This window comes from Saccopteryx leptura, chromosome 10 (genome assembly GCF_036850995.1).
Source record: "Saccopteryx leptura isolate mSacLep1 chromosome 10, mSacLep1_pri_phased_curated, whole genome shotgun sequence".
NCBI lineage: Eukaryota > Metazoa > Chordata > Mammalia > Chiroptera > Emballonuridae > Saccopteryx > Saccopteryx leptura.
In genome coordinates, this window is record NC_089512.1 from 10,533,689 (window position 1) to 10,605,777 (window position 72,089).

The 72,089-nt window shown below is 40.2% G+C and overlaps 1 protein-coding gene across 1 annotated transcript; it reads right to left on the bottom strand.

The window, feature by feature from the left end:
- Window positions 1-1,713: 1,713 nt before the first annotated feature.
- TOPAZ1 (testis and ovary specific TOPAZ 1) lies at window positions 1,714-49,518 on the bottom strand. Its single transcript, XM_066351231.1, has 20 exons — window positions 49,320-49,518; window positions 46,280-48,722; window positions 41,143-41,204; window positions 40,316-40,443; window positions 35,440-35,504; window positions 33,636-33,775; window positions 31,000-31,085; window positions 29,389-29,535; window positions 27,364-27,427; window positions 23,102-23,253; window positions 22,812-22,904; window positions 21,027-21,142; window positions 19,211-19,277; window positions 18,172-18,346; window positions 16,709-16,809; window positions 12,426-12,591; window positions 11,395-11,559; window positions 9,923-10,126; window positions 5,574-5,757; window positions 1,714-1,970 (listed from the first exon to the last, which is right to left on the bottom strand). The coding sequence occupies exons 1-20, from the start codon at window positions 49,516-49,518 to the stop codon at window positions 1,751-1,753; spliced, it is 4,977 nt and encodes a 1,658-aa protein (XP_066207328.1). The 3' UTR covers window positions 1,714-1,750.
- Between the last annotated feature and the right edge of the window lie 22,571 nt (window positions 49,519-72,089).

The following is a 72,089-nucleotide window of genomic DNA, read 5'->3' on the forward strand; positions in this document are numbered from 1 at the left end:
GACTGATGGTAATAGTCTCCAAACCCACTTTATTTCCTAGGTGTCAGCTACAGTCACCCGGCTTGTTCTTGCTGGAGAACTGGTCATCTTTCTTGACAGCTCTCATCTCACTTTCCATATCTCATTCATAATAGTATTCATGCCACATTTCATCATGGCAAGGCATTTTGCTTAAGTACTAGGATTTAACGTTTTTAGTCTTGTGGGATTATAAACTCATTCCACCCAATGACAGTGCCATTACCATATTTTGGGAACTCCTTTAGGAAGTAATTTGTCTCCATAATCATGACTTATTCTTTTATTATTAACCTTACTCAGACTTTTTCTCCAAACTATTTAAAATTATGGTTTAAAGTATCAAATTAAGGATTGAGGATGACCACCCTTAGAGATAGACTGTGGTACAGCCCTGGCAGGGCAGCTCAGTTGGTTAGAGCATCCTCCCCATACGCCAAGGTTGCTGTTGGATCCCTTGGTCAGGGCACATAAAAGAGACAACCAATGAATGCATAAATAAGTGGAACAGCAAATCAATGCCCCTCCTCATAAAATCAATAAAATTTAAACAAGAGTCAAGCAATAAATCTATAACTGGGATAACAAATCGATGTTTCTCCCTCCCCCTCTAAAAATCAATAAATTTAAAAATTGTGTTAAAACGGAGAATGACTGTGGTACAGATTCTGAAGATGACGAGAAAAGCAGTTTTAGCTTCCTAAGGTGGTTTGGAAGGGACAGTTCTTGTTTGGATATTTAAGTTGTGATATATGTGTTTAAAATACTTGTTAGTCATACCTAATATAGTTTCAAAATACATATAGTATTCTAAGATACGCTAAAGGAAAACTATTCATAAGGTAATTAAAACATTTTTGGTGTAACTCAGAATGTACTCTGGAATTTTAGTGTTTGAGTCATTTTCAATATTACTTTTCAATTTTACATTTGTGGAATAGGCTTTAGAAACTGGACTGAGCACAGACGCAACCAATTTCATACCCCTAAAGGTTTTTCTGAATACTAGCTTGCACATTTCCCATTATGTCTTTCTCTTATTAAATGCATAATATTCAGTTTGTGATTTTTCAATGTTTGAATTTCAGAATACAGATTTACCCTACTTAAACTACAATAAAAATTGTAGTTTCAGAAAACAAGTTTCAACAAACCTAACTTAAAAAAAAATCAAAAAGTAATTTGAAAAGTCACTTCTGTGGGGATAAAACCATTAAAAATTGTGTATATCAATACAAATTTTCATTTTTGAAAACTATTAACTTGGCCCTGGCTGGCTGGCTCAGTGGTAGAGCACTGGCCCAGCATGTGGAAGTAACAGGTTTGATTCCCAGAGCACACAGGAGAAGCGACCATCTGCTTCTCCCCCCCATCTCTCTCTTCCCCTCCTGCAGCCATGGCTTGAATTGTTTGAGCAAAGTTGGCACTGGGTGCTGAGGATGGCTCCATGGCCTTGCCTCAGGAGCTAAAATATCTCAGTTGCTGAGCAACGGAGCAGCAGCCCAGACAGGCAGAGCATGGCCTGGTAGTGGTCTTGCTGGGTAGAGCCCCGTCAGGGCACATGCGGGAGTCTGTCTCTGTCTCCCCACTTCTCACAAAAAACAAAAACAAAAAAAAACTATTAACTTACTGTAAATCAGTAAAGGGCAAAGCTGAATATGGTGGAAACCACCTTTATTTTTATTGCCTTTTATTTTCAACAATGATTACTTGAACTTAAGAAAGGTATTAACTAATGGTTACTGAAAAGCCAAACCTTTCCAGCCCACTTCATATTTTTTTTCAACCATTTCAGGGAAGAACAGTGTTCCAAACTATAAACTTGTTCCTTATTAACGTTGACAGTCATGTGCTTAACAAAAAGCTTTGGATCCGACAAACGAGCAGCCATCATTAACCTTTCCACTGCAGCTTGATAATCATCTTTGCTCCAAGATTTGTTTTCTTCACATCTACAAAGTAAAGACCTCACAAAGTTAGAAACTCTAAGAAGCTATAGAGTTTCTTTAAAAGATAGTTATTTACATTTATTAGTACTAGTTATGACAGACTTTTTACTATATTCTTCTACCTGTGGCTTTCAAGCTTTTTTGACTGTGACACAATAGGAAAGACATTTTGTTTTGGAACCTAGTACATCCTCATACATAAAAATTGTAGTTTCAGGAAACAAGACAGACCCTAAGACAATGTACTCTATTTTCTATGGTCTCATTTTTAATAATGTGGTCGCAACCCCTAAATTGATTTCACTACACAAATGGACTACAACCTGCCGTTTGGAAAATACTGATCAAAAAACTGCTAATAACAATCTTTGTATTTTTAAAGTTAATGATTGTATAATTTTTCATTACAGTGCACAAAGAGTGCTGAATTTAATCAAGTTTGGAGTTACAGTCACATGTTTTACCTTGATATTGGCTATTTTTATAAGCATATACTTACTAGGTAGCTAACAGTTTATAACAGAAAATGTAGCTCTATCCCTTTACTAAATTTCTGGTTATTTTTCTTCAGTCCTGATTTAAAGTACTTCACAAAGTGCTAGAATTTATTTTTCTAGTCTCCAAATGTTATAAAATGCATAGCCAATGGCCATTTCTTCTATGGGGTAGGGAGCAGGAAGTATTTAGAATTATGGCTATTATATGAAGGATCACTTTTCCTTTGTGTTCACTACATCCGCTCTTGGCATCTACAGAGTCCAGCAGCAAGTCCCACAAACGAGCCTGCCTGCGTTAACACCACAGTGTGGTCCACAGAGTGGCAGGAGTGAGGACTTCCACTTGGAATAGGAATCAGTGGCCACAGAGAGAAAAGATAGGTCAGATGCCTTCTAGTACCTTCTGGCTTAGGAATTGGTGCCTGGAATCTGGTAGATTGGGCCTTGTATGTGCAGTTTTTGAGACTAAAGATGAGTAAAATTCTCTCATAGATGTAATAAGATGTGGCTCAGAATGATAAGAAAACAATATTGGTTTGGACAGAATCAAAGATCTAGGCATGTCACTGGTTATATACTGGGGTCACAAATATGCCTATAATTCAACAATGAATTCAGAGGCTGCATATGTGTGTGTAGAACGTGAAGCTATGAGGAAACATCCTCATTAGGATGACAAGGGAGCCCAGTGCCTCAGCCTCTGTAATGCACAGGGTAAATAAGGAAACTTTAAGAACAGAACTAAAATGAGAAAAAAAAAAGCCTGTTTCAGTTGGTTTAGAAAAGAAGGTGGCCCTAAAAGTATTTCCTAATTTGTTTTAAATATGGGCTAGATTAAATGCCTCATCACAAACTGAGTAAGAGAGAAATGTCAGTATGCAATTCTGGATGCTAGATTGTTAAATGACAATTCTCCATGGGCCCCTTGCTTTTCTGGAATTTTGGAGAGCAGAGACACTAACTACCTCTGTTCTGGATTTCAAGGATGTTTATATAGTGACTGACCTTGAAAGACACAGTTTTTCCTTCTGGGGGAAAGGGTAGGCTTATTACAACCTCGCAAGATGGAGATAATGTTTCCCTGCAAGGCAAGGGAGCAGGCATGCTTAAGTACCTATTATAATTTGGATGCACTAAGTTCAGGATTCTTCTGCTCTACTAGTGCCTACTGCATGTACAAGTATCCATCTGGGCCCACCTGTGAGACTTGGGGGCAAGAGGAAGAGAAAGAAATATGCAGATAAACATGCTGCTTGCTGTATCATAAATAGTAAAACCCTCTGTTTACAACCCAGGAGTCTGGTGTCTTATGCTAGGATCCATGAAACTGGCAGGCTGGTTTGTAGCCTCCCACCAGGTTAAATCTCAGAGCCTTCACAGTTCTTGACATAGGTAAAAAAACAAACAAAAAACCAAAACCCCCCAGCTTTGTCCTTGCTGGATTGCTCACTCTGAAAGCAGTTAGCTGTCATGTCATGAAGACACTCAAGGAAACTATAATAGGGCCCATGTGGCAAGGAACTGAGGCTTCCTGCCAACATCCATGTAAGTGAGCCATCTAGGAAATGGATTCTCCCACCCCAGTCAAGCCGTCAGGTAGGTGACTGCAGCTCTTGACCACATCCTGACTCCAACCATGCGGCAGACCCTGAGCCAGAACCTTCCTGCTAAGCTCCTCTAAAATTCCTGGCCCACAGAAACTAATACTTACTGTTTTAAGCCACTAAATTTTGGGATAATTTATATAGAGTAATAGGTAACTGACAGAATATTGAATGTGAGGATTGGATTTGTAACACCAGTAAACTGAAGCAAAGTTCTTGTCCTCTCTAAAACAGGAGTGCCCCATATATCCAAAGAATCCCGAAATATTAATTCAAAAGAATATATGCACCCCTATATTCACTGCAGCATTATTTACGATAGTCAAGATCTGGAAGCAGCCCAAGTGCCCATCAGTAGATGAGTGGATCAAAAAGCTGAGGTACATATACACAATGGAATACTACTCAGCTGTAAAAAAAGAAGGAAATTTTACCTTTGGGTCAGCCTATATGGACCTGGAGATTATTATGCTAAGAGAAATAAGCCAGTCAGACAAAGACAAGTACTATATAATTTCACTTATGCGTGGAATCTAACGAACAAAACAGAAACCGACTCAGAGATACGGAGAAGAGATTGACAGCTGTCACAGGGCAGGGGAGTTGAGGGGTTGGGTGAAACAGGTGCAGGGATTAAGCAAAGAAAAAACCTTACAGACACCGACAATGGTGTGGGGACTGCGGGAGGGAAAGGGGGTGGGGGAGGCAGAAGAAGACAGAGGGGGACAAATGGTGATGGAGGGAGACTTGACTTGAGGTGGTGATAACAGTGCAAAAGACAGATGATGTATTATAGAATTGTGCACCTGAAACCTGTATAATTGTATTAACCAATGTCCCCCCAATAAATCCAGTAAGAAATTTTTAAAAAGCCGAGAAATCCCATGAGACTCTTATATCACAAGTTTTATTTGATAAGGCAGACAAGAAATTGGAATGGTATAAGCCTAAGTTTTGGGACTTGGAACAAAATTATTTGAAGGGACTAATCTGGTCCAACAGCTGCACTAATATTTATGCATTTACAACAACATTTTAAAATATAGAAACTAGGCTGATGGGTTTCTTTTCAACAGAATTCTTGACTGAACCTAATAAACTATCACGTATTTCCCTTTTAGACCAGGCACTTTGATCTTTGTGTTGACCAAAAGTATAAATAACTTTCAAGTACTTATCTAACAATTCTTAGTATATGAAAAAGATCGATATCTAAAGAGGACTCATTTCTTTGAACGTCTACAGCATCTTTGTGAAGTTGTTAGTTTTAATGAATGCTACTGTTTTGTTTGGTTTGTAAGTCTCAAATAGGTCACATTCTTTCTCAATTTAAATGTTACCAAAGATTGTAAATATACACTACACAATTATATAAGTATAAACATATATAAGCACACACACACATATAAACATATATATGAATATATTCAACATTTACATCCTAGGACAGGTGGAGGGAGTCATGACATGCTTTCAGAGTTCAATTAGAAGTTATAGCAACCAACCTTTTCAAAACTATCTGCAGCGTCGGTGTAGGAGTACCAGGACTCTGTATACTACTAGCATTAGCTACCAGGAAGATTTCAATAGCTAAAAGCATTTCAATCTCAGATAAGTAAGAAGGAATCTGCAGAAGCTTTTGATATAAATTTCCCTCTAATGGTGGATAGCAACCCAACGAAAGAGCACCTGAAAATCAAATAATAGATCAAACTTTACTAAAACTCTAACAGGTGAAAACCCAGACTTCCAAAATATCCATAGGTGATAATTACTTCTAGTACAGAATAATTCTTCACATTAGAAGCAGATTTATTACACAGATTACATGGCAATGAGCTTATCCTGGTACAATTATTCCTGTAAAATGTTTTTGAAACATTAAATATGAAGTGAAACATGTTTTAAAAACCATGAAAAATGACTTTTGAGTCTCATCATGACAACCATTTATTTGAAGCTATAGTCAACACAACATAAGATGAGAAGTTTCAAAATAACTACAAACCAGAATAGCTACTTGGGTTTTGTTTTAATGGGACCTAGTCTAAAAGCAACTACAGATACTTATAATTATTGCCTATCTTGAATTAGGAACCTAAAATGGAGAAAGAAAAACAAATTTACAATTAGAAGATTTTCTATCACATAGTATTGAGTACTCTTATTTATATGGTGTTTTAAAATTTTTTATTTATTGATTTTTACAGAGAGAGGAAGAGGGGGGCAAGAAATACCAACTCCTAGCTGCTTCACCGTTAGTTGTTCACTGCTTGCTTGCCGCATGTGCCTTGACCGGGCAAGCCCAGGGTTTTGAACCAGAGACCTCAGCATTCCAGGTCAACGCTCTATCCACTGAGCAACCACGCCAGGCTTATTTATAGTGCTTTTATAGTAGTTACATTTTGGGGGAGCCAAAAGTTATCTACAGATTTTTTATTGTGTGTGGGAAGGTAGGCACTGTACACTTTCTAAATGAATGAATTTTAGGGAATGTGAAATGATCTCAATAAAGATGTAAAAAATATTAAAAAAATTTTTTTTATTTATTCATTTTTTTAGAGAGGAGAGGGAGAGACAAAGAGAGAGAGAGAGAGAGAGAGGAGAGACAGAGAGAGAGAAGGGGGGGAGGAGCTGGAAGCATCAACTCCCATATGTGCCTTGACCAGGCAAGCCCAGGGTGTTGAACCGGCGACCTCAGCATTTCCAGGTCGACGCTTTATCCACTGCACCACCACAGGTCAGGCCATGTAAAAAATATTTTTAAAAAAGCAAAACAAAGGCACAGGTACCACAGCCGTTAATAGTACTTGGAGATGTGATTGGTTGGGCAATGTGGTTAAACACTCCCGGTGGAGGCCTGAAACCACAAATGATACTGAGCCCTATACACACTGTGTTTTTTCCTATACATGCATATACTTTATGGCTTCTCTTTGGCATATCCAAATTGCCAGCATCACTACTCTTGCCCTTTGGGGCCATGATTAACCCTTTGAATAGTGAGTTTTTTGTTAACCCTTTGAGTGAGGACGTACATGAACGTTCATACTACTCAAAGGGCAAAGTAAAATAAGGGTGACGTGAACATGAGCACTAAGATGCAGTGACAGTCAGTCTGACGACCCAGATGGCCACTCAGTGACTAACGGGCTGGTAGCGTATACAGAGTGGACGTACTGGACAAAGGGATGATTAATGTCTAGGGTGCACAGAGCTGGAGAGTGTTGAGATTTCACCATGCTACTCAAACTGTGCTATTTAAAAATTATAAATTGTTTATTTCTGGAATTTTCCATGAAATATTTTTGGATCATGGTGACTGCAGGGAACTGAAATTGCAGAAAGCAAAACTGTGGGTAAGGGATGCCTACTGGATAAGGCACTGAAAGGCTTTTCTAGTAAATGTTAATAAGCTATATGTGAGATAAATCTAAAGAGAGTGCCAATGACACACACACACACACACACACACACACACACACACACACATATGTATAATTTTTTTTTAGAAAGAGACAAAAAGGGAGAGAGATAAGAAGTTTCAACTCGTAGCTGCATCATTTTAGTTATTCATCAATTTCTTCTCATGTGTGCCTTGACTGGGGGGCTCCAGCCAAGCCAGCCAGTGACCCCTTGCTCAAGCCAGCGACCTTGGCTTCAAGCCAGTGACCTTTGGGCTCAAGCCAGAAACCATGGGTCACGTTTATGATCCCACGCTCAAACTGGATGAACCCATGCTCAAGCCGGCAACCTTGGGGTTTCGAACCTGGGACCTCAGTGTCCCAGGTCGATGCTGTATCCACTGCACCACTACCAGTCAGGCTCCAATGATATTTTAAATGTCAACACTGTCAGGAAATGAGATGTTTTGAAGACTGGTTAGTGACCATAAATTACTCATTTTGTTTTATAATTCTGGTACATTTAAAAGAACCCCAAGATATTATTTATCTGGAACTTCACTTGCATATATTCCAGAAGTTTCACTGCATATAAAATTAGGCATAGATGTGTTTAGATAGAAGGAAAGTGCTACAAAAAAAAAGGACTGAATTGTGCCCATGCATTAACACCACACTGATTTAAAAAAAAATCTTTAAAAATAAATTATCAGCCTGACCTGTGGTGGCACAATGGATAAAGCGTTGACCTGGAATGCTGAGGTCCCTGGTTTGAAACCCTGGTCAAGGCACATACAGAAGTGACTTGATGCTTCCTGCTCCTTCCCCCCCTTCTCTCTCTCCCCCTCCCACTGAAATAATAAATTAAAAATTTTTTTCAATAATTGGGCTTGAAGAAATTGGGGGGTACAGAGTGGCTACTAATGGATATGGTGTTTCTTTCTGGCATGATGAAAATGTTCTAAATTGATTATTGTAATGGTTGCACAACTCTGCAAATATACAAAAAAATACCATTGACTTAAAATAGGTGAACTGTAATTTGTATGGTATTTGAATTCTATCTCAGTAAAGCTTAATACATATATCTTAACAAAAATTTAAAAATAAATGATTAAGTTTAGTTGTTTTAATACAAAATTTTATTTACAACTAAATAGAAAGGTTCACATAAGTTTCATTTAAATGTTTCCAAGTTTACACTTTGTTCTTGTGGCATGCAAATACATTCTGATTGTCTTTTCCCCAAATTGTACAATTATTTAAAAATAAATAACCCCACTGATGTTGGTTCTAAAAACGAAAATCAAGAAATTATAGCAAATAGTACATTTATACTTTGTGTGTGATTTCCAGCAGTCTGCAGGGAAACAGTATAAGGATATGAAACATAACCACAAAATTCAAATGGGGTGTTAGGAACAAACAATTCTACCTTTTCTCTAAATTTTTGATCATCCTTTTTTCAGATTCTGCTTTCAAAACCTTTTTTTATTGTAACCTACTGTAAGAAATATTTTACCCAATGACACTATAAACATACCTATATGTATATATATAGCTAAAATAAAATTTTATCAAATCAAACTTAACCTTCCTAGCTGTAATGCACAGTAATATGTATTTTCTTTCCCGTTTCACTAGGGAATAAACTTTGCACGTGCTAAACTGATCGCTGCTGGTAGTGTGAAAAGTGCTCCCAGGTTCAGGGAGGGTTTGGGCAGGAAAGGGCAACTGGAATGTTTGGCACATCTGGCACAGTGGTGACAAATGTGAGGCATTCGAATGTTTGTTATATACATGACAGTGACAGAAATGGAAATATTAGATGAACTGCTGCAGGAAGGCAGAAAAGAATTGTCTTCTAGATGTAAGTCTACCCGGAATGACTTTTTAATTAAAATACCTGTGAGGTGGTGGGGCTAGAGAGAGCATTTGTTTTCCAGGCTTACTGGTTAGAGAGAAACAGCTGCGAATAGACTGGCACGGTCTATGACCAGGAGCCATGCGAAAAACTTATGCATCACGTTCACTGTAATGGCAGCCCCTGTATTTTCTATATCACCTACTACAAAATATTCTAAGTTTTAAAAATCAGGGACATAGCAGGAATAAATAAAATAAGTTCCTAAACTTCATTCTCCCTTGTGTTACTCCTACATATTTATAAGATACACCTAATTGGTTCAAATCCTGTCATTTCCCCCCTTTGCAGACCCTCCAATGGACATACTGATAATGTACAAAGGAATAACTATATAGTAATTAGAAACAAGAAATAGTAGGTTTCAAAACAGAGCACAAATCTATTTATACTACTATCTCTGAATGTGTATCAACTGCTCTTTGTACATATTTGAATATCTAGTTGTAAATAACATACAAGGATTCAGGGTTATAAAATCAAAGTCAAATTATTATTAAGTTAAAAAAATTTAAATGTAACTTACATTTGTAGTGGTCTCTGGCTTTGGGCCATAAACAACTCCTTCCTAAAGAAGTAATTAATCTTCTAAGAAAGGAAAAATCAATAGGGATGTTCTTTGAAACCATGAATTCTGCTACAGAGGATGAGACAACAAGACTCTTGCTTTCTATACAGGCATCTAGAAGTTTATTAAAAAGAAGGCTGTACTGTGAGACCTCCACAGCTCCTGAAAAGGAAAACAGAATTGACACAATGAAATTCATCTACCGTGGCCTCCCCAACTTCTCTCTCTTTCTACTTACCTCTCCCCTCGGCACTTTAGGAATTACAGTCAGTAAGATGTAATCATTTTCATATATTCTCTAAGTAACGAACAGAAAGGCACTCAACAAAAGCGAACCGCCTCCATTTACTTTGTAATGAAGAATATGAAAGGAAGCTCGACAAGGATTCTGAAGGGTGCGGGAACACCTGTCTATGACCCCCTCACGTGACTGCAGCTGCAGTGTCCCGCTGGATGACTGCACGGTCCGCTTGCATTCTATCTATAGTTCAGACCTCAGACATCTATTTCCCATGACTAAAAATAAACCATCCCCTCGTAAATATTCACTCTCAATTTAAAAATATTCTTTGTTAGGTATGTCTATTCCTTTCTATTCTTCATTAGAAGAAAGTGAAGTTACCTTGGAAACTTCCAAGTCTTTTATTCCCTATATTTAGTCAATTCAATCTATAACCTAGTTAGTCTCTAGGACTTGAATCACTTTAGGATCTTTTAGTGGTCCCGACCTTTTCAGGAAACTAATCTCCTTACCTTTGGCATGTTCCTAAACATTAGCACCAGAGGAATGTTCTTAAAACACCAACTTTGATCAAGCACTGCGGGGTGGCCCTCAAGTGAATGTTTTCATTAAATGCTAGCCCACCACTCTGAACCCCCACGCAAAGCCAGTGCTCATTTCCCTCAGCATGGGCCCCCTCTTCCTGTCCACAGATGACCTGAGCATGCAAGAGCACCACCGACCACTGCCCACATCAGCATTCTCTTTCTTTGAATTTGTCCTCTACTTAATTTCTTCTACTTAGATCATGTTTACCTATGCCCTACGCTAATGAAAACCAAGTTCTATATTAAGTAGTGAAAAAAGTATTCTTCATTATTCCAGTGCAATGAAAGTTTTTAAGGGTGTAAAGCTTGCTGGAGACATGTAACATCCTGTTTGCTGATGACAGGTGGGGAAAGGGATGATTAAAGGCTTCCGTTAGGAACTGCTGACAAACAACGTGCAGATAAGCAGCTCTGCTTTTCGTTCCTTTAAACCATCAGGAAAGCATATTCAACTTGCAGAAAACACATTTTACAGGAAATAACTTCATTAAAAATACACGCTGGAATATGAAACTCAACCAAAACAGGTGGGAACTGTTTCTTATTAACAGTTAAATACCAGATGGGCAAGAGATAATTGAGCTGGACTTTTAAAAACATACCTGGAGAATTTTGAAAACCTGGTAGATTTTGCAAAACTTCAAATGTCTCTTTGTAAAGGCTCTTGGCTAAGATTTCATGTGCAATTGTACAGAGCAGATTATGTCGAATGAGGACGTCCACTCTATCACAAGGCCATTGTGGTGTATTGATTATCCATTCTGACTCTTCCAAAAAGAAAAACAGTACTAATACAACACTATGAAAATTACACTTAATATATCACAACTAATGTTTTTAAATACCTTTTGGAAAGTGACAAAAGTTAAATATATTTACTCAGAAATTTATTAGAAACAACTTATACAGTGGATGTTAATGACACATTATTATTACTATTATTTTAACATGAGAGAGAGAGAAAGGGAGAGAGATGAGAAGTATCAACTTGTAGTTGCGTACTTTAGTTATTCATTGATTGCCTCTTATGCATGCCTTGACTGGGGGCTCAAGCTGAGCCAATGAGCCCTTGCTCAAGCCAGCTATCTTGGGCTCATTCATGTCTATGATCCCGCACCCAATCTGGCAACCCTATGCTCAAGCTGGCAACCTTGGGGTTTAAAACCTGGGTCCTCAGTGTCCCCATGTCAATGCTATCCACTGTGCCACCACCTGGTCAGGCAACTTTCTCTTTTCATTTTCTACAACAACCACCTTTCCTACCTATATGACTACTAGGGTTTAGACCAAATTATCATCCACAATTCAGTATCAATTAAGGCAATGATTTTCAACTGGTGTGCCACAAAAACTTTTAAAGCATGTAATACCTGACTATTTAGTCAGGGTCACTGACCTCTTTTCCCTTTGATTGTCAAATAAAAAAATGACAACAGCCAACACAACAATAGCTGTCTGGTGTGAATGAATCAAAATTATACCTATTCTTTTTTTTTATCAGATAGGCAAAAATTATAATTAGCCTGTGTGTGCCTGAGATGAAAAAGGTTGAAAATCACTAATTTAAGGTAATCCATTACACAGACAAGAATTTATAACAAATTATTTTATGCTTGCATGTATCAGAACCTACCTCTTAATACCCAAATGGCACCATCCAGGCTTCCACTTTTTAGAAAAATTTCTACTGCAGTATTCACAATTTGACATCTTGGTGCTAACTTCTCAGGACCTGTAAGTCCTTTTAAACTTGTAAAATGTACTTTTATTTCATGTAGTTTATCTAAGACCTTCCTTCCCTAGAGTAAAAATAAAGAGCACTAATTGAGTACTAATCATTTTAGAGTATTTCAGAGGTAAAAGTCATACTGATTATAATAGAGAAACCAATTATCCAAATTAAATCATCATTCTAGATGGACAGTTGTCAAACTGCTCCGAGACTCGACTCAAGCCCTTTCCTGCTCAGCCACAAAGGTGTAAGGGGACAGGGAGCAAGCAGGGCTCTGCCTCGTCACAACCCCCGCCCCGCCCGCTGGGACCCCTCTCAGCAGTTCTCCTTCCGTGTGTTTTATACTAAAGCTTTCATTTGGCAAAAGGATTCCACACCTTGGTGTGAAAAACTACTGATTATAAGTTTTTGCATTTCTTCTGTTGATCACCCTGAGATCTAGCAGGGAGAGAAAGTAAAAATGAAGACGTTATTATCAAATTTAGATAAAGAATGATTGTGAAAAAAATGAATGACTGTTGGCTGAAAATTGTTCCTTTGATTCAACAGATTATTTCATGTCGTCTACATAAAGATTGTCTCTAGTCCAGACATCAGAAATTAGGCATATATTACTGTTTTATACCAGGTGTCAGAAAATTTTCTTTTCTTTCTTTTCTTTTCTTTTCTTTCTTTCTTTTCTTTCTTTCTTTCTTTCTTTCTTTCTTTCTTTCTTTCTTTCTTTCTTTCTTTCTTTCTCTCTCTCTCTCTCTCTCTCTCTCTCTCTCTCTCTCTTTCTTTCTTTCTTTATTTTTTAAAATTTTCTGAAGCTGGAAACGGGGAGAGACAGTCAGACAGACTCCCACAAGCGCCCGACCAGGATCCACCCGGCACGCCCACCAGGGGTGATGCTCTGCCCACCAGGGGGCGATGCTCTGCCCCTCCAGGGTGTCGCTCTGTTGCGACTAGAGCCACTCTAGCGCCTGGGGCAGAGGCCAAGGAGCCATCCCCAGCGCCCAGGCCATCTTTGCTCCAATGGAGCTTTGGCTGCGGGAGGGCAAGAGAGAGACAGAGAGAAAGGGGGGTGGTGGAGAAGCAAATGGGTGCTTCTCCTATGTGCCCTGGCCGGGAATCGAACCCGGGTCCCCCGCACGCCAGGCTGACGCTCTACCGCTGAGCCAATCGGCCAGGGCCAGAAAATTTTCTCTGTAAACAGTCTGATAGTAAATTCTGTAGGCTTTGCATGTCACATTCAGTCAGTTGTACAGTCTTTTTGGTTATTGTTGTTTTTAATTTCTAACTCTTTAAAATGTAAAAAACACTCTTAGATCCTGAGATGTACAAAAACAAGGTGTGGGCCAGATTTGGCTCTCAGTTTTTAGATCCCTGTTTTATATTTTATACCATTTGAGTCAGATGCACTAATGATGACAAGGTCCTTTCAATATGACTATAAAAATAGTGCATTTTTCAAGAGTCACCTGTTTTAGTTTCATTTCAATGGCTTTACCTTTATGTTAAAAAGGAATAGTTTTCATTAAAAATACTAAAATAATGTTTGTTCTAAATAAGGTAGTGAAAAGTTTGAATTAAAACACAAACACAGGCCCTGGCTGGTTGGCTCAGTGGTAGAGTGTCGGCCTGGTGTGCGGGAGTCCCGGGTTCGATTCCCGGCCAGGGCACACAGGAGAAGCGCCCATCTGCTTCTCCACCCCTCCCCCTCTCCTTCCTCTCTGTCTGTCTCTTCCTCTCCCGCAGCCAAGGCTCCATTGGAGCAAAGTTGACGCTGAGGATGGCTCTGTGGCCTCTGCCTCAGGCGCTGGAATGGCTCTGATTGCAGCAGAGTGACGCCCCAAGATAGGCAGAGCATCGCCCCCTGGTGGGCGTGCCGGGTGGATCCCGGTCGGGCGCATGCAGGAGTCTGTCTGACTACCTCCCCGTTTCCAACTTCAGAGAAATACAAAAAATTTTTTTAAAAATTAAAAAACAAACAAACAAACAAACACAAACACAGGCCCTGGCCGGTTGGCTCAGCGGTAGAGCGTCGGCCTGGCGTGCGGGAGTCCCGGGTTCGATTCCTGCCCAGGGCACACAGGAGAAGTGCCCATCTGCTTCTCCACCCCTCCCCCTCTCCTTCCTCTCTGTCTCTCTCTCCCTCTCCCGCAGCCAAGGCTCCATTGGAGCAAAGATGGCCCGGGCGCTGGGGATGGCTCTGTGGCCTCTGCCTCAGGCGCTAGAATGACTCTGGATGCAACAGAGCGACGCCCCAGAGGGGCACAGCATCGCCCCCTGGTGGGCATGCCGGGTGGATCCCAGTCGGGCGCATGCGGGAGTCTGTCTGACTGCCTCCCCATTTCCAGCTTCAGAAAAATGAAAAAAAAAACAAAAAACAAAAAAACCCCACACAAACACAAATTCACCAGCGTCTTAAGAATAACCTAAAAAATTAAAATATACTCTAAGATTTGAGTAAAACCAATCTGTATTTTTAAAAAGGGTCTTCTTGTTAGGTAGTGCTTAATTTCTCAAGCATTAAATATCCAACATATCAATGCTATAACCAACCTTAAGTTAGACTGTGAGACAAGGGACAAGGTACATTCTGCCCATGCCAGGCCCACCACACTAAAAGAACTAAAACTCCTGGAGGCTTCAGACTGAAGACCTTCTGTACAATGATTCTGTTGTTTTTAATTTTGAAAAGTTCATGACTTTTGTATGTGTATGAGTGACCATGTACTTAAATGTTACTGAAGCCATTTAATTTTGAAATAATTGTTTTATAGGAAGAAAGGAACAAAAGATACACATTAATAGTTGATTCAACAGTGACTGAACTCTCCTCTGCTCCCTTCTCTGTATTACTCCAGCCCTCAGCACGGCCTCCCTATTTTGGATTGTCGTGTCCACTACTTTACTAAATCTATAACCCACCACTGCCTTTCAGGGAAATCTAAAGAATGACGGTGTTTATGGTCTGAATCACTAGATCACTTCTATGCTGAGCTACACCTCAAAGGCAGACATTAAGATATATGGTATAAAGCACTACAGAACATTCTAGGAGTTAACTTTTATGGAGTTCTATTGTCAGTATTCTGGGTTCATCTTTTATTTTTTATTTTTATTTATTTATTTATTATTATTTTTTCCAGAGACAGAGTCAGAGAGAGGGATAGATAGGGACAGATAGACAGGAACAGAGAGAGATGAGAAGCATCAATCATCAGTTTTTCGTTGCGACACCTTAGTTGATCATTGATTGCTTTCTCATATGTGCCTTGACTGTGGGCCTTCACCAGACCAAGTAACCCCTTGCTTGAGCCAGTGACCTTGAGTCCAAGCTGGTGAGCTTTCTGCTCAAACCAGATGAGCCTGCGCTCAAGCTGGCGAACTCGGGGTCTCGAACCTGGGTCCTCCACATCCCAGTCCGACGCTCTATCCACTGCGCCACCACATGGTCAGGCTCTGAGTTCATCTTTTTTTTTTTTTTCTTTTCATTTTTCCAAAGCTGGAAACGGGGAGGCAGACAGACAGACTCCCGCATGCGCCTGACCGGGATCCACCAGGCATGCCCACCAGGGAGCGATGCTTTGCCCCTCTGGGGCGTTGCTCTGTTGTGTCCAGAGCCATTCTAGCGCCTGAGGCAGAGGCCACAGAGCCATCCTCAGCGCCCGGGCCATCTTTGCTCCAATGAAGCCTTGGCTGCGGGAGGGGAAGAGAGAGACAGAGAGGAAGAAAAGGGGGAGGGGTGGAGAAGCAGATGGGCGCTTCTCCTGTGTGCCCTGGGCAGGAATCGAACTCGGGACTCCTGCACGCCAGGCCGACACTCTACCACTGAGCCAACTGGCCAGGGCCTCTGAGTTCATCTTTTAAAAAGTGTCTTGAACTCTTGCAAAATTACAGTGCTGATTGATACTCAGGAACGTGAAGAATAAATTCTGAATTTAAAATTGCTTCAAAGAAATCACATTTAGCAGAGCTTCCTAAGCGTTCCCTATACTAAAATTGCTCACAGTAGCAGTCTGATGTCACCTCCTCTCCACATTTGCCTACTAGACCACCTAATAATTCACTTACTAGTCTGGGGCTCCTTTTGTCACTTGTGATGATTATTAGAAAATTCCCAACTTAACCTATATTTTGTTCAAAAATTTAAAACTAACACTTTATACACCAAGCCAAAAAAAAAATTAATGAAGTACCTTAGACCACTGCAACAGCTTATGATAGAAGTACATAGCACTGATTCCGATTCTTCCCAGCAAAGTTTTATCTACTTTACTCTTTTGTGGATCTCTGCTAACTGAAACAGAAAGTAGGCACATGGAAGAAAGTGAAACTTAACATGATGGAAAAGGCAAGTTAACATGGAATTATCGACACTACCACAAACACCAAGTATCGGCAAACTATAGCCCACAAGCCAAATGTGGCCTATGGCCTGTTTTTTAGTTATAGTCTGTGAACTAAGAATTTACATTTTTTAAAGTGTTGTTTGAAAAGAAAACAAAAGTATGTGACATAGATCACATGTAATGTGTGCAAAGCCTAAATTCACTATCAGTTTGTTTATAGAAAAAGTTTGCCAGCCCTGGTTGGTTGGCTCAGCGGTAGAGTGTTGGCCCAGTGTGTGGAAGTCCCAGGTTCGATTCCCGGCCAGGGCACACAGAAGAAACGCCCATTTGCTTCTCCACCCTTCCCCTTCTCCTTCCTCTCTCTCTCTCTCTCTTCCCCTCCTGCAGCCAAGGCTCCATTGGAGCAAAGGTGGCCCGGGCGCTGAGGATGGCTCCATGGCCTCTGCCTCAGGTGCTAGAATGGCTCCGGTTACAATGGAGCAACTCCCCAGATGGGCAGAGCATCACCCCCTAGTGCATGCTGGGTGGATCCCGGTCGGGAGCATGCAGAAGTGTCTGTCTGCCTCCCCATTTCTCACTTCCAAAAAATATAAAAAAATAAAAAAAAAGAAAAGAAAAGAAAAGAAAAAGTTTGCTGACCCCTGATAAAGAATATAGTGGTGAGGAGCATCCGCCCAGCATATGGAAGTCCCGGGTTTGATTCCCGTTCAGGGCACACAGGAGAAGCAACCATCTGCCTTTCCTCCCCTCCCCCTTTCTATTCCCCCCCTGCAGCAGTGGCTTGACTGGTTCAAGTGCATTGGCCATGAGCACTGAGGGTGGCTCCATGGAGCCTCCCCCTCAGGTGCTAAAAATAGCTCAGCTGCAGAGCATGACTCCCAAGATGGACAGAGCATTGGCCCCAGATGGGGGCTGCCAGATGGATCCTAGTCAGGGCAACCGTGGGAGTCTATCTCCCCTAAAAAAAAATTCTCAAAAATACATGAATTTTGGTAACTTGACATAATGAAGATTGTAACAACTTTAATGATACAAAAATTTAGGTTCTCCAAAACAATTGCAACAGTGTTACTAATCTGAATTAAAAGAAAAATAAGAACATGAAATATCTGATATTAAACCCTTTTTTTCACTTTATATCATTAATCTACCTTAATAAATAGAAGGAAAATTTATAAAAAGGAGAAGTATTTGAAACCTGTAATAGTAACTTATCCTCAACATGGAAAATATTAAGAGCTTTACATTCCTGTTAAGAACATTACACCACCCTAACACACAAGACTTAGACCAAAACAGTGACATTTTACCTGTTTCAGCAAATTCACAGAATGGAACACCAGTCGTCTCTTCTTTATAGTCTTTTGTTAGTGTTTCAGCAATACAAGTACAAAATCTCTGGAAATCTTCAAATTTTTCACAGCCCATTTTTACTTTAAGATATAAATTTCCCAATTTGGTCCAATCACTTTTTTCTTTACAGTGCTATCAGAATTATTAAAAACAAAAAAGAAAAAGAAAGCTGTCACTTATGCAAACATACTATGGGGTAGGCATCTGCAGACATTAGGTATACAGTAATTAATCAGACTTAATCTCTGAAAATCTTATAAACTTACTGACAAGTGTTAGAATATCAATAGCAAGCATTGTACAATTTGCTTTTCTGACTACTGCAGAGCCTTTAAAAATTCTAGATGGCAATGTCCATTTGTTTTAATTATCCAGTTCTTAATGTGCCTAATGATGTCATCTCCAAACCTGAACTAGAAAATAGAGATAGATTTTTATGGAATTTTTTCTACAAAAGGGACTACAAAGTAAATTTCAATAAACTCACTATCTTACTATTATTTTGTTATAAATGAAGAAATAGTTTTCCAAACCAACCAACAAAAAACTGTTTCTAGGATATAAATACAATAAAGACTAGATTACAACTATTAGATGAGTATAAAAATGATGTTAAATTAAAAAGTAAAATCATCCCGAAAGTCCTCTATTTCTTATATTCTAAATGCTGGGCATGCTGACCTTGGTCTTCCCTGGTCATTCTGCACACTGTAGCCACCCGTGCCTCATGACAAGTAAGCCAACTTACCTGTGCATTGAGTTTGCCCTGTTAACATAAATTAATTTTGAAACAAATTATTTCCAGAATTATTTTTAGGATAGTCCACAATTCTAGAAATTATGTTTGATTTCAAAGTATTAAAAAAATTAAACTACTTTTCTTTGATCATTTTTTCTTTGTGTAACAGAAACATTTCTAAAAGTTTTCCTGGAATGAGGTTACTATTCAGAGTTTCTGAGCTAAGATCCCAGTAATTTAAAAAATAAGTGTAATACCTCTATTTCATTCAAGGCTGAATCTAAATCACAGGTCCAGTTCTTTTGAAATTGCCTCATTTGTAACCTTTAACAATAGAAAAGTATTGATTAACTCACTTCCCAAAAAGTCATTACTGCTCCTAATTTATTTTGCAGTTTATACGTAAAAGACTGGAGGAAAATAATGCATTAATATATTATAAAAATTCTTTAGAGCTAAAAAATTTCAATTGCATAAATACCTATGGCGCACTATTTCCTCTCCATAATTTATCACTGATCATTAAAAAGGAAGGACCACTTCCTAATTCCTCTTGTGAAACAAGTATAACATTGATACCTAAACTAGATAGAGGCAGGACAAAGAAACTATAGAACAATATTACTCATAATGGTGATGAAAAAAAACTAGATAAAATATTAACATACATCAGTTTTTTAAGATGAAAGAGTTATGGGGATGGATGAGGGTGATAGCTATTCAATACAAAATAAGCAATGTTAATGTATTTAATACCACTGAACTGTATACTTAAAAATGGTTTAAGATGGCTTTATCAATTTGTACCAGAGGTATAAGCCAATGCAAAAGACAAATCACTTAAGAGACATAATGGTAAAGAAGTGAAATTGTTCAAATTTGCAGATGACAGTATACTTGGAAAACCCCACAGATTCAAGGATGAAACTAACAGAAACAATAAAGACTTAGAAGTAGCAGATTATATGATATAAAACAAAAGTCAATACCCTTTAAATATATAAAAAATAAAGAAATAGAGTACATAATGGTACAGAAAACCTCATTTATAATAGCAACAAAGAACAAGTACTTAAATGAGAAAAAATTTTAAACACTCCTGAGAGACACAAAAGTAAATCTGAACTAGCAGAAAGACATTCTCTGTTCTTTAGGACAGCTCAACATTATAAAGATGTCAGCTCTTACTAAACTAATTCATAAATTTAATGCAATTCCAATAAAAAACACCCATAAGCTACTATAATAGGGTTAGGAAGTGCCGTTATAGTTCACATGGTAAAGCATACATACAAGATTAGCAAGAACACTGAAAAGGAAAACTCTATAGGGGAATTACTCCAATTAGATATTAAAACATACTATTAAAGCCTCTCTAGTTAAAATAATGTGGCACTTGCATAGCAATAGACAAATAATTCTATTTGTGGACTAGAACACAAAGTCCAGAAACAGACCCAAGTACACATGATATTTAGTACATGATAAAGGTGGCATTTCAAATCCCTGGAGGCCAAGGTGAACTTTTTAATTTGGAGACTTTCCTCAATGTATGTATAGTTTAATAAAAATTTTGTAAAAGTCAACGACTGTCTTTTTACTCAATACAGATATATTATGGTACTACTGTTATAATTATCATAGGTTTTTTTTTAAGGCCTTCTGAGGCCTACAAGCTGAACAGAAAAGGTAAACAGTGAGAGAAACAATTAAGGAGAGGCATTTTATTTAGCTAACATGACAAGAGAGTGAGTGAGAAAAAAGAATTAAAGGATTTATATACATATAAAAGAATACACTAGTGGAATTAAATTGTGAACCAGAAGACAAGAGAGACTCCTTTTACACCTGATGGGCCAGGCATTGTGATGAAACTGGATTCTCAGAGAGATCTGGTCAGGCTGGCTGGAAGGGTTGGCTAGAGGCAGTCTGACTAATGACAATGTGACTAAGAGCCAAGAGAGGCGAGAAAAACTACATGTTTGGACATGTGAATGGTGATAAGTGCTTTGCTTTCATCCTTTATAAGTCCCCACCAAAATATATGTTTTCTAGCATTATGATTTTTCTTACCTGGATTTCATTTCCAAAACTGTAGTTATTTGTTGTTTGGAAGCCGGTACTTGGCATAAGAGCTTAATAATATAGTTAAAGTGTTCTGGATCAAGCACCATGCCAGCTTCAACAAGCTATGGAAGAAAAAACATTTTTTCATTAGTCTTACAGTAGTCATTCTTATAAGAATATAAAAGAATTGAAAAACCAATGTGTGTGAAACTAAGAGATAAATACAAGTAGAATAAAAAACCCCTTAAAAATTTAAACCATATTTTCAAATATTTGAGAAGCACATAAGACACCCTACTTTAAGAATTTAAAGCAAAAAATAAAAACAATAATTTGAACTTGAAACTTGAATATTCTTCCTGTTGTCAAAGTTATCTCAACAATTCTGTCACTTCATGTCTTATTTGGTACTCACTCTATCTTTTTGTAGCACTGATGTATACCTTTATCCCTGATTATAAACTTCCTGAGAAGCATCAAATTGAGGTTTTCTACAACTACAAGAGGTGATCAGTAATTTCTGATTCAAAAATTTCCAGGCAAGTATTTCTGTCAAGTTTTTAAATGTGGAACTAGAGATATTCACTGAAATATCTGTTCATCTGTGTGAGTAGCTCCACCGCTGCTTCCTAAAGAAAATGGGGGGAGGGTGTTCCTGCTATTAGTCCTATCTGAAATAGATGGCTGGGTAGTACCAAATACTAGGAAGTACTCAAAATTTTTTAAATTTTATTGATTTTAGAGAGGAAGGAAGAAAAAGAAAGAGAGATAAAGAAAGCGGCATTTTTTTGTTCCATTTATTTATGCATTCATTGGAATTTTTTTTAAGACTTTATTTTTTTAGAGAAAGAAAGAGCATGAGAATGAGAAAGAGAAGGGGGGAGGAGCAGGAAGCATCAACTCCCACATGTGCCTTGACCAGACAAGCCCAGGGTTTCGAACTGGCGACCTCAGCATTCCAGATCAACTTTTTATCCACTGTGCCACCACAGGTCAGGCTCACTGGCGAATCTTGTATTTGCCCTGACCCTGATCAGTGATCGATCTCACAACCTTGACATATTGGGATGAAAATCTACCAGTGGTTGGCAAACTGTGGCTTGTGAGCCACATGCGGCTCTTTGGGCCCTTGAGTGTGGCTCTTTGGCCAGTTTAGGAGTACCCTAATTAATAACAATGTACCTACCTATATAGTTTAAGTTTTAAAAATTTGGCTCTCAAAAGAAATTTTAATTGTTGCACTGTTGATATTTGGCTCTGTTGACTAATGAGTTTGCCGACCATTGCAAACAACTGAGCAACCTGGCCAAGGAAAAGTAAAAATTTTAATGTATTTTTAGAGAGCTATACATTTTATGTCATTTATAAAATTAATTCCTAGCTACCATCTTCTACTTACTTTCTTTGTTTTGGTTAAGATTTTTCATTTATATATTTATGCATTTTTGTTAGCAATGACTCCAAATCTTTTTAAAAGGAGAATTTTCTATAATCATCCTTAAGGTATAAGTGTGAGGATAGTTCATGAATCAGAAAGAAGCCACTTGGAGTGCTTAGAACTGTTTATTTAAGGGGAAGGCCTGTCAGCCACTGGAGTCTATTTATAAACCCAATTTCAGGAAGAAATAAACATTTCTGAAATTAGAATTATTTGGCATCAAGAATGTGAATAAAAGGCAGTTTAAAAATATAAGTGGAAATCATTGTTTTTTTGAAAATTATTATTTCTAAGTCATTATTTTCTTTTCACTGATTATTCACTAGTGGAGAATAAAAGAGATAAAATCATACCTTGTAAAAGATACCAATTAAAGCAGGGAGAGCATTCCTTAATTTCCTAGTTGCCACATACTCAAATATTTCTAGTAATATCTTCAGAGAAGGCTGGACAAAACAAAAAAAAATTACACTAATTTTAATGTCTTCTTTCATTACCCTTTAAGTGTCTCAAATTCGTTCATGCTGAAAGACATCCTTCTCTAGGAAGGATTCAATAAACATGGAAATTTAACGTAAATTATGAACTGTAACAGAGGAATTTATTTAAAATATTAAAAATTATATGTTTTCAGGTCACTCACCAGCATTTTAACCATTACGCTGAGGTTCATTATCTGAAATACTTCTTTCAATAAACAATGTTTGAGTAAAGAATTCAGAAGGTCATTTAGCACTTGTAAATCAAAGTGTATACCGGGAGGAAACTTTCTGTAGTACTCCATAAACATGTTTACTAAAAATGAAAAAATATATATCAAAGTCATTTACTACCTTTAAGATCTTCATCATTTCTAAACTGGACAATTTTTCTATATTTAAAGATTGAGTAGTAGAAATTTATTTTCTTAAAAGGTACATTTTCAGGATCAGAAATATTTGATGAAATAATTTAAAGCAAAAGTTAATGGTAATAAAATTTGAAGTCAACCAGGCATGTTAGGAACTAAATTGAAAGCTAACTCATGTGCTCTCCATAAAACATAGGTCCAAATGGTCTTTATTTATTTTTTTGTAGTTTTATATATTCTATGTACAGAGATAGGTTTACAGTTGTATGTATAACACAGTTTATTCTTGTATTATTAATACAACTGTAAACCTAATTTTTACTTTTGTCCACTCCTGTATGTATCTCCTGTAAATCCCTTATCAGATATATGATTTGCAAATATTTTCTCCCATTCTATGAAGTGGTTTATTTTGTTGATACTATCATCTGATGTACAAATTTTTAAAATTTTCATGAAGTTCAATTTGTCCATTATTTTCTTTGTGGTCTGTGTTGGTGTCCTATCCAAGAAATCATTGCCAAACCAGTGTTGTGAAACTTCTGTCCTTATGCTTTCTTCTAAGAGTTTTATTGTTGTAGGTCTTACATTAAGGTTTTGATCCATATTGAATTGATTTTTGTATACAGTTTTAGATAAAAGTCCAATTTTATTCTTTTACATGAGGATATCCAGTTTTCCCAGCATCATTTGTTGAAAAAAAATTATCCTTTCCCCATTGAATAGTCTTGGCACCCTTGTCAAAAATCATTTGACTGGCCTTGGCCGGTTGGCTCAGTGGTAGAGCATCAGCCTGGTGTGTGGAAGTCCCGGGTTCGATTCCCAGCCAGGGCACACAGGAGAAGCGCCCATCTGCTTCTCCACCCCTCCCCCTCTCCTTTCTCTCTATCTCTCTTCTCCTCCTGCAGCCAAGGCTCCACTAGAGCAAAGTTGGCCCGGTGCTGAGGATGGCTCCATGGCCTCTGCCTCAGGCACTTGAATGGCTCTGGTTGCAACCAGAGCAACGCCCTAGATGGGCAGAGCATTGCCCCCTAGCGGGCTTGCCAGGTGGATCCTGGTCAGGTGCATATGGGAGTCTGTCTCTCTGCCTCCCTACTTCTCACTTCAGAAAAAAAAAATCATTTGACCATATATGGGAGGCTTTATGTTTTGAGTTCTCTATTCCACTGAATTATATGTCTGTTTTTATGCCAGTACCATACTTTATGATTATACAAATACCAGTTTTTTTCCTTAAATATGTCTTTAAATCATGTAGAAAACAAAAATGAATTGCATTTACAATCCGTTGTTACATTAATATCAGCTTTTATAACTGGCCATGCATTTACATTATTGAGATTCCTATTTCTCCAAGACCTTAAGCTACCACCTGGTGTCCTTTCATTTCACCATGCAGTCCTCCCTTGAGCATTTCTTGCAGGGCAAGTCTATCGTGAAAGAACTTTCTCAACTTTTATCTGTAAATGTCTTAATTTCTCCTCATTTTTGAAGGACAGTTTTGCTAGATGTAGGGTTCTTCGATGACAGTATCTTTTAGCACTTTGAATATTGGCCCACTGCCTTCTGGCCTCCAACATTTCTGATGAGAAACCAGTTTATAATCTGACTGAGGAGCTTTGAATGTAATAATTTACTTCTGATTTCAAGTTTCTTTGTCTTTGTCCTTTGAAAGTTTGATAGTATGACTCAGTGTTGGTCTTTTTGAGTTCATCTTACTTAGAATTTGTTGAGCTTCTTGGGTATTTATATTCATGATAGAAGAGGACTTATAGCTAACTAGGGGGTGGGGAGTTCCACTTGCTCAGTACTTCCCCTTCACACCAAAGTGGCCCCGGGAGCCTCTCTGTAGAGCCTGAGAAGTTAGAGCTACATCTTTTTTTCTTTTTTTTTTTTTTTTTTTGTATTTTTTGTATTTTTCTGAAGCTGGAAATGGGGAGAGACAGTCAGACAGACTCCCGCATGTGCCCGACCAGGATCCACCTGGCACGCCCACCAGGGGGCGATGCTCTGCCCCTCCGGGGCGTCGCTCTGTCGCGACCAGAGCCACTCCAGCGCCTAGGGCAGAGGCCAAGGAGCCATCCCCAGTGCGCCCGGGGCGTCCTTGCTCCAATGGAGCCTCGGCTGCGGGAGGGGAAGAGAGAGACAGAGAGGAAGGAGAGGGGGAGGGGTGGAGAAGCAGATGGGCGCTTCTCCTGTGTGCCCTGGCCAGGAATCGAACCCGGGACCTCTGCACGCCAGGCCGACGCTCTACCACTGAGCCAACTGGCCAGGGCCGTAGAGCTACATCTTATACTAGTGGTATTCAGAATTTCTCGAAGTTGCTATCCCATTATCCCAATATTCATTAAATAATGAACAGTCTTCTTTCCCAAATGCTACAGTCTTTCTAAATAGTAAAGCTCTTTATACAGAACATTGGGTCTATTCTGTAATATCCTGTTCCACTGATCTAAGTTTCTATTTTCACGCCAAACACAATTTCCACATGTTCTTGTCAACTTCTGCATTATGTTTCAATTATAGGTCTTTATTTTTGTTTTCTGTATTTGTTATTTTAAATTCAGATATACTTTTCCTTCTACCTTCCTGGATGTTACCATAAACAGAACTATATTTTTGGAAGTTTTGTATTTTTTCCATGTCATCTTCTTTTCTTCCATATCTCATGTTATAGAACTATTTTGGGAATATAAATATTTATCCAATCTAACCATATATAGCTTCCCCTCCCAGGCTATCACAATGCCTCAGGTGATGGATACATTCCCTACATGCATTTCCCATTACTTCTACTTTAGCTACTTCTTCCTTGTCATAATTAGATTAAGTCCAGACTATGTTCCCTCAGATGCTTCCTCCAATTTCTGGGTAAATGATATTGCCAGAAAAACATATAATAAACTTGTCAGAAATTTTTTTTAGCCAAATAAAATTTCAAGCAGATAAATATGAAGCAAAAGATCTCTATTACCATCATCCTATGGGACTCTGCTGGCTGTGTCAGGGTGACAAATACACATAAAGCTTGGTCCTTTCCTGTCAGGGCTCACAATGCAATAGGGAGAGATCAGGATGAGGCTGTGGAGTCACACAGGGCCCTAAGAATGGAGGTAACCCTATTTCCTATGACTAAGCCCTGAAAGACCAGTAGGTCCTTGCTCTGGGGAAGCAGATGGAGGAAAGTCATCCTAGGCACAGAGAGCAGTGCCAAGAGTGGCACTGACATAACACAGACTGGCCATTCAGGGAAATGAACATAATTTGGGAGGGATGGTGCACCAGCTACAAGGGGTAAGTGTGAAAAGAGAAGGGTAAACATGTGGGGAAGACACAGTTTCTGAAAGATTCCTCAGAAAGGTTTTAAGCTAATTAACAAATTTCTATTTTATTTCTTACATCTATAAATAAAATTTCTAGGTCATGAAGATATTAGCATGTAAGGGAATTACAGTATTGAGTCGATTATAATTTTTATTAACCAAAATAACACACTTATTTTTAATCCTTTCCAAGACCAACATAGCTATTCTAAGGTTTTTGGTTTCCATACTTAGAAGTTCTAAACTATAGTACTTTCAAACTATAATATACAGTAGGGCCCTGGCCAGTTGGCTCAGTGGTAGAGCATCAGCCCAGAGTATGAAAGTCCCAGGTTTGATTCCCGGCCAGGGCACACAGGAGAAGCACCCATCTGCTTCTCCACCCCTCCTCCTCTCCTTCCTCTCTGTCTCTCTCTTCCCCTCCTGCAGCCAATGCTCCATTGGAGCAAAGTTGGCCTGGGTGCTGAGGATGGCTCCATGGCTTCCACCTCAGGTGCTAGAATGGCTCTGGTTACAATGGAGCAACACCCCAGATGGGCAGAGCATCTCCACCTGGTGGGCATGCTGGGTGGATCCCAGTAGGGTACATGCGAAGGCTGTCTTACTGCCTCCCCACTTCACTTCTAACTTTGGAAAAATACAGAAAAAAAAAAAAAAGAAAGACAAAATACAGCACATTGTTTGAAACACTCACATTAATGAATTTACAGTAATTATTCCATTGTATCATACCTGCACGCTGTAGCAAACACAGGTTGTTGATACTTATATATTTCTTAAACACATCCATACAAACCTGAAAAGTCAAGGAAAATGTAAAATTACTTTTGTATATTTCATAAAACAACACAAATTTCAATCCTATCTTTATGCTTATTCCAATATTTTAAAAAGTGAACTTAAAGTAATGGAATAAGCAAACTGATGTTAGGTTAACTCAGATTTGAAATACATACTGATTTCCTTACAAATACCTTAATCAGAGAAGCTTTGTCAAAGAAAGAGTCAAGGAAGCAGAGTCAAAATTACAAGCAATTGAAGAAGGGAAAATATTCTTGAGCATTATAAAAAGACTTTATTAATGTCATTAAAAAATAACCATTTACTGACTCAAGGATAAACACACTGACCAGTGCACTAGAACAAAGCACCTAGAAACAGCACCTAGAAACAGACCCACTAGTACCCAACCAGCTGATTTATGGCATGGTACACTGCAGTGAAGTGAAAAGTCTTTTTAGTAAAAGGTTAGGTAATCTGGGGATCCACATGGGGAAAAAGATATGTATCTTGACCTTCTTCTCATATCATAAACAAACAAAACTTAATTCTGGATGGCTTTCTAAATGCAAAAGATAAAACAATAAAACTTTTAAGGAAAAAACATCTTCATGATTTTGGCAAAGATTTCTTTAATAGGATGCAAAAAGTGAACATCATAGAAGAAAAAAATGAAAAAACTGGACAAAAAATTTAAGAAGTTATGTTTATAAAAATACCTTTGAGAGAAAAGACAACTTGTAAATAAAGTAGTAAAAGGTATGTGCAGTATGTGTATTCAACAAAGAAACTGTATCTAGAATATGTGAAGAATTCTTAAAATGGATAATAAAAAGACAATCTAGCCCTGGATGTATAGTTTGGTTGGCTGGAGCATCGATCTGATATGCAAAGGCTGCGGGTTCGATCCCGTCAGGGTATATACAGGAACAGATTGATGTTTCTGTCTCTTTCTCCCTCCCTCTCTTTCTAGAACTAAAAAATATATATATATAGAGAGAGATATATAGATATAGATATAGTAAGATTTCAAAAAACGACAATCCCATAAAATACAGGCAAAGTATTTAGATATTTCCAAAAAGGGAATATCCAAATGTCCAATAAAGACTTTGAAAGCTGCTCAGCTTCATGAAGCATCAGGGAAGACATCACTCCCTACCCACCAGAATGGCTAAAATTAAAAGGCTGATAATACCAAGAGCTGGGAGTATGTGAAGCAATCAAAACTCTCAGACATTGCTGGTGAGAGTATAATTTAGTAAACCACTAGGAAATGTTTGGCAGTATCTACTAGAGGTGAATTTATGCAGACCCTATGACCCAGAAATTTCCGTTTTAAGTATAACCCATCATAATGTATGCATATGTTCACCAACAGACATACAGAAAAACACTGACAACATCAGTATTTTAATTACCAAATTTAGAAACTACTCAAATAAGTGTGTGTGTGTGTGTGTGTGTGGATATATAAATTTATTGATTGAGTTGAGAGAGACAGAGGAAGGGAGAGAGAGGGAGAGAGGGAAAGAGAGAGAGAGGGAGAGAAAACCATTCATTTGTTGTTCCACTTAGCTGTGCATTCATTGGTTACTTCCTGTATGCTCCCTGACAGGGATCAAACCCATGACCTTGGTGTTTTGGGTCAATGCTCTGACTGAGCTAACTGGACAGGGCCTCAAAAGCATATTTATCAACAAATATATTTGGATATACTCACACAATGGAATTTCAGTATTATATAGCAACGAGAAAGAAAACGTCTACAATCGAGTAAAAGAAAAAATAAATAAATCTCAAAAATATTGAGCCAAAGAAATCAGAAACAAAAGAATACAGATTGCAGGATTTGATTTACATAAAGTATAATGATGCAAAACTTATCTATTAGGAGTCAATGAAAATCTAAATTAAAGCATATGACTGAGATGGTTATTAAAACAATCTCTACTTCAAAGACTTTATATACTTTACCATTTCATCCTCTTGCTCAGGCACATGAGCAAATTTGCATGGTGATCGCTCACAACCACGTAATGTATTAAAATGAAATTTGCAATATCTATGGGGCATCATCAATCCCAGGGGCTTCTGAAACACATAGAAAATAAGACAAATTCCCTTTCTGTGTTAAATGTAAAATACTTACTATAATCAAGTGAGAAAGCATTTGAAGCAATCAGAAATATATACTCAAAACAATATCAAGATAAATTGCTTGCTGACTTGCTAAAAAAAACTGTGCACCTGAAACCTGTATAACTTTATTAACCAATGTCACCCCAACAAATTCAATAAAATTTTTTTTTGTGTGTGACAGAGAGAGAGAGAGAGAGAGAGAGAGAGAGAGAGAGAGAGAGACAGGTAGGGACAGACTGGAAGGGAGAGAGATGAGAAGCATCAATTCTTCGTTGCAGCACCTTAGTTGTTCATTGATTGCTTTCTCATATGTGCCTTGATGGGGGGGGGCTACAGCAGACCGAGTGACCCCTTGCTTAAGCCAGTAACCTTGGGGTCATGTCTATGATCCCAAGCTCAGGCCAGAGACCCTGCATTCAAGCTGGTGAGCCCACACTCAAGCTAGATGAGCCTGCGCTCAAGCCGATGACATCGGGGTTTCGAACCTGGGTCCTCTGCATCCCAGTCCTACACTCTATCCACTGTGCCACCACCTGGTGAGGCTTCAATAAAAATTTTTAAATAGGAAAAAATTTAAACAATTCACATTTTAAAAAATAATGAAAAAATCAAATAAGTTTTCTGAATTTTTGCAATTTCCTTTCATGTAAGATATACTATTAAAATTATTTTACTTGGAATCCTTTAAAAATCTCATCTATTCCTTCTCCCTTCTTGTATACCTTCCCCTTTTGCTTTCACAAAAAGTTAATTCTTTATAATATGCATCACTTTTTTTTTTAATAGAGAGACAGAAACAGACCGGAAGGGAGAGAGATGTGAAGCATCAACTTGTAGTTGTGGCACTTTAGTTGTTCACTGATTGCTTTCTCATATGTGCCTTAACTTGGGGGGCTCCAGCCGAGCCCAGTGACCCCTTGCTCAAGCCATTGACCTCTGGGATCAAGTGTTCAAGCCAGCAACCTCATGCTTAAGCTGTTGAGCCTGCGCTCAAGCCTGCGACCTCAGAGTTCCAGGTGGTGCTCTATCCACTGCACCACCACTTGGTCAGGCAATATGTGTCTTATTTCAAATGCATTTATTAGAACCAAAGTTTTCCTTAGCTTCTCAGATGAACAGAAAAAGGCAAACGATAGTCAAAGCTGTTTACAACAAGCTTTTCCTATAAATTGCTCTATATCACTATTCCCTTAACTCACAGGGAAGCTTCATCTTGTATCTTCTGTTTTAGATGCCCACCCTCTCTTCTGCTGTCAACCTCTTATGTTATTTGTGAATATCATCTGGATCACTGCATTTTCTGCCTCATACCAACAAACTCAATTCAAAATCCATATACATAATATCTGGAACTGCCTAAAAAATGATAGTCAGGGAAATACAACCAGAAAGGCCCAAAGTACGTGCTTTATAAGATTATTATTATTTTTTATATGGGGGACTTACCCCTACAATGTTTTCTCTCTTAAACATTTCATAGGTTTCAGGATTTTGCAACTTTAGGACACTGTGTTTCCCTGGAAATCTGAAATCTAAAAATGATTAAGAATGACATTACATACCGATAGGTTACAATTTACTACCTTCATACAATGAGACAGATGACTACTACTATTTGCTTTAAAGTTTCACTTGGGACTATTCATGCTCAATTTATAGATGGTGCTGCTATGGGGTATTCCTGTGAAATGCAGAATGATTTACATATAAATGCTCCTTAAGTATTTCTAGACCTAAATTTAAAATTTATAAGTTGAAGATACTTTCTTTTTTGTGTGTGTGTATTTTTCTGAAGTAAGAAGTAGGGAGGCAGACAAACAGACTCCCGTATGCGCCCAACTGGGATCAACCGGCATGCACACCAGGAGGCGATGCTCTGCCCATCTGGGCTGTTGCTCCTTTACAACTGGAACCATTCTAGCACCTGAGGAGGAGGCCATGGAGCTGTCCTCAGTGCCCGGGCCAATTTTGCTCCAATGGAGACTTGGCTGAGGGAGAGGAAGAGAGAGATATAGAGGAAGGAGAGGGAGAAGGGGGGAGAAGCAGATGGGTGCTTCTCCTGTGTGCCCTGGCCGGGAATTGAATCTGGGACTTCCATACGCCTGGCCGACACTCTATCGCTTAGCCAATCGGTCAGGGCAACGCTACTTTCTTAAAAGCCTTACACAGTAGCATTAAGCACTACATTCAAATGACTGTCTCTAAGTTAAACGAACAAGTATACACAGTAAACTTTTTCTTTTTTTTCCTTTTTTTTCTCCTTTTTCCAAGTGAGAGGAGGGGAAATACAGAGAGAGAGACTGCCGCATGTACTCAGACAGGGATCCACCCGCCGACCCCCAGTCTGGGGCTGATACTCTGCCCATCTGGGGCCATGCTCGCAAAGAAACTATTTTTAGCAACTTGAGGTGGAGGCTCCACGGAGCCATCCTCAGGGCTGGGCTGATGCGTTTGAACTAACTGAGCCATGGCTGTGGGAGGGGAAGAGAAAGAGAGAAAGGGGAGAGGTGGAGAAGCAGGTGGTTGCTTCTCCTGTGTGCCCTGATTGGGAATCAAATCTGGGACATCCACATGCCAGGCGATGCTCTACCATTAAGCCAACTGGCCAGGGCCTGTAGTAAATTTTCCTAAGGGAAGAAAACTACTGACAATCCCAGGTGCTTTGGACTGAACTGTGCCCCCCTCAAATTCATATATTGAAACCCTAACGCCAATGTGATTTTATTTGGAGATAGGGCTTTTCACAGAAGTATTAAGGTCAAAGGGTGAGGCCCTGATATGCTAGAATTAGTGTCCTTATAAGAAGAAACACCAGAGAGACTGCTCTTTCTATGCACTTGTACCAAGAGAACGGTCGTGTGAGGACTTAGCAAGAAGGCAGCCACCTGTAAACCAGGAAAAAAGCCAGAAACTGAACCCTGCGAGTACCTGGATCTTGGACTTCTAGCCTCTGGAATCATGTGAAATAAATTTCCATTGTTTAAGCCACCCAACCTGTGGTATTTTGTTACTGCAGCCTGAGCTGACGAATACACCAGGCATCATATCCCTTAATGTTGGTCTTTTAAAATGAGAATTAGGACATTAAATTTTTTTCCCTAAAAATAAAATGTTTTTTATTTTAAATAATTTCATTTTTTACTTTGGCAACATCCAGATAAAATCTGGAACAAACTGAAGTTTTTCCTGCATAGATTTCATTACGAAACCTGCAAGGCTTTTTAAGATAAAACATGTGACCACCATGGGCTTGCTGCTACAGGACATAACATCAGCTGGCATGAAGTCAGTAGTGGGAAGGTACAGGAAAGCTAGGTGTCAGTTACACAAAGAGATTTTGTTGTTTCTAAATTCATTCCTCAATCTAGCTTATTTTTATCAAAGCATTATGAATGACCCAAAAAACTGAAACAAATTCTAAAATACATTCCAAATACTCACCTAAAATATGAAATTTTGGTATAACCTACAGTTTATTTATATTACCATTATCATATAAACACAGATATTTCAGAAATTATTCCATCAAAAGTACTAAATAAAGGTACATAAACTTTTTAATTTGAATAGATTCTATGCTTATTTTTGCTTTTTTTTTTTTGTAGAAAAATGTCCTATATACATATAGTTTCTATATTATTAAAAGCCTGGCCCTGGACGGTTGGCTCAGCGGTAGAGCGTCGGCCTGGCGTGCGGGGGACCCGGGTTCGATTCCCGGCCAGGGCACATAGGAGAAGCGCCCATTTGCTTCTCCACCCCCCACTCCTTCCTCTCTGTCTCTCTATTCCCCTCCCGCAGCCAAGGCTCCATTGGAGCAAAGATGGCCTGGGCGCTGGGGATGGCTCCTTGGCCTCTGCCCCAGGCGCTAGAGTGGCTCTGGTCGCGGCAGAGCTACGCCTGGAGGGGCAGAGCATCGCCCCCTGGTGGGCAGAGCGTCGCCCCTGGTGGGTGTGCCGGGTGGATCCCGGTCGGGCGCATGCAGGAGTCTGTCTGACTGTCTCTCCCTGTTCCCAGCTTAAAATAAAAAAAAAATAATAATAAAAAAAATAAAAGCCAACCAAACTATTAAATAGTACATCTACCTTTCATCCACGGCTTCAGTAATGTGTCTTCTTGATAAGCACCTGGATTCAAAGGTGGCAGTGCTAAGCACAGAGGTTTTGGGCCTGGTGCTGCTAACTGACATTCGCCAATCATAATCTTTGCATTTTTAAAATCTTGGCTGTGTGAGCAGAAAAACCAAAATCAGCATTTAAATTTATCCCTAAAATATTAAAGTAATGAGAATCAAATTGAGTAGAAACACAACATAATGCTATATATATGCTACATACTATGCTGTATACTATTCTCATACTATGATTATTCAGTATTGTTTTGTTTTAATAAAAATTTTTTATTTTTAATTTGTTGTGTTGACATGATTTCAATTGTCATATTCAATAAAACGACCTCTATACAATTTATTATTTAGTATTTTTAACTGGTTCTTCTGCCTCCTTAACTAGCAAACCAAAGCTTATTAAATGACTGGGGTCAGAGTAGAATGAGGTGGTGGGATTAAAATGAGAGCAAAATATTTTTGATAACTCCAGACACAAGGTTTGAGGAAGAACTGGCCTAGCGTTGCAATCCAGAAAGGTCATTCAATTACTCTATTGATAGTGCAACAAAATAAGTAAATTATAAATTATGCCTCAGAACAAGGATATATAGATATAATAAATTTATACACATTCTTGAGAGCTTCCTTTGAAAATAAGGTAAAAAAATGTATAGTTCTGGGTTGCAGATTTAAACAGCTTCAATTATATCTAATATCTGAAATTCTATATAACCAATTTTAGAAAAAATCTGGAGGCCATTTATCTAAAAAAATAAATTACTTAAGGAAGAGGGATGGTGGGAAGCAATCAGAGCTGACAGATATAAATGAATGGATTTTTTAGATGATCATGCAGATACTGTAATATTTTACCTTAAAAACTAATCTAATAAGCTTTTTCAGCTAGGGTTTCCCAGGCCAAAAAATAATAAAAATAGAAGTAAAAGAGGGGCCCACACTTCAAAACAGTTGAAACTTAGCATCGATGGAGCTTAGTTTTAAAAAACACATACACGTCACTTTTTCTTGAAGATTTCCAAATGGTCATGAATCATACTGTTCTGTGACTATCTAATTCTTGCCTAGGCTTTCCTTAGTACAATGGTTCCCAAACTTCAGCATCTACCCAGGTCAGCTGGTGGCCTTGTTGAAACACAGATTCATGGGCCCCATTTCCAGAGTTTGAGATTCAGTAGGTCAGGGTGGGACCCAATAATTTGCATTTCCAACAAGTTTCCATATGATGCTGCTGTTCCAAAGATCACAGTTTGAAAACTATTGGATTAACATAAAGGACTCGAACATATTCATCACCTGCTCTGAGTGTGCTCTGCTTCAACAACAAAATGGGGGTGGAGGATGGATCAGATGATCTCCAAGGTGCCTACAACTCTCACTTTGGTATTTGAGTATGTTCTGGTTAGTGTACTGTAACTCTCAGTACTAATCGTTGCAGTCATGCAAAATACCTGCAAACTGCAATGTTCATCTGATTTCAGCCACTCTTACCTTCATAAAAATCACTTACACATTCTTTATTTTTTTATTTTATTATTACCTATGCTTTTCTCAAAAAAATATTTTAAGGGCTCAAAAAGCTTAGTGACCAGTTGAAGATAACTGGAGATCCCTGGTCTCTAGGTGTAACTGACACATTAGTTAATAATGCCCATGTATGGTTGATGGCAGCAGTCCAAGCAAATACAGCAGAGAATAAAAAATACACTCAAGATACAAATTATATAAATAACTATTCTAAAATTAAAAATTATATTACAGACCTTTTGCAAATTGCATGTATATTTTCTTTTTCTTCTTTAACAGTCACTTTGTCTGAAAATTTACACTGTGAAGATACGGTTAAAAAAATACAAGTGAAATATCTGTATTCCATAGGAAGCTATAGGCTTACCAGATTTATTAGAATATATTAGATGTTAATTAAACAACTGGCTTACAGCCAACCTGGAAAACAATTCTACTCTACATTATTTAAAATACTGAATATTGACTTAAGAATTTCCACTGTTGCTTGAGAAAAACTAATATAAATCTATTTTCTCAGCTTTTGATATCTTTAATTACTTAATTATACAAACCAACACTTTAAATTATTATGATTAAAGTCATGCTTCTTTTCTAAGAAAAAGTTTGAGTAATTCTTACTTTTAGGTGGCCCTTATGAATATAAATTTATTTTTCATTAGAAATGTTTATAAGTATTTAGGCCTTAATTCTGCTTCCAGTCAGACAGAGGTGGTTTTTGCTGAGGGTCGTATTGAGCTGCGAGCAGCTTCAGGGCATTTTTAGAAGTCAGAAACAAGGTGGAAAACATCAAGACCAAAATCAAGGACTACCAGACGGCCCCTTTTGACAGCTGCTTCCGTAGCCAGAACCAAACCAGGAACTGTTGGCAGAACTACCAGCACTTTGAAAGGACAATGACTGGTAAAGCTGGTGATGTCCATGTGCAAACGGTACCTGCGTGTATACAAGTCCCTTTGCCCCATATCCGGGGTGTTAGGGGTGTTGGCCAGATGACTACGGGGTAGAAGGCATGTTTCCTGGGAAGAGCTGAGCTGACTGCATCCTACCTGTCCTCCGTCCTCCATCCTTCTCCCAGGGAGTTGAAGGGGGACCTGGGTACACCCCACCATATGATCCTGAATCATGGTCTAATAATAAATACTTGTTGGAAAGTGTAAGACTGTATATGTGTAAATGAGTGGATGATTGGGAAAAAAGCTAGGTTGGAAATAGTACTTGAGCCAGTAAGAGAGGCTTCAGTAAATTATTTTTTGTTTGTTTTAAATTTGTATTTTATTAAGATTTAACTACCTCCTCTGTGGCAGACAATAGAGTGAACGATTGTATGAAATAGCCTCAAGCCCCTATATGTGCTAAAATTTATCTGTATGTTCCCTTAATTATTTGTATATATATATATTTTTTAACAGGGACAGAGAGAGAGAGGGACAGATAGAGACAGGCAGGAACGGAGAGAGATGAGAAGCATCAATCATCAGTTTTTAGTTGCGACAACTTAGTTGTTCATTGATTGCTTTCTCATATGTGCCTTGACCGCAGGCCTTCAGCAGACCGAGTAACCCCTTGCTCAAGCCAGCGACCTTGGGTCCAAGCTGGTGAGCTTTTTGCTCAAGCCAGATGAGCCCGTGCTCAAACTGGTGACCTCGGGGTCTGGAACCTGGGTCCTCCGCAGCATCCCAGTCCAACGCTCTATCCACTGCACCACCGCCTGGTCAGGCTATTTGTATAATTTAAAAAAACTTTTCCTAGGTAATTTTTGAGCCACATGAAAATAGTATATATAATAAAAGCACATAAAAATAAAAAAAATATTTATATGTATTTAAAATATAGGTATATTTAAATCATTTCATAATTAGTGTTTGGGGAATTATGATTTTTAAATTACTATAAGAAAGTTATACATACTGAAATATTAAACTTTTGAAATAACAAGCACCAAGAAAATAACTCCCCAAATCACCCAATACTTGAGCAGTAAGAGATATCCACTTAATATCTTACCTATATCTTTCTAAAGTCTTTTAATTTTTATTATTTTTTACTAAAATGTTTTTCCACCTTTCTTGAGAAATTTATTTAAACATAATAAATAACATGCACACAAACCACTAGAAAATATGGGAGAATTATTTTTCATCTTAAAATGGGAAAGGTTACTCATAACTCAAATATCATAGAAGAAAAGTGATAGATTTGACTAAATAAAAATGAACAGGTCCTTCAAAGTAAAAAGCTCCTAAACTAAGTCCAAACACAAATTAAAAAAAAAAAAAAGTATTGCTGTATAAGAAAGAGAAAAATATGTTTAATATAGGAAAAGTTTCTACCAATAAGAAAAGTTAACAATCCTAGAATTTTTCTTCTGGGCAAAGGACATACAAAGGAAGTTTACAGAAAAAATTATAAATGGCTTTTAAACATACTAAAAGATACTTCAAGACTCCTAGAGAAAAGCAAATTAAAACTAAAAATAATTTGTAAGAACAGAAATACAGACAAAAGAAAAAAAAACACTGAATTGGTGACTGTGGGGGGAGAAAAACTAGCATTCTCATTCAATGTTCAAGCTTCTCATTCAAAGCAATCTCTATGTAGGCCAATCTGACAATCCTGCTTCTAAGAATTAATTAAAAAATGTTTTCAATCTTATGCTCAGAATGTATATTGCAGTAATATTTAAATAGCAGAAAATGTCCATCATGATGGACACTTGTTGGAAAAAGTATATCCATACAGTGGATAATTTTACAATTATAAAAATAAGGCCTCATTACATACATTGAAAAGAAACTATCTTTATTATATATTATGTTTCAAAAAGATAAAAAATGGTACACTACTCCTTGTATAAAATTAAAAAAGAATACAACAGGTCAACTTTGAGAAATGGCAGAGTATCTCTTATTGGCCTAATCCTTCCAAAGGTAACAACCAGTGGTGGGATTCAGCCGATTTGCACCGGCTCAGCAGAACCAATACCTAATTTTTTTTGAGTTCAGTGAAATGGTTGTTAAAATGGCACTTGTAATCAGGGCTCTCTCTAAGGTGGGTGCCTGGGCAGCAGCCCAATGCAGAAATCACCAATTTGCATTCCTTACTCTTTTTTAACGTTCATCTGTGTAACAGCGTATTCTAAGTGCCTGTAGTCATGTTCATTCTGTCCACAGGGGAAAAAAATTTGATGGGATCATGGTTGTAATATTTATTAATTTCATAAAACTCATTATACTTCTGATGAAATACTACATTTTAATTCCCTTGCATTTGTTACTTCAGTAAAAATACATAATGTAAAGAGAAAAAGTGCCAAACAACTAGCGGGTGACAAGCTGTCACTAGAAAAACCTTAACTAAGTTTTATTGTTTTTTTGTTGGGTATTATTTAATATTTTTTCATTGATATTTTAAAACCTTTTTATGATCTAGTTTTGTGTACCTCTTTTATTGTTTTTTAAAATGCATGAAATAATAAACTATCTTTCGGTATATCGGTTTTTTTTATACTTAAAACAGTTATTAGGGCAGCAAACTGGTTGTTACAAACTATATGAAAACACCACTGCTGACAACTATAAACCCTGGATAAAACATAAAAAATCTCTGCCTGAAAACACTGAAAAGATATGAAAAGCAGGCAGAATCTGGAGGGAAGTCTACCCTTGGAAAGAGAGAATGGCAGTGGGTACCTGTCCTGATTTTATGGCTTTATTCCGGAAGGTAGGCCCTAGCTGGAACCACTTTGGGAAGGCCAAAAATTTCCCACTAACATAAAAAACCAGAAGACAGAGTTTAGGGCAAAGTGAGAAACTGGGAAGTGAAGCTGAGAATCCCAGAAAGGAGAGAGCCTAAGATAGAAACCTCTAAAATCTGCTTACAAACTTAGTCCAAGTCTCTAGCTAACCCCTGAACGATAATTATGTAAGGGAGATGCCACACAATCCAACTAAGACCAAAAGAACTGAGCAAAGATTTCTACTGTCTGCTACCACAGGGGAGTACTCTGGAGGGTGAGTTCACCCAAGTTAAAACCTAAGCATGCAATTACCATTCAGCCAACAACTGCAGACCTGGGCATTTATCTCAGAGAAATTAAAAATCAGGTTCATGCAAAAATCCACACACAAATGTTTATAGCAGTTTTATTTGTAATAGCCCAAAACTGGAAACAACCCAGATATCCTTCAAAGAATGTATAGCTAAATAAGCTGTAGTAAGCCATACCATGGAGTGATATTAAGAAATAAAAATGAACTATATTTACATGCAACAAACTTGAAGAATATCCAGAGGATTATTCTGGGTGAAAAAGAACAACAACAATCTGAAGAGTTTCCATACTGAATGATTCCATTTATATAACATTCTTGAAAAACCAAAATTTCAGAACTGGAGAACAGATTAGTGGTTGTCAAGGGTTAAGAAGGGATTCGAGGGAGGAGGGAGGGAAGTCGGCATCACAATAAAAGGGCCACAATGAGGGATTCTTGTGGTGCCGGAAATGTTTTGCAACTTCTTGTGAATCTACAATTATTTCAAAATGAAAAGTTAAAAATATAAAGTACTCTAGCATTTTAACTATGTGGGTCTCAAAACTAGAATCTTTGAATAATTACTACCAACTAGAATCTTTGAACAATTACTGATAAACCTAAAAATTGTTACATATAAATTCTGACTATAACTGATACACAGAAGAAAGAAAAAACAAAGTCTCTGGAAAAGACATTATGCACGCGTGTGTGCATATAAAGTGTTTGTATATATGTATGTGTATTCATATGTACATATATACACACATACATACGGAAATATAAAATTGATAAAAAAGCATTTCTAAAAATTCACATAAAACCATATATAAAAGCAGAAAAGTGGTAGGTCAGGCCTATGTCTTTATAAGTCAAACTACTTATCCTTTCAAATTCCTTAAATCCTGTTACTGTGCTTATGCAAAACATTAAGCAAATATTCCATGGCCAGAAAAATATGATTCTATTAGTCATTTAAAGGAGTTACATTTGTCATCTGATTACACTGCTAAGATGAATTTCTGTATTACCACTATTTTGACCAAAATATAAGAAAATGCAAAAGATTCCCTAGTACCTTTTCATCCAAGTCTGAAATTTTTATGTGTTCACTGAAGTCTCCCAGTTTTTCATTTGGAGAGGTCTCATTAGTAACTTCTCCTAAGGAAATGTTTTCATCTTTAGAATCATATTTTATCTCACTTGCTGAAAAGAAATAATATTCAACTGTAGAAACTACAAATGACAAAATAACCCAAGTCATTCAAAGATTATTCTAAAATAGTTAGTCTTTTAAAGTCCAATGAGACAAATACAGAGTAGATTTTTCAGCAAATAATACATTATTCCTCCCTCGTTATCAAATACTTCCATTATATGGTATAAAAAGAAGTGGCAGTAAAACAAAATGGAGACATATCAAGAAAATTTAAGAATCTTTATTGATCATGTCCAGCTATTTTCAATATATTTTTGAAACTTGAAAGTTGAAGTAAAATTAACTTTCAAATTATTATTTCCTGTAGAGATCTAGGTATTTAAACTTATAAGTAGATGTTAAGTATAAAAAAATTGAAAAGAACTCAGATTTAAAATGTGATAAAGTCTAAATATATATTTTAACTTCAAAATGAGACTACAAAAATTCTTAAGCTTGATTATCTTTTGTAGATAAAGCCTAACAAAGTTATTTATTAAATAATCAAATAAAAAATTTCTCAAAATCTTATCTGGCAACCAGGCAATTAAAACTGAGAAAAACTGACAAACTATAAAATGTATGGTTAACAGACTCTAAAATAAAAAGCTCCCCTTCCCATTTTAATGGATTTATTTTGACTAGGCCTGAATGGAGATATGAAAAGATACTTCGATACTGCATATTCTGAAAATGTCAAATTTTACCTGCTGGCAAGGAAGCACAGATTTCTGACTTCATCAATCCAGGATCCAGTACAGGAACTTTTCTATTATAAAGCAAACAGAGCTTAAACATAATAACACAGTCTACGCAGAACTATCTACTGCTGTTAACATTATACAATAGTAGTTTTAGCAGCTGGTGAACATTGGCTTAGATCCTCCAAGGACAGAGATCTACACTGGGACTCAGAACCCAGCACACCCAAGTAGATTCCTCATTTGTTCTTGAATTCCACATGCTTCAATTGTTAGAGAGTGCTGCCATTCAAACTTTGTTACTCAGAGAGAATCTGATGACATGTAACAAGCATTTAAAATTGTTTCAAGTATTACACCAATACAAGAGAATGTTTAACTTCTACTCTCAAGTATGCGTATGGATGCCTTATTGCCAATGTAAAAGGAAGATTGAGAGCAGTCTGAGGTCTGCCCCTGTTGTCTTTGAAGACAACATATGGTCCAATGGTTAAAGCTATGGAGATAAGAGTTAGACCAACCTGGGTTTAAATATTGTTCTGCTACTTTCTGTATTAACTGTAGTAAAATTATTTAACTTCTTTGAGTCTAATCATATCCGTAAAATGAGAATACCATCTACTCACAAGGTTTCTGTGAGGATTTAAATGAGATAAAATGTTCTTAAAGCCGACAGCATAGGCTCAAAAAATGAAAACCACATCTATAGGAGCCACTCAAAAACAAATGGCCAAACACTATTCCATTTTTTAAAATTTAGACATAAATATATTAAAGTATATAGAATAAAATATAATAAACACTCATGATCCCAACAACTTATTCATTTAATAAATGGGTTTTTATTATACCTATCCTCTAGTTCTTCAACTGCTCATTGGTTCAGGATTACTTAATAGCCAAGAAAAAAGAAAACTAAACATTTTATATACACCATTCTTTGAAGTCTTTGGAAACCATGAACCCTAAAAGCAATAGAAAGTATACAATTTAAGGAATGGGAAAATAATAAAAACAGAAGACATGTACACATGCAAATCTTCCTTCCCAATTCATACATCTTCACACTCATATCTGTCTACTCGAATACTTCCACTTCATTCTTTCAAAGGTCTCTCCAACTCAACATGTCTTAATTTGACCTCATGACCAGTACTCCCTCCCCAATCCTGTCCCTTTACAATCAGAGAATTGTAATGCCCCTCTCTGAAATGAGAGAAATCCGGTTATCATTCCTAACACCTATCTCTCTGGTCTCATCCTCATGTAATTAATCAGTCTACACTGCTCACAAAAATTAGGGGATGTTTCAAAATGAATACGAAGCTATAAAATATCCCCTAATTTTTGTGAGCAGTATATAATTCCTAAAGCTCTCTCAAATCCACTCCCACTTCTGTTTGAAATCACCATGTCCTGTGTGTGTGTGTGTGTGTGTGTGTGTGTGTGTGTGTGTGTGTGTGTGTGTGTGTGTGACAGAGACAGAGAGAGGCAGAGAGAGGGAAAATAGGGACAGATAGGAAGGAAGAGAGATGAGAAGCGTCAATTCTTCGTTGCGGCACCTTAGTTGCCCATTGATTGCTTTCTCACATGTGCCTTGATGGGGGTGGGGGGGGGGCTACAGTAGACTGCGTGACCCTTTGCTCAAACCAGATGAGCCCGCGTTCAAGCTGACGACCTTGGGGTTTCGAACCTGGGTCCTCAGCGTCCCAGCCCGACATTCTATCCACTGTGCCACCACCTGGTCAGGCACCATGTCCTTTTGATCTAAATACAATAGCTTTCTGCCTATTTATTTATTTAAAGAGAGGCAGGGAAGGAGAAACAGAGAAACAGGAACATTGAGCTATTCCTGTATGTGCCCTGACCAGGGATCGAACCAGAAACCTCTGCATGTCAAGACAACACTCCAACCAATCAAGTTATCCTGCCAGGGCTTAGAGCACTATGATTTTTTAAAATATAAATCTAAACTCTCGCTACTTAAAAGTCCTTCAGTGAATCCCTATATGCTTGTAGGATAAAGTTCAAAGTTACAATGAATTCTAGTTAATCTAGGATGGTCTGTTCATGCCTGTTATCCTGGGATATTAATTATTAAAATCTCCCCATTTCCATCTCAATAATTTTGTAACTCAATAGATAAATTCTATGGTCATCCTATTTGTAAAGCCCTTTATGATTGAGATTTCTACGCATTCTGTAGCTTCATTTCTTGCCATTTAAATACTAAGCCACGGGATATTATTTCTGTTTTTCAGGTATGACATGCTTTTTACTATGGGCCTTCTATGACAAAATTCTACTCGCTTTTCTTCACCTATTGGTGAATTCCTACTCATTCTTTAATGTTCATCTTAAATATACTTTGATCAGGACACCTTCAGTATCGTGAATTTTTATCGTATTTTATTGTACTTGCTTAATTATGTGTTCCTTGGTAGACTAAAAGCACTGTGAGAACAAGGCCTATGTATGTCTAGTTGTTTGCCATATACTCAGCACTTAACATCCTCCTGCTCAGACATGCGGGAGACCCAAATGAGGATGCCTCTCTCCTGTCTAGGAACTCCCTGTATAGGAGGAGGCTTACGTACAAGCAGACATAATATACTGAGATATATGCCAAGAGAACTATTGGAACAAATCCCTAGAAAAACATCTCAGATGTGATTTTAATGATAACTGAATGAAAACAAAGGGACTTCCACATAAAGAAACATACAAAAGAATTCAAATATTAGACATACTGTATTGTGGAAACAGTGAGTGTGAGCTTCCTGCTGTGCTTATCTTTTTTTTAGCCTTCATCCCACTTTCCAAACACCCCCAACAACATAGTTGTCAAAAGGGAAATCAAGCCTGACCAGGTGGTGGCGCAGTGAATAGAGCGTCAGACTGGGATGTGGAAGGACCCAGGTTCGAGACCCCGAGGTTGCCAGCTTGAGCGCGGGCTCATCTGGCTTGAGCCAAAAAAAGCTCACCAGCTTGGACCCAAGGTCGCTGGCTCGAGCAAGGGGTTACTGCTCGGTCTGCTGAAGGCCCACGGTCAAGGCACATATGAGAAAGCAATCAATGAACAACTAAGGAGTCCCAACGAAAAACTGATGATTGATGCTTCTCATCTCTCTCCGTTCCTGTCTGTCTGTCCCTATCTATCCCTCTCTCTGACTCTCTCTCTGTCCCTGTAAAAATAAATAAATAAAAATTAAAAAAAAAAAAAGGGAAATCAAGGCAGATCTAAGGAGTCTTAAAGAGTCATCCATGCCAAATAATTTAGACTCTATCCTCAAGTGGCTGAAAGCCACTGAAGCATTGTAAGCAGTCACTGACAAATCAATTTCTGTTTCATAGCAACACTATGGAGAGGACAAACTAAGATAGTTCAGGAAGATTAACCAGGAACTCATTACAATAATCTAAGGGAAAGATGAGTAAGATACTAGCAGTGAAAACTGAAAGGAAGGAAAATCGTGAAATAATAGCATGAATAGGATTAAGTGACTCAACAGAGAACTGAGGGATGTTTCTGTAGTTCTAATTATCCTGAAAATTACATTCATAATAGGTATTAGCTTCAGACAAAGTGGAAGTTATTCCTGAAAAAACAAAATAAAACCCATAAATTGATATAGCAAGTATACTGCTTTAATTTCAAAGTATTAAGTTCATGTTTTAATACTGCTGATAATTTATAAATGTGAGAAATATATTAAATAGTTAAAAATAAATAATAAAGTTCTTAGTCTTCTATTTGACACATAGAAAGTATAAGGTGATAAATGACAAGTTCTTGTAATTATTAAGAACATTGAGAAGAATATGGTTTACAAGAGCACTTAAAATTTATAAATAACAGAGAAATTTGTCATGTACCACTGAATCTTAGTGAAAAGTATTTTCATGTTTCCTTTTGAGTTTGTTCACAGAATGTCACAATATTCAAGTACTGTAACATATCATACTAATATAAATTAGATCTTGAAAAATTATAAAAGTTTAGTAAAATAGGACATACTATTAAAGAATATTTGAGCCAACCAAAATAGCTCAAGTTCTAGATCATGAAGTTACTACTTGGCTCTATTTAAAGCTGTACCAGGCAAACTCGTCCTCATAGGGGGCTAAATCATCACTTAAAATCATGACCTTAAGCCACAAAAAATTTTATACTCTTTTCTTCTGAAAACTAGTTAACTTCCAGTTTTACTTTCAAGTCCTAATTACTTCAAATAAACTTTTCCAAGATTTCTCTGTTCCCTCAAAAATGAATTTACCTAACAAAAAAGTTAATAAAAAATGGGATAAAACATACAGCACTAATCTTAATAAGTAACTTGACCAAAATACCAGTATATATGCATATTGACAATAATCTAAGAACATATGAAAATAAATTTAATTGACTTTGAAAGAAGCAATCTCAGAAAAAAAAAAAAAAAGAAGCAATCTCAGTAATTTAAAAAGCCAATTACTGGCCCTGGCCGGTTGGCTCAGCGGTAGAGCATCGGCCTGGCGTGCGGGGGACCCGGGTTCGATTCCTGGCCATGGCACATAGGAGAAGCGCCCATTTGCTTCTCCATCCCCCCCTCCTTCCTCTCTGTCTCTCTCTTCCCCTCCCGCAGCCAAGGCTCCATTGGAGCAAAGATGGCCTGGGCGCTGGGGATGGCTCCTTGGCCTCTGCCCCAGGCGCTAGAGTGGCTCTGGTCTCAGCAGAGCGACGCCCCGGAGGGGCAGAGCATCCCCCCCTGGTGGGCAGAGCGTAGCCCCTGGTGGGCGTGCCGGGTGGATCCTGGTGGGGCGCATGCGGGAGTCTGTCTGACTGTCTCTACCCGTTTCCAGCTTCAGAAAAAAAAAAAAAAAGCCAATTACTAAACCATCATTTTAATTTTGGACAATCTGCTCCATTGTAATTTCCAACATATACCGGTATATATATGAATATGATTGTTTTGACTGTAAGTCTCAGCATAATGACCTTTCTATGTCTTAACAATAATATGCTATATTATATTTAATAACTGGGTTAAAATACAATGCACTTTCAATAATCACTGAGTAAATTAGTGACACATAAGAGCAGAAAGCACTTTTGAAACCCCCAACAATAATGTGACCAAAAGGCATACCTAAACATGCATACCTCAAGTTATGGGTTGGTTCTTTTTTTTCAGGAAGTCCCATGGGTTTGGAATCTGTTGACTGGTGCTCTTCAGCAACATTGGTCTCCAGACTCATCATGGGGGCCTCTGAAGTAAATGAGAGCTCCCCTTCATTGGAGACTCCAAAGAGGTCTGGGTCATCTTGAATTACATCAATTAAGAGGACATCATCTTCATATGCCTTAAGAATATCTGGAATAACTTTAATATCTGAAAAGTTCTTAGTTGCTTTTCTACCTCTAACTTCAGAGGAGACTTGTTTGAATGTTTCTTGTTCATTAGAGCAGAAGGCAGGACTTTTCTCTATACACCCAGAATCACCAAAAACAGTATTATTTTCAACTATGAGAGAGACAGTTTTCTTATTAGAAGTAAGATTGCCTGGTTCAGAGGTGTAGTTAGATGGTTTATTATTACCTTGCCTTAAAAAGCTTGAAGAAATACTATAGGAATTCTGATTGCAGTATAAATCAGAACTAGCTTGTACTGGAGTGACACAATTTTGTATGATCCGAGATTGAGATCCTGAAGTTAATGTACAGATGTTCTCTTTACTCCTATTCTGTCTTCCCTCTGCTCCAGATAAGTTGTCAAGAAGCTCTAGTGGACTATATGCTTCTCTCTCTGATGACTTGGCCTTTATTTCTTCTCTTTTTTCTGTTTTATTCTTAAGTAAAGGAATTTTGAAATTAGGCAGCCGTCCCGTGTTCAATATTTTAACCAAGTCTGGAACCATAAGTGTTGGCTTAGCAATACATGCTTTTTGGTGAATAGCTTTGCTTGTAGAGTTTTTTGCTTCTTGGCCATGCTGGGAAGCCATGGTCAAATTAAGTTTTGTTAAAGTTCCTCTATCATTTTTTGTATTTCCTGTTAAGTTTTGAGTCCCATTAGTTAACTGAGAATCTTCGGTCATAATAGAAACTATGTCTGACTCACTTCTGCTTGGTTCCTCGGACTTCATCTTTTCATCATTGATTATACGTTCCTTTATAACTGTTAAAGTAGGTTCTACAGCAGAGACTACTTCCAAGACTGAAGACAGACAATTTAAATTAGAATCCAATTTTTGTTTACTTGAAGTTTTACTGTTTGTTTCTACTGTGGAACTTTGTAATGATAATCTGGAGTCAATTAAGTGAGTTTGATTTGTTTGATGTTTAAGAAAATCATCTTGCCCAAAACACTCCTCAGACCCAGTAAAAAAGTCATTTGATTTTGGCAAGGAAGCCTTTTTCCAACACTGGGGAGATACTCTAGCACATGAATAACAAGGCCAAGTTCTTTTTCCTGTCATTGGTATTGTTCTCTGACAACTGAACTTCGATTCTTCAGTTTCACTTATTAAGTCTTCTCGTGATCTATTTTCAGTAAGATGGCAATCACTAGGTGATTTCACTGTTGAGCTTTTTATTGACTTAAAATATTCTTCAGGCTCTATGCTTTTACATCTTAAGGGCTCCAAAGCATTCTTTGTTTCTTCTTTCAAAAGTGGCTCCAGGGTTTTCTGAAACATAGTATTTACCTGATGCCCAGGACTTGTCTTTTTCCCTACTGTTTCTGGAAGACTTACTAAATGATCCATGGGAGAGAGTGTATGATAGTTTACTTTTGTCAAAACTTTCAAAGTTTCTGCCTTACTTTCACCACCCATTTGATTTTTTTGTGACAGCGACTCAGACTTGTTATATACATTGGAGAAGTTCATCTCGATAACCATTTCATCTCCTTTTCCAGATGTTTTCATCCTTTTCCTGGCTTTTCTCTCAACACTGCACTCCTCTGAGTAGATATTTTTTTCACTTTTCAGGCAGGGAAGCAAGCCATTATTTTCACTTTGGTATAAATCAGTTTCTTCAAGCAATAATTTATTTACTCCTATTAAGTTTTCTTCAGTTCTTGAAAGCTTAGGAATATTATTTGTGTCACTCCAATCTGAAACACTCCTAAAATTTTCTTTCTTTAACTCTGAGGGATTTTCTGACTCATGCATACATCCACCATCCCGTTTATATGTAAGGTTATTTTCATCATTATGATCCTTGGAATGGGAGAAACAACTGCAATCATGTAATTTTAAAGTGGAATTATTTTCTACTCCCAGTGACAAGCTGTTACAAGAATATTTCGGAGTATTCTTGTACAGTTCATCTTGGAATTCAACCTTTATATTTTGTGTAGCCTTATTTTCAGTTATTTCAAAAGGTGAGTTTTCTAAACTTTTAAGTTTTTTAATTCTAGTTCTTCTTTTAACGCCGTCTACCATGACTTCCGTAGCCAAAGGCTGCAAGAAAGCTGCACTTTGAAACTCACTGCACTCCACTGTTAGCAAAGATTCCGAACTGGTTAATGATTCCTTTCTTACCAGGTCAGTCCCTGGCTCTGGATCATCGCTTGAGGCTCCGGTAATTTTTGTTTTTTCTTTGGCTGATCAAAACGACAAAACAAACAAGAACAGAATTTACATTGAGGAGGAAAAAGTAACACCACTTTTAAAAATACTGTGATGCCATTCATTTTTAAAAAATTATTTTTATTTATTCATTTTAGAGAACAGAGAGAGAGAGAGAGAGAGAAGGGAGGGAGGAGCAGGAAGCATCAACTCCCATACGTGCCTTGCCCGGGCAAGTCCAGGGTTTGAACCGGCGACCTCAGCATTCCAGGTCGACGCTTGATCCACTGCGCCACCACAGGTCAGGCCGCCATTCACTTTTATTTCCCTGAAATTTCCCTAATTTCTGTGAAGGAACTACCTACAACCCTGTGTAAGTTCTAAAACAGCTGAATAATCTCTGGCATGAGGGTCATTTCACACTAGTCAAAATGGATTGCTGAACAGGAGCGGTAAAGCAGAGATGGGGCGGGCTGAGGTGCGAAGGTTAGAGAGGGCGGGGCCCCAGGGCTTTCCTACTGTGTCTTCCCTCCCTCCCCGGTCTAAGCCCAGCTGACCCCACAGGTGCCCAGGCCCTACCTGCCCCACCCACCCTACCCCCTCGCTGGGCCTTCCCAGCCCCGATGCCTCACCTGACTGGTCACTTTCCGCTTCTCTCTTAGACGCCCTGGCCACCATTCTCTTCTGCCTGCTCTCCTCACGCCCCGCAGCTTCCGGGCCACAGACTGCCGCCTCACGGGGCTCTGGCCGCCGGCCTCGCCGCCGCAGGCTCCGCGCACCGCCATCATGCCCAGAGGACGCGGTCGGTGCCGAGCGCGGTGGCCGCCGCATCGGCCTGTCCTGCCCGATGAGGAGCCCACTGGCTGCACCAAGAACGCTCCTGCCCGGTCTGGCACCGGCGTCCCTCTCCTGCTCCCGTCACCTACCAGCCCTGGCTGACCGGAAGCGGAAGTGGGGCCGCCAGGCCCAGGCTGGCATGCGGCACAACCTACGTGCGTGCGTGCGTGAGTGCGGAAGAGGCGCCGGCCCTTCCCGGGCTTCGCTGTGGCGAGGGCTCCCGAAGATCGCCTGGCGCCTTCCACTAGGCGTGATCCTTCCAGAACCATGCGGCCACTTCTCCCTCCTGCTGCCCCTCGTGCCGGCTGCTCGCAGAGACCACTGCTAGCCAGTGGCTTCCCACTCCAGCGGGAGTCCCCGGGGGCCTGTTCCAGCTGCCCTCCGGGTATGTGCCCTCAGACATCCTTAGGCACCCCAGCCTCCGGGTGTGAAATTGGGCCGCCTTTCCTCCCAGGCGTGCTCCTCGGGTGCTGACCGATGCACCACCATCCTCCGCGCTGTCTGGGCAGAAGCCTGGAAACCGTGAGACACACTGCTTTCCACGTCACCTCCCACACCCACGCGCGAGCTGGCTGATGCCACGTCCTCCGTTGGTCAGCCACTTGTCCCTTGGCCGTTACCTTGGTTCTGGCGCTCAGGCTGGCAGACAGCATCAACCTCCTTCCTTGTATTTATGCCTCCAGCCTTGTGCTCTTCCGGGCATGCTTCCACCTGCTGCCAGGCCGTGCCCCCCCCCCCCCAAGAAAGGAGATATTGCTTGACCCTCGAGAACCTCCTTAGCTCAAAGAGAAAAACTAACAAAGTCCAAACTCCTTAGTGTGGTGTTTACATCTTTATGGTGGGGCTCCTGAGTATTTAGCTTTGTCTTGCTGCCATCATAGGGGAAACGTTGGGTTTCAGTGGAAAACTGTGCCTGGGAGTCACCTTTTTGCACTGTGGTTATGATTCTAGGGGACCTGTTTTACAACTATGGGCGTTGTAAATGGTAGCAACGTGAACTAATGACATGCAAATTGTGTCCTGTAGAAGTTCTATTGACTTCCCACTCCTGCTGTGGGAGAAGCCAGGGTTGCATCCATTTGCACATTCATTTCAATATCTGTGAGTTATCAGTCTGTCTGTTCTTTGGAGTTGTATCGGAACAGTGAGAAACAGACATCCTGACACACAATCGAGAAGCCAAATTAAAGAGTCTTTAATGCCGGCTGTGTGACCACATGGAGACCTAAGTGGTTCAAATCGGTGCAGCCACGAACACAGTTTGGGGCTAGCTTTTAGAGACAAAATTACATATTGATTGAGGAATGGGGAGGGGAGGAAGCATAGCAGTAAAACAAAGCAGTGAAACAAACTTACTTACAATGTTTATCTATTCTATTGGGTTAATTCAGGGAGAAACATTCTCAGAACACCAGCAACCTTGCAAAGCTAGCCCAAAGGCCACAGCCTGGGAGACCAGCCTCAAGGCCTGGAATAGGGAGTCTTTTTAGAAAAGAAAGTTCTGCTAAAAGTCTCTTTGTTTTAGAGAAAGTAAGTTCTGCCAAAATTATTCATGGTAAGAGCCTTTCTTTTCTATAGTTCAGAGTTAACCTTTGAACTGGTTGTTATAAAATCTGCCTGATGAAAGAAATAAAACCTTTGACACATCACATGTTCACTTTTTACATCTATATTAGAGACAATATTCTATTTTAACTTTTTTAAAACTGTGAAATGCAACACACATACAGAAATGTATTTAGAACACATGTTCAGCATTAGTTAAGGTCTATATAAGCACACTAGTTTGAGGAGCAACATTTCAGCACCTCATACACCCCAGGTATCCTGAACGCAACCCTGCCCCTTGCCCAAAGGTAGTCACCATCTCATATTTTATGGAATTTTCTTGCCTTATTTACAGTTTCATGACTTGGAGTATGTCTCTAGATACTATAATGTTGCCTGGTTTTATTTTACAGTGGTACCTTGAGATACAAACAGACCAATATACAAATATATATATATATATATTTTTTTTAAGATACGAGCTGCGACTTGGTCTGTATTTTTGTTCGAGATCCGAGCAAAATTCCAAGATATGAGTCGTGATTTGGGAAGCTGCCGCTAGTTGGCACACGGGTCCAGTATTGGCAGTTTGATATACGAGTTGACTGACTTACGAGCTCAGTTGCAGAACAAATTAAATTCGTATCTCAAGGTACTACTGTATTTATTTTTTATTTTTTAACATTGCCTGGTTTTAAACTTATATTAACCAGGTTGCATTGATCTATATTCCTTTGTGCCTGTTTTTCACTCAACATTGCTTTAAAGGTTCATCCATATTGCTACATATAGGTCCAGTTTGTTTTCATTGCTGTATAATGAATTTCTTTGTATGAACATACCAAAGTTATTTAATCCATTTACTATTTGATAATAGGAGTATTTCCAATTTTGAACTATTTCAGACAAAAATGTGAACACATTTTTCTAGGGTGTCATGGAATTTCTGGGTTATAGCTGTGGCCATACAGTTTATGTGCTGGAGCTGTCTCATGTTGGCCCCTGAAAGCCAAATATTAAATCTTTAGGAATTTTATAAGTAAATTAACACAGCTCTTATTTAACAATATGTAAACTTGTCATTAATTATATTTTTAAAACAGACTCATAACTTCCTAATTTTATACCATGGAAGTCAGCCAACACTACAAACCAGGGCTTTCTTGCTGAAGAGCCAGTTGTTAAACATTTAGCATCACTTACTTTGTGTGTCTTCAATTTTTTTTAGACTTTATTTATTAATTTTAGAGAGAGGAGTGTGTGTGTGGGGGAAAGCAGGAAGCATCAACACATATTCTTCTCCTATGTGCCTTGACCAGGCAAGCCCAGGCTTTTGAACCGGCAACTTCAGCATCCAAGTCAATGCTTTATCCACTGAGCCACCACAGGTCAGGCTGTGTGTCTTCAAATTTATCAGATAATTCTAAACTGTTTTTCAAAGCAGTTGTACCAATTTACATGCCCACCAGCAATTTCACAGTTCCTATATATCTTAAATTACATTCTGGTGGCATGTAGGAGTATCTAATTATGGTTTTAATTTGTATTTTCCCTTGCTTATTGGCAGACAGGTAGGGAGAGAGATGAGAAGTATCAACTCATAGTTGCAATCCTTTTTAGTTGTTCACTAGTTGCTTTTCATATGTGCCTTGACCTTGGGGACTACCACTGAGCCAGTGACCCTTTGCTCGGGTCAGTGACCTTGGGCTTTAAGCCAGTGCCTATGGGATCATGTGGATGATCCCACTCTCAAGCTAGCAACCCTGTGCTCAAGCTGGCGACCTCAGGGTTTCGAACCTGGGACCCCAGCGTGCCAGGTCAATGCTCCATCCACTGTGCCACCATTGGTCAGGTAGCCATTGTCATATTTAAACACTTTGTAGAGCGTGTTTGCTACCTGCTCTGACTTTTCCAAACAACCATTTACCTAAAAAATCAGCAATTCCATTGGAGGTTGATAGAAAACTGATTTCAGGCAGTCACAACCACAATTTTCTTCTGATGGGTTCACAGTGAGGGTGGTGGAGCATACAGGTACTTCAGAGAGCTAGGTCTTTGTTAAAACTCAAGTCCTCTGCCTTTTATGAAATCAGTGGCTTCAGGCAATGTAATGGTCTCTTTAGACCAGGGGTCCCCAAACTTTTTACACAGGGGGCCAGTTCACTGTCCCTCAGACCGTTGGAGGGTCGGACTATAAAAAAAACTAGGAACAAATCCCTATACCCTCTGCACATATTTTAAAGTAAAAAACCAAAATGGGAACAAATACAATATTTAAAATAAAGAACAAGTAAATTTGGCTAATGAGATGGTCAATGTGCTCCTCTCATTGACCACCAATGAAAGAGGTGCCCCTTCCGGTGTGGCGGGGCCGGATACATGGCCTCAGGGGGCTGCATGCAGCCCGCGGGCTATAGTTTGGGGACCCCCGCTTTAGACCTTAAAATTTGGAAAGAGAACTCTATTTGCTCGCAGCCCTGCCTAAGGCACTATGTAAACTACTGGCCTTTTCCTATGCATAGTATCTTTGCCAGTGAGAAACATCTAGAAACATTTCTGACCAACAATACCCACCTCACCTGGGAACTTGTTAGAAATGCAAATTCTTAGATCCTACTCTAGACCTCTTGAGTCAGAGGCTCTGGGTCGGGCCCTGCAAGCAGTATTTTAACCAGCCCTGCAGGGGATTCTGGAGAGGGTTTGAGAACCTTGGTCTAAGCCAGGGTCCCCAAACTTTTTACACAGGGGCCAGTTCACTGTCCCTCAGACCATTGGAGGGCCGGACTATAAAAAAAACTATGAACAAATCCCTATGCACACTGCACATATCTTATTTTAAAGTAAAAAAAACAAAACGGGAACAAATATAACATTTAAAATAAAGAACAAGTAAATTTAAATCAACAAACTGACCAGTATTTCAATGGGAACTATGCTCCTCTCACTGACCACCAATGAAAGAGGTGCGGTGGGGGCCGGATAAATGGCCTCAGGGGGCCGCATGTGGCCTATGGGCCCGTAGTTTGGGGACCCCTGGTCTAAGCTCTGGTGATCAATCACTTCCTTCATACCTTGTCAGACTGAGGTAAGATTCTGTAGGATGCTTGGCATAAACATGCTCCCCAGCATTTGTTCACCTTCTTGTGTAGACTCTAGAGAGTTTTCGATCTGCTGCACCATCACTGTGATAAGTTACATTCACACTGTGTGTGTCAGTAGTTTCCCCAAGACTGGCTAGAACCCCATTCACCGCTGCTACCTGCCCTATGATTCACCTTGAACTCAGCTGGAGCCATGACTACAGGAAAGTACAGACTGACGCTAAATCCTCTTGTAGTTGCTTTCCTTTGTGTGGCTTAGTCATACAGGTAGGAGACCCCTACTATGCATGGTGGCTTGGTTTCTCCTACAGCCACAGCAGCCATAGTTGCACCTCAGTGACTCTGTCCCCTAGGCAGCTGCTGCAAAGCCCCCACCTGCCCCAGTATACTATGTCCAAGTCTCTGGCTACAAGAGCCATCTAAATTTGGGGGACAATGGTGAAGTAGACTGCAAGTGGCAAAAAGCCTTTGTAAATTCGAGGCTTAGCAAAAGGCTAAGTTCTCCCTTCCCCCACCTCCATATTGGCTCTGAAGCTGAGTATTTGCACTCATCTCATGCCCCCACTTCACTTGCTTGCTTAAGTTGCTGGAAACAATTTACATGCCCTTCCTCTTACCCTTTGTTTATTCAGATGTTGGTTGATTTCACTTATGCATGGTGGGGGGATTCCTGTTTATGCCTTAAGAGAGTTCCTGTTTTTGCCTCAGATGTGTGACTGTATCAAAGACTTCCTTATTTGCATATGGCTATATAATAAAGCAAACTGGGGGCTATGGCTCTCAGATATTGCCATCAGCATTAAAGAGGCCTCCCAATCCCATCCTCCTTTCTCATTGAGTCTATTTTCTCTTAATTCCACACTGTTCTCCCTCAGGACCCAGAATTACTAGCCGTGCTGGTCCGCGGCACACTGGGCCCACTTAATTACTGCCAAAGAGGCCAGTACAATGGGAAAACAGCAGAGGGCACCTGGCCTCGTTACTCCTCAAGCCCATTCAGTGAAGCATGAGGGCGTTAGGGAAAGGGGATGTACAGGGTGCCACAGTTGATTTTAATAACTAGTTATTGAGCACGTACATGGAATGCCCTTCTGAGGCACTTAGGTGAATCCTTGTCCTCAATGAGCTTCGAACCAGTGTGAGATAGACAGATGGACACAAATAACTACTGTGTAATTCAGCCATTTTTGTGGGCTACTGCCATTTCAATAATGATGTCAAGGTCCTTTGCCCAACAACCATCATCAGTCCCTCCCCATACTGCTCCACATTATCAAAGTTCAAGCAGCGTCCCCAGGTCCCTGCATCCAGCACTGCTAATCCTTGCTGTATGGAGAGGTTATGGAGCCACCACTGTTCATAACATAGATACAGGCTCGAAATTAGGTTGAGTGTGTGGTGGTACCCCAGACAGACCATGGAGAAGACAGCCTGTGTTGTGGAGTCATAGGAAGTACTTCTGAAGTCTCAGGTCCAGCGGGGCTGCACAGGACCTTGGCCCTGACTGAGGGTTTGCATGTTGCTCCTTTAGGTATGTGGGCCATGGAACACGACCACTGTGATTGGCTGGGTGTTTCATACTATATAAAATTATGGGTCACCGACTCAGAATCTCTTGGAGTGAGACCCAGCAACTTGCACTTAACTAAGCTTCCCAGGTATGACCCACGTACAATGAGGCCTGAGAATCACATACTTATCCCACACTTCCAAGTGCTGCTTGGGCAGTAGTTTCTCCCCATGGCGCAGTAGACTCCGGGAAAGACCCTGTACTTCCCCCAAACACAACCACTCCAGTTTTCTGAAGAACCCACCTAGCATCTTATTTATAATCACAGAAGTGCTGAGGCTTATTAGTCACTGTTGCTCAAATGAAGCCTCCCTTGTGTGAAGCAGCTGAGTGGAATTATGGATTCTCCTCCTTCCCAGGTTTTCCTGAGCAAGAAATCTAGTAGAGGCTATAAAAGCTCTTTCAGCCAGTAGCCTCTGCCTTTACAGGTGGTGGGAGAATCCAGCCTGTGCCTGGAGTCCTTTATGAGACCTGCTCCAGTAGCTGTGACCTCTCATAAAGCTGTGACCTTTATGAGACCTGCTCCAGTAGCTGTGACCAGAGCTTTATGACCTCTGGAAGGTAAGCCCGGGATACACAAATGGATTTGTTGAAAAAATTTGAGTCTCCAGGAGTGAAGGAGAGAGAGGGTTTCTCTGGCTCCATAGAAATGAATTCCTCCATGACTTGAATCCACTCTGGAGAATGCAGCCTCCAGCCACTGCCCTGTCTACCCAGACTTTGCTCTGCAGAACCATGGTGCCCTGTGCAGTTACGAGGGGAAAGAGCAGGGTCCTAAGCCAGCTGTTGTTTCTGTGGAGTATTTGAGGAATCTCTCCTTAAGTCTTTGGTAATTTGTAATTGCCTCAGTGGAGGAACTTTTGGTTCCAAGCTATTCTTTTGTGTTTTAGATTTATGGATTTTCTAAAATTGCTAAGAGGTTGAATTTGAGCTTTATTTTTAGTCCTAAATAGGGGGAACTCCTCATCTAACATTAGAATCGGACCTAGAAGAACATAGGGCCTGGGGTTATTTAAACCATGCTGCCTGCCCAGGATAATGGGACTCGAAAGGAGGTTGGGCTGTTGGTATACGGGCCCTTGAGGTTTTGGTTAGAAGCTGAAGTTTGAAATTGAATTGTAATGATCAGAAAAAGGAAGGGAAGTGCAGTAGAATGTGGGACTGACAGGGACCTGGTCACCTTACCCAAGGGAACAGGCCTGTCTGCAATGGTAGCAACTAAATCTCCATGGCAACACCACCCAGTTATTTTAATTTTGGTCGTGGCTATGAAGAGGCCAGATGGTTGCTATTTTAGTTGATAGTGAGCTAGTAAACTCCTGGGTTTCTGTTTTGAACTCAGTTCAGGTGTTGGGTCTTGATTCTGTTTCAAGGCTGTAATGTATCTGGAGACAAGCCAGGTTGAGTCCTGTCAAATGTGAACATGACTAAATTAAAGTCCTTCTTTGGGCACCTGCTCTGGTTTGTTCTTCTGGCTTTAAGTCACCTCTTACTGGCCACCCAGCCTGGGTCATCCATGCAGCCTGCAAAAGCCCCCAGACCACAACGATACACTGCCTAGTCTAAGTCCCGCCTCACAGCTCCGCCATGCCAAGACCTCACTGGCTGTCTCTCCTGCCCTTCCATGGTAGGCCACTGCTGCTCTAGAGACAATTGTCAGTGAGGGAACCCTGTTGAATTTAAACCTGGAGATGTCCTTGTACTTCTTCTCTAGTGTTGGGTTGGCTTATGAGGGTGTATCCAGCCCCAAAAGAGGGGAGAGAATGAAACAGCCAAAGAACTTGGCCCAAGCCCATGTTTGCTTGGGCTGTGGATCAAAAGTCTTTAATGCTGAGCTCTATTTTTGATACAAGAAATCATGATTATTTTTTTTTACCAGTTTTTAAGCTACAGTTAATTACTTTGCTGTGACTACTCCCCCTTCAGATGGCCAAACATGCTGGCCAAATATGAATGAACATTCATACATTCCCATGACTCAATACTGAGTTAAGTCAGTGCGTAGCGTGAAGTAGCGATTCTATATTGATTAAAAATGAAATGCAGGTTCACTGGCATTTGAAAGTCTTTAGAAAATTTCAGGTAAGCTTGCAAGAGACCCATAATCGATGATGAATACTATAGCAAATATGTAGACCATTCCTGGTCCTCATTGAAAGGAAACTAAAATATGCCTGAGGTACCAGGTGCTTGGCATGCTGCAGAAACTGAGCAGAAAGGACTTCCTGATCATCTTCCACTCTTGGTCTTTCACAAAATAGTAAGAGCACGCTTCTTCTTTAGACTCAACAACTGAAACTCAGACATTAGACTTTTCCATAACTAATTAATGGTAGGGTGGTCCTTGGGGGGGGTCTGGTCTGATAATGATCACATTACCCATGTCACTTCATCTACTTTCCTGTGGCAGAGACAGCTGTGATGAGTTCATGGAACAGTTCAGCTGATCTACTTCACACCTTTCTTCAGGATGTTGCTGGCCTGGACTGAATGAACAGTCCCCTCCCCCCCCCCCCCCCCCCCCAGTTAGAAGCGGGGAGGCAGACAGACTCCAGCATATGCCTGGCCAGGATCCACCATCATGCCCACCAGGGGGCGATGCTCCATTGTGGCGGGAGCCATTCTAGCATCTGAAGCGGAGGCCATGGAGCTGTCTCCAGCACCTGGGCCAACTTTGCTCCTATGGAGCCTTGGCTGCCGGAGGGGAAGAGAGAGATAGAGAGAACGGAGAGGGGGAGGGGTAGAGAAGCAGATGGGCGCTTCTCCTGTGTGCCCTGACCGGGAATTGAACCCGGGACTTCCACATGCCAGGCTGATGCTCTACCACTGAGCCAGCTGGCCAAGGCCAGAACAGTCCTCTTTAGATTTTATTTCCAATTCTTAGTTGTGTGCTCTTAAGCTATTTAACTATCAGATGTTTCATGTACAGATATAGCTGATAGGGGCCTAACTGGCCGGTTTATTTCTCTACATAGGCCAGGCATGGCCAACATATGGCCCGCAGGCCGGATCTGGCCCGCATAATGAGTTTATGCGGCCCGTGATTAAATTTTTAATATTCTCCACTACTTTAAAATCTCAGCTACTCAGAAGCGGAAGTGTTTTTGGTTATTGGAAATTGAGATATTTAAGAAGATAGTGAAATGTGGAAAAGAATTCTGCATGTGACTAATCTAGGGTTAACTTCCAATAATTGGTCAAATGGCCCTGGCCGGTTGGCTCAGCGGTAGAGCGTCGGCCTAGCGTGCGGAGGACCCGGGTTCGATTCCCGGCCAGGGCACACAGGAGAAGCGCCCATTTGCTTCTCCACCCCTCCGCCGCACTTTCCTCTCTGTCTCTCTCTTCCCCTCCCGCAGCCAAGGCTCCATTGGAGCAAAGATGGCCCGGGCGCTGGGGATGGCTCTGTGGCCTCTGCCCCAGGCGCTAGAGTGGCTCTGGTCGCAATATGGCGATGCCCAGGATGGGCAGAGCATCGCCCCCTGGTGGGCAGAGCATCGCCCCATGGTGGGCGTGCCGGGTGGATCCCGGTCGGGCGCATGCGGGAGTCTGTCTGACTGTCTCTCCCCGTTTCCAGCTTCAGAAAAATGAAAAAAAAAAAAAAAAAAAAAAAAATAATTGGTCAAATGGATTCGTGATACTTATTTTTTAAAAAAATTCCATTATAAAAATTTACAACTTTTGTACTCATCTGTACTCGATATGAACTGTTTGACATTTAGCGGCGATGTGAAACCCACATTCTTTCAGGTGGAGTTTGCCAGTGTGCACCCAAGGTCAAACAATTTCTTATTTTTGTGGTCAAGTGTGCTGAGTCAAGTGGCATTGTAGCATAGACAATAGCTGCAGTTGATAACTGAAAACGTGTCCAGGCTGTTTGTAAAATGAAATAATTGTTTTATTTGCGATATAACCCCTTCAAGCTCATTCTATTAATTAAATATTGTTTTGATTGATTGTAATACAGTTTGGATATTTATATGGTATATAATTATATTTTATTAAAATAATATTGTATATTAAATTTTTTTCACTCACATTCATTCATAAACTACATAATAAAATTTTGTTTACTTAAATGAATCGTTTTTGTATTTAACATTTTTTAATTTTAATATTTTGTCTGGCCCATGAAAAAAGTTTTCTTTCTAATCTGGCCCAGGGGCAAAAACTGTTGGCCACACCTGACATAGGCTGTCCTCTTTCAGGGGTAGTCATTTCCTTCTGGCCACTGCCCAGCTGTGGCTCCATCTCTGTCTCTTATCTCCTCCTGGCACAGGTGCAGGACACCCTAAAAAACTCCTTTGTGATCCCAAAGGTTATGTTGGTTCAAGCGCCTCGCTGGGTCTGCCCTGTCATGTTGATTAAATTATCATTGCTTTTGGCAGAAAGCATCCAGCCACATTCTTGGCATTGATTCCCCAAGAGCCAGTTGGCACATTTAAAGCTAGAGCTTGAGTGACACCTCTATGAGGAGCTGAAATCTACCTCCATCACCTTTTAATTATAACCTTATGAATTATGCATCCATGAAGATGGCAGGCACTATGTGTGAGATGTGTGATTTTTCTTCATCTAATTTTCTGTAACAGAACTGCTAATGACAGAGTCCCCCACCCTTTCTTTTACTACTGGATTGATGTTTTTGGTATTTGTTTCTAGATGTCTGAAGGCTATTCTGAATAGCAGGAGTAATAAAACTATCTGAGGCAGTTTGTGGAAGGGAACTCTTTGTTTAGGACTTATTCTCTGCCAGGAGTGTGCTACGCTAGGCACATTTTCTTTGATTCTTACAGCTCTGTGCAAAGTGTCTTCTCAATTAAGGCTCATAGAGGTTTAAATCACCCAGAGTCACATTCTTCTCATTGCATCCCTTTGGAAACAGTGTTTTTCTAAGTAATATGGTATTTATATAACTTTGTCTACATGTAGTTATTACAGTTCTAAAAACAATTATAGGAAAATACTGGGTTATTAGCATAGCACATAAAATAGAAACCATATTTTCCATTTATGTCCTTTTTCTTCACTCAAGGGTTATACTATTAGGGTTGTTGGTTTTAAAGCTAAGTTTACTGGAGATCTGTCCAACTAAGAGTTGGACTTAAAATCCTTGGCTATGGTTATATTGATCCTGCAATGAAGTTTTAGAGGCTCTTTGTTCCATTAAGGTCAAGATTGTAAGTTGAGTGAACTTTGAGGCTTGTCACCTTGTGAAAACTAGAATCACCCATGCAGGGAGTGGGAGCCACTAGGATTTGTAGCTAACTGTTGAGTTACTGATCCAATTCATTATGCACTAGTTGGCTTCTTTCTTTGAGCATATACCTATTTTGTGGCAGAGCCCCCATGAAATTCAGTCTATCTTGCCTCGGAGATTCTCATAGCCTGATGGGAACTGGATTTATAACCAAGGACACCCAAGAAGTGGGTTGGTATTCACCTCTTCTCTTCCCTTTGTTCTTTCTCTCTTCCCTTCTTCTTATTCTTCTTCTTAGCACCCACACCACTTCTTTGGTTTCCAGTAAACCTGCAGGATATAGAAGTTTACTGTGTGGAAGTACTCACCTATTGTCAGTTCCTGCCTCCGGGAGGACACCTGTCCAGGGAGTGGGCAGGCTATTGAGATACACAACTAGCCAGCAGTCCAGTCATCTAATTGACTGTCTGTAACTTCCTTGAATTTCATCATATGTCTTTAGAAAATAAGACTAAATTTTTGGAGAATCCAAAAAATGTTTGGGAATCTACCAGTGACTGAAAGTTTATGCCAACATTATTAGTTTGTTCCTACATGTTTGGATTTTTTAATTTTCTCAATTAAATCAAAATACAAATCAAAATACAAATATAAATCAAAATACAAAATAGCAAATAGATTGTGTGTAGGTATTTTTTGCACTCTGCTGACCACCTAGGCACTCAGTTTCTCCAATACTTGGACTTACTCTAAGGAGATAGATTAGAATAAGCATCTTTATTATGTCATCTCTTGTCTGTTTTTCAGTTCTATAATCCTTGGAGACCAGCCCCGGGGATGGCCAAGGTCTCATTTTTCTAGATTAGAAAATATATTTCACTACATTTAGACTATGATGGTGCCCTCCTCCCCCCAATTCTTACTGAGGCCTTTTATTCAAGGTTTTGTTTAGTCATCTAGAGCCAACTTTATAGGAGTTAAGCAGGTATCAAAAGTGGGAAGGAGACTGACCAGGCAGTGGCACAGTGGATAAAGTGTCGGACTGGGATGCGGAAGACCCAGGTTCGAGACCCCGAGGTCGCCAGCTTGAGTGCGGGCTCATCTGGTTTGAGCAAAGCTCACCAGTTTGGACCCAAGGTCACTGGCTGGGAGCAAGGGGTTACTCGGTCTGCTGAAGGCCCACGGTCAAGGCACATATGAAAAAGCAATCAACGAACAACTAAGGTGTCGCAACAAAAAACTGATGATTGATGCTTCTCATCTCTCTCCGTTCCTGTCTGTCTGTCCCTATCTATCCCTCTCTCTGACTCTCTCTGTTAAAAAAAAAAAAAAGGTGGGAAGGAGGCATGCCTTAAAAATAGTAGGTGACTTTTGTAAAATCCAGGTGAGTAATGTGGGCCGTGTTGACCTCTTAAGAAAAATCAACCCTAGAGAAGTAAGAAGCAAGAGTGGACTCTGGGAAATTACAAAACACTGGAGAACCCTGGGGAGAGGCAGCCCCAGCTATCAAACGGGAGGTGGCTGAGGATAGTTAGAAGAGGAAGCGTTTTTGGTTCTGTTCATGCTTTTCCTCTCTGTTTGGGCACAGTCACTGCTCCTTCCCTGTTGAAACTGGGAGCAGCAATCCAGCCCCCAGTGAAGGCCAGGTAACATCAGGGCAGCAGACGGACAGAAATCCCTGCTGATGGGGGAGTTGAGGCAGTAAGGGGAGGCCGACCAGCACCCACGGGCAGTCCTGTGTCTGCTCTTCCACCTCTGACCCAGGGGTAGCTCTTTGCCCAGGCCACGTCTTTCTAAGAGTTTAAAGGTAGGAACTGTCTGATAGAGAGGTCAAAGGTGGTTCTTTGGTGCCTGGGGTTCCTCCCCTGCTCCTCCTCTTAGGGCCAGAGGAGAACCTGGCTCTCAGTCCTCTTCAGAGCCTAACACAGGCAGGGTAGCAGATATCCTCGAGAAAGTGGCCCACAGCCTCTGTGAACAGACTCGTGAGAGTGCCATTACATAAAAGACCACAAACAGAATAAAACAAACCCTGTGAAACAACTACCGGAACAGATGGTCAAGGATGTGCAATAGGGATGATCAGTGAACTCAACATAAGCGGTGTTAGCAGCGGGAGGCAGAAGCAAAAACCAAGTAGAAACATGAGGAAAGTGCAGATAAAGAGCATGTCTATAGAATAAACAGCACTAGCAACAGCCGAAGGATGAACGGTTGAAAGAGCAGATGAAAGGAACAAAGTATAAAGAGATCGTGAAAGAAAATATCAGCGCTGAAAGATGGCTCTGGTGTCTGGGGGAGACAAAAAGGAAAGGCAGGGACTAGGGCTGACTAGAGAGGAGGCTTTGTTTGGCTTGTGTGTCATTTTGAAAAATTGAGACTAAAATTTAAAATGGAATTTCAGCTACTCTTAGGGGAAAAAGAAAATCAAGAGACCTCCACTAAAACCAACTTTCTTCTTCATGCGAACAGCCCATTGGCTGTGTGATGTATTTGACCTAGGAAGGGTAGAATGTTTGTGCAAACCCTCACCCAGACCGGATCATGTCTCGCAGATGACTGAATAATATAGAACTATATGTAATGATACCCCTAAAATCCCAGTGAGCCATGAACAACAGCTTTTCAGTTTGGAGAAAGTATACTATAATCTCACTGCCGTGGTCCCAGAGTGATGGATGATGGGGGTGGGCCGGGGAAGCCTGTGGTTCCCAGTGGACGACAGCTCTGGTCATTCTTTTTTTTTTTTTTTTTTTATCTTTCCGAAGCTGGAAACGGGGAGAGACAGTCAGACAGACTCCTGCATGCGCCCGACTGGGATCCACCCGGCACGCCCACCAGGGGGCGATGCTCTGCCCCTCCAGGGCGTCGCTCTGTTGCGACCAGAGCCACTCTAGCGCCTGGGGCAGAGGCCAAGGAGCCATCCCCAGCGTCTGGCCATTCTTATTTCGGCACTTCTTTAGTAGAAGGTGTGGCTTTCATGAAGATATGGGTAGCCAGGCTTGCTGGCCAGCCTGGACGATCGCTTATGTGATTGTTCAAAATCTGAAATTACCTGACAGAGGGCTGGGGTCTTAATGGCAGTGTCTCTCACAGGCCTTGATCCATGGCTTCTCGCCGTCATACTGCCCCAGGGCAGCCCCAGGCATCTTTTCCTGGTCTGGAGGAAGGAGAGAGGACAGCTTGAGAATGCCTGAATGGCTACCGCAGCTTAAAGGAGATCTGGCAGCTTTTTCCTGGTGTGGGAGTGGCCAGCCCATATACCCCGGTGCAGAGAACAGCAGGTCCTGTGTTCAACAACTCTTCCCCCAGTGCCAGAAGCCAGGGGCTTGCCCAGGGCAGAGGGAAAGTCCCCCCTCACCTGTCTGCAGACAACACTGGAGTCTCTAAATGCTGCAGTGTTCCTCTAGGGGTTCATGGGAAGAAGCTTTGGGAGTCAGCAAACTTTTCAAAATCAAACGGAAGGTTGTGTATGCATTTTTCTTTCTGGTGAACCTATGTTTTCCCTCCCTGAGGTGTTGTGCAGCCAAAATGGTTAAAATCATAATTCCGTTTGGAGAGCACGGAAAGAATTACAGTCCTAAACATAGGGGACAGAAGGGAATCTTTTCCTCGTCGACTTTTTTTGCCTGTGTTCAGTGGAGGTTCAGCCCCTACCCCTGCCTGTGGCCACCTACACGAGTAGGTGGTGGCCGCGATGCAGCGGGGCAGGCCTGGGCGGCAGGGTTTAGCTCTAACAGTGCTGAACTGGGTTTCTACGTGTAGGGATGTCATTGGCTAGCACCCTGGTTGTTGACAAAGATATCTGAGTGCTTCCCCTTCACTGGGCACGGTCAGCAAGCACGTGAGGCACTTTTACTCTCACAACAAAAGTAGGGATAGCTCCTGTTCTCTTCACCTGAGAGAATGAGAGGAGGCGGGTTCATTCAGAGGAGGGGTCTGCTCTGACATCAAAGTCCACTGGCCTGCCCCCTCCCAGAGAGGGTCTAGAATGCAAAGCAGACAGGTTCCCAGGCTGCAGAAGCTCCCCTTCCTCTGCTCCGATCAATTTAAAGAGGGGGGAAAAAAAAGAGCTTTTTAAAAAAAATTCTTCCGCGTTGCCACTAGATGGTGGTGTGCCAAAGGTTATTTTACACCAGGATGCTCACTGCCAAGGAGTGCACATAAAGGTTTGCCCTGAAGTGTAAAAAATTGCCTTATAGTTGAAAGAAGAGTTCTAGGACTGAGCTGGGGGCCTCTCCTAACCTTCTGCTCCTCCCTACCCCCTTTTCCGAGAATAATTCAAAGTGAATGTTTCACACTTTGGTTAAATGTATCACGTATGTAACGCATCCTGCCTGTCTTTGACCCCTGGCATAATTCTGGGTTTTTATCTACAGAGTATCTGTACCAGGTGTGATGGGTGTGATGAAGGCATCATCTGCAAGCTGAAACAGTTTTACGGTGAAGGTAAGTCATTTTATCTTGACATCTTTGCAAAGTTCTTATGGTGTACAGATTCTAGCAGGGGTCTCCAAACTTTTTACACGGGGGGCCAGTTCACTGTCCCTCAGACCATTGGAGGGCTGCCAAATACAGTGGTCCTCTCACTGACCACCAATGAAAGAGGTGCCCCTTCCAGAAGTGCAGTGGGGGCTGGATAAATGGCCTCAGGGGTCTGCATTGCGGCCCGCGGGCCGTAGTTTGGGGACGCCTGTAAGGCGTTGAAATGTCAAGATACACAGTAGTGCTGAGCCCGCAAGCGCGTTAACACCTTTTATTGCTGAAATTGAAATGAGACAAGAACATTATGATGCTTTACCTTTTCCTTTATCATAAACTTTGTCTTATTAAATGAAATCCTGCTTGGTTATTCCCTGCTGTTACCAGCAGCTTTCAGACACCTCTCTGAATGAAGGCAAACAATCAAAATGTATCTTATAGCTAAGAGATGTCTCTTTCCAAACTACATATGCGTGAGTACTACAGTGAGACCAAAGCAATCTCATTCAATTATGAGTTTTTCTTTAAGTAGTAGTACAATTTTAATGGCTGTTGCTATTTCCACGGGGCCTTAAATATATTGTTATTGCACCCTGCCCAACAGTTAGACACTGAGATGAGTCTCTAGTCCAAAGATGCTCATCTAAAATCACATACAATTCACTTACTAAATGACTAAACTAGAATTGTGTCTCTTCTTCCTTATGAAGGAATTGAAAGCCTTAGAATTATTAAGTGGTTGAATCTTCTCATGTGTGCCTGATAAAAATGTCCTGCAGTCTTGAGCTGTTTGTTTCCAGAAGTGAACCAAAGGCCACGTGTGAATCGTTGCATGTGATGTGCGTTCAGGGCGCTTTGCAGATCCTTGACAGACCCACAGCAGAGTTTTGGTTAAATGGAAGACAGTCTCAGTGCTAACATTCCTGTTTAGAGGCTCTCACTAATAGCACTCAGGTAATCAGATTACTGTTTCCTGCAAACTTTCTTTTGAAACACGTAGACAAGCACTATTATAATATTATGCCTTATGATATTTTTGCGTCTATCAGAAAATACACACCATCCCATTTTGCAAATTCCACCATAAATATCAAAGCACTTTTCTTTAAGTATACTTCTATTTATTTCTGCTAAGCAGATTGTGCCACTGGACGTCCTATCAAACAATCCTTAACTGTCTTTGTATGCTGATCACACAGAGTCCTGGTAGCATCTACCTCAGTCTCCACATCTTCCAATATGTTGTTTCTCTGTGTTGTCTCCTTGCAGTTGCTGGGTTGAGTGCCATTTCATGGCCACATATTGTCTCCTCTTGTCACTAAAACCCACTGCCATTCCACCCCAGCCTTTTTAATGCACTTAATATGCTCTCATATATGTATGATTCTTTCAATGTGCAGTGGAATGTATCCCAGTTTACATAAGTGGTTCTACATATGGATCTCAGTCTTTCTTTCTCCCTATTTGGTGCTTGTTTAAGATGAATGCACAGTCATGTGGATACATCTTATTCATGGCATGTAATTGCAGAATGGTGTTCTGGAGTATTTATCCACCACACTTGCCTTATCTGATCCTCTAGTGATGGTTGCTACATTATTATGGTAATATTAGCTAATGGGATCAAACATGATAAATTTATTATTAGGAATTTCAAAACAGTCATTTCTGATAGCAGGCATCTCTTGTTTAAAGCAGGGTCCTAGGTACCGATCTTGTAGTTCTGTCATCGTCAGGGTTTTCAAGGCTGCCAAGGTTTCTGGTAGTGATAGGGAAGAGGAGAGAGGACTGAAGATTGCACCTGGGAGGGTTTCCTGGGCTACGTCTAGAAGGGTGCAGAACACCTCTAGTCACATCACATTGACCACAGGTTGGTTACAGGCCACACCTAATGCCAGAGAGGCTGGAAAGTTATTGCAAATGATGTTGCTTTTTAAATTAAAGTTTTAAAATTTGGCTTATAGCTATACAATTAATTTTTTTCCAATATTGGCCTTGTATCTTGTGAGCTTACAAATTTACTTGCTAGTTCTAGTCATTGATATATAGGTCCAGTAAACTTTTCTACATGAGCAGTTATGCCGTCTGTGAAGTTTGACCTCTTCCTTTCTGATCGTTACGGCTTTTCTTTCTCTTTTGGAACTGGCTACAGTTTCTAGTACAATGCTGAGTAGGAATGGTGAACGTGGATATCTTTGCACTGACTGTAGGAGGAAAGTATTCTGCATTTCATCATTATGATGTTAGCTGTAGGTATTTTGTTGAGAAAATCAGATTGAGATTATTTCCTTCTATTCCTAGTATGTTATTTATTTATTTTTTTATAAATAAAATTTTACTTTAATGGGGTGACGTCAATAAATCAGGGTACATATATTCAAAGAAAACATGTCCAGGTTATCTTGTCATTCAATTCTGTTGCATACCCATCACCCAAAGTCAGATTGTCCTCCGTCACCTTCTATCTAGTTTTCTTTGTGCCCCTCCCCCCTCCCCCTCTCCTTCCTCCCCCCACCCCCTCCGTAACCACCACACTCTTGTCCATGTCTCTTAGTCTCGTTTTTATGTCCCACCAATGTATGGAATCCTGCAGTTCTTGTTTTTTTCTGATTTACTTATTTCACTCCGTATAATGTTATCAAGATCCCACCATTTTGTTGTAAGTGATCCAATGTCATCATTTCTTATGGCTGAATAGTATACCATGTATACCATGGTGTATATGTGCCACATCTTCTTTATCCAGTCTTCTATTTTTTTTTACAGTGATTAAAGCCTTTAAGCAAACTCTTGTCCAATACAGCAAGAATCCATAAAAGAGTAGTGTCCTTAACATGTTCACCAAGTCCAAGTTGGCCCCATCACCATGCCAAATCCCTGAAAAATGCAACCCAACCCAGTTTAGTCTGTTAGGAGGAGCTGTCACAGGGAGCAGGAGTCCAGGAAAAGTCCACATCCAGGAAAAGTTCACATGGCACTGGAATTGTTGTCACCATTCTATACTTTGCAGCTCATGTCCAAGTCCCAATGACTGCTGCTTCTAGCTGGTAATGATTCAGGTAGAGATGGAGCTTCTGTTCTCCTCTGCCTGGAGAGATGAGACCAGGTTGCTTTTCCCTGGAGCTCTGGCAACTGTGGCGTGGTAAAGAGAACCTTGGGGTACACTAAGCAGTCTCGGTGTGGCTTCTTCAGTGTTCCTTGGTTGAAGAGTCCTCTTAGTTTTTTCGTATGTTATTTTTTAAAATTATGAATTGGTATAGAATTTCGGTAAATGCTTTTTTGGCATTTATTGAAGTAATAATGTGATCCCCCCCATCATATTAATGTGGAGAATTTTATTGATTAGTTTTCAAATCTTAAATCAACTTTGCATTTCTGGGCATAAACCTCATTTGTTCACAATGTATTGATTTATTAATATTTTGTTAAGGAGTTTTGCCTCTGTTCGTGAGGGATAATTGGCCTGTGGTATCCTTTTCTTGTATTGTCTTTCTCTAGTGTTGGTATTAGGGGAATGCTGGCCATTAAATAAGTTGGGAAGTGTTTCCTGCTCCTCCTTTTTCTGAAAGAGTTTGTGGAAGACTGGTGTTTTTTCCTTTGAATGATTGATAAAATATGCTAATGAAACCATCTGGGCCCAGAGTCTTGTTTGTGAGAAGGATTTTGATAATTTATTTTAAAATTTTTATTTTTCAATTACAGTTTAGGTTTAATATTATTTTGTATTGGTTTCAGATGTACAGCACAGTGGTTGGACAATTATATACTTTACAAAGTGTCCCCCGTCAATATTTCCAGGACTCACCTGGTACCTTACATAGTTATTACAATATTATTGACTACATCCCCATGACTGTTTTGTAACTACCAATTTGTACTTCCTAATCCCTTTACCTCTTTCACTCCCTTCCCTCTGGCAACTATCAGTCTGTTCTCTGTATTTATGAGTCTGTTTCAGTTTTGTTTGTTCATTTATTGTGCCCTTTAGATTCCACATAAAAGTGAAACCATCTGGTATTTGTCTTTCTCTGACTTATTTCACTTAGCATGATACCCTTTAGGTCAGCGGTTCTCATGTGGGTCACGACCCTGGCAGGAGTCGAACCACCAAAACACAGGGGTCGCCTAAAGCCATCGGAAATACATATTTTATTTAAAAATGTATTGTATAATAAATATGTATTTTCCAATGGCTTTAGGTGACCCCTGTGTTTTGGTCGTTCGACCCCCGCCGGAGTCGCGACCCACAGGTTGAGAACCGCTGCTCTAGGTCCATCCATGCTGTTGCGCATGGTAAGATTTCGTTCCTTTTAATGGCCAAGTGATATTCCACCGTATATACATACCACAGCTTTTTTATCCACTCATCTACTGATGGACACTTGGGCTGCTTTATGCATTGAACACAGCAGTGCATATATTCTTTTGAACTAGTGTTTTGGGTTTCTTTGGATACATAGCTAGAAGTGGAATCACTGGGTCATATGGCAGTTCCATTTTTAATTTTTTGAGAAGGCTCCATACTGTTTTCCACTGTGGCTGCACTAGTCTGCATTCCCTGCATTCCCACCAACTGTGAACGAGGGTTCTTTTCTCCACACCCTCACCAGCACTTCTTATTTGTTGATTTATTTATTTATTTTAGTGTGTGTGTGTGTGTGTGTGTGTATGAGACAGAGACAGAGACACAGAGAGAGGGACAGATAGGGACAGACAGACAGGAAGGGAGAGAGATGAGAAGCATTGATTTTTCGTTGCAGCTCCTTAGTCTTCTTAGTTGTTCATTGATTGCTTTCTCATATGTGCCTTGACCAAGGGGCTACAGCAGACTGAGTGACCCCTCGCTCAAGCCTTACTCAAACCAGGCGAGCCCATGCTCAAGCTGGCAACCTCAGGGTTTTGAACCTGGGTCCTCTGTGTCCCAGTCCAACACTTTATCCACTACATCACCGCTTGGTCAGGCTATTTGTTGATTTATTGATGATAGCCATTCCGACAGGTGTACAGTGATATCTCATTGTGATTTTAATTTGCATTTCTCTGATTAGCAACATTGAATATTATTTCACTCTGGTGACATGAAACCTTTCTGCTTGTCTTTAAGCAGAAGACAGAAATGAATTTTTCTCAGATCTTTTGCAATGATTCTAATTCTGAGTAGAGCAGGTTTTGAGAAGGCCGATGTGTCCAACCACAGATTGGATTCCAAGGGAACAGATGGAGTAAGGGATGCAAATGGTTTCAGGAATTCCCCTTCCTTGAGGGACAAGAGCTGTGCTCAGCTCTGCTGAAAATGACCTTCTCCACCAGCTGTGTCCCACTGTGTCCCCTGGGCTCTGAGTGTCATCAAGCTTCTTATGATCTACTCATTGGCCCTTATGCCCCGTCCACAGGTGTTCAGACCCTTCCAAGGAGCAGGGGGAAAAGCTGTCTCCATAGCACCCCTAGTCCCTGCCCTGGTTGGCTTTCTCTGCACTCCCTTACCTGCCCAAACCTCTTCCTCCCCTTACGGGGAGAGAGCGGAAGTCCCTACCTGTCAGCAGAGGCAAAGAGGTGGAGGGTAGCACAGAGGCTCTGCTCTGGTCATCAGCCTAGTCCAGCCCATCCAGACACCCGGGACAAAGGCCACTGGCCGTTCGCTTTAACCTTTTCTTAACACTTGACAGAGACTGCTCATCAAGCTGCCATTCCCCAGACACGATCAGCTCCCATTCGCTATTTCTCACTTTCCAGCTTGCTGACAAGAGAGTGTAAAAATCAAACCCGGACCTCTGTGAAGGGATGCCTTGTCACAAGGTTAAAATTAAGGATCATTGAGCCAAGGTGATGTGAATGCATCTTTTTGAGAGAAAGCTCTGTGCCAATTCAAAGGAGTTCTTTTAAGTCTCCAGATCCAAAGTGAATTTGTTCAGGATTGTAAACCTTTCTAGTGGGAATAGTTAGGTTAGTGGTGGAGCTGCCTACACTTCATGCTTTAGGGAAGTCACTGGCACCATAAGGGAAGCACCCTCCTGCAGCTCTCTCCCCAAACAGAGGGGGACCTGTGTGCAAGAACTCAGGTCCTGAAAGAAAGCCTGGGAGAGTGCAGAGAGGGCTGGATTCCAGGCTTTCCCACCCCAGCTTCTCTCCTGGGTCCTAGGGTCTCCAGTTTGCACCCATTAGCTTCATAGACCATGGAGAATAAATGTCAGGCGCGTCAGGAGATGAAGAAGTATGGGGTTAACCTCCAGTGCTCCGGTTTGTAACCATTTCTGGCTTGTCATTGGTGTGAATATGGAGCTAAGTGATTAATGGCTACTTTGAAAATTAGCAAGTGCCATAATACTCAGTTCCCAAACGACAAGGGGGCAGATGCTGAGTCTCTAGGCATTAAAAAACAGCAAATGTTCCCCCTTCTGTGTAAAAAGTGAGTGGGAGAAAAGACAAGTGACTTGCAAAGATTTGCTGCTCTTAAAAATTAGTCTTTACCTTAAATCACCCAACGCAAGTTCCTGTGCTGCCCAGCCTGTGGGGCTTTGGCTTGAAGGCAGGGTGGGAGGAGGAGGAGGAGGGAGAGGGAGAGGGAGGGAGGGGTGGAGGAGGGAGAAAGAGAGGTGGGGAGGGGAGAAAAGGAGGCAGAGAGGGGCAGAGAAGGAGAGAGGGAGAGAAGATGAGAGGGAGGGCTGAGGGG

What these genes read in the sequence shown, in the direction of transcription:
- TOPAZ1 (XM_066351231.1), bottom strand. Translation starts at nt 49,518, where the DNA reads ATGCGGCGGCCACCGCGCTCGGCACCGACCGCGTCCTCTGGGCATGAT. An exon ending in TTTCAGACTTGGATGAAAAG is followed by an intron (nt 35,505 to 40,315) that starts GTACTAGGGAAT and finishes GTATCTTCACAG; the next exon opens with TGTAAATTTTCAGACAAAGT. An exon ending in GTTTTGGAAATGAAATCCAG is followed by an intron (nt 19,278 to 21,026) that starts GTAAGAAAAATC and finishes CTATTGTTAAAG; the next exon opens with GTTACAAATGAGGCAATTTC.